The 54,256-nt window shown below is 46.8% G+C and overlaps 3 protein-coding genes and 1 non-coding gene across 5 annotated transcripts; 1 reads left to right on the top strand and 3 right to left on the bottom strand.

Annotated features, from left to right (window-relative positions):
• Positions 1–19,965: 19,965 nt before the first annotated feature.
• LOC132579202 (regulator of cell cycle RGCC-like) lies at positions 19,966–27,002 on the bottom strand. The gene is made up of 5 exons (XM_060249431.1): positions 26,921–27,002; positions 23,187–23,345; positions 22,484–22,564; positions 21,477–21,539; positions 19,966–20,888 (listed from the first exon to the last, which is right to left on the bottom strand). Exons 1-5 carry the CDS (start codon positions 26,946–26,948, stop codon positions 20,881–20,883), a joined length of 339 nt encoding a protein of 112 aa, XP_060105414.1. The 5' UTR covers positions 26,949–27,002; the 3' UTR covers positions 19,966–20,880.
• Positions 27,003–29,589: 2,587 nt separating this feature from the next.
• On the bottom strand, positions 29,590–29,661 carry TRNAE-UUC (transfer RNA glutamic acid (anticodon UUC)). The gene has a single exon. It is a non-coding gene; the product is annotated as a tRNA-Glu (tRNA).
• Positions 29,662–30,936: 1,275 nt separating this feature from the next.
• On the top strand, positions 30,937–37,670 carry LOC132579069 (ras-related GTP-binding protein A). Of its 2 annotated transcripts, none has more exons than XM_060249211.1 (10): positions 30,937–31,176; positions 32,970–33,003; positions 33,281–33,380; positions 34,466–34,532; positions 34,880–35,102; positions 35,598–35,693; positions 35,915–36,037; positions 36,556–36,647; positions 36,750–36,865; positions 37,157–37,670. In XM_060249211.1, the coding sequence occupies exons 2-10, from the start codon at positions 32,977–32,979 to the stop codon at positions 37,252–37,254; spliced, it is 942 nt and encodes a 313-aa protein (XP_060105194.1). In that variant the 5' UTR covers positions 30,937–31,176; positions 32,970–32,976; the 3' UTR covers positions 37,255–37,670. The 2 variants fall into 2 exon arrangements, with proteins under 2 accessions (XP_060105194.1, XP_060105195.1); XM_060249212.1 differs by having other exon boundaries at positions 30,942–31,057.
• Positions 37,671–40,323: 2,653 nt separating this feature from the next.
• On the bottom strand, positions 40,324–48,423 carry LOC132579280 (uncharacterized). Its single transcript, XM_060249547.1, has 7 exons — positions 48,213–48,423; positions 47,274–47,436; positions 46,434–46,577; positions 45,323–45,445; positions 42,968–43,207; positions 41,881–42,006; positions 40,324–40,610 (listed from the first exon to the last, which is right to left on the bottom strand). Exons 1-7 carry the CDS (start codon positions 48,356–48,358, stop codon positions 40,428–40,430), a joined length of 1,125 nt encoding a protein of 374 aa, XP_060105530.1. The 5' UTR covers positions 48,359–48,423; the 3' UTR covers positions 40,324–40,427.
• Positions 48,424–54,256: the final 5,833 nt, after the last annotated feature.

The raw sequence follows: 54,256 nt of genomic DNA, 5'->3' as shown, positions 1-54,256 counted from the left end.
TATTCCTTGTTGAACAGCTTTTCGTTTCCACTTGGCCTTGGGCAACGCCTCTTTAGAGGGATTAGGGGAGGAGGGGCGGGAGGTTGTTCTTAAAACGGGCAAGCTGAAATATTTAAATTGTTTCAAAAGTAAACAGGAGTTGTGTGGCTTTTTGAAGACTGGGCTGGACATTTTATGCTGAATGTTTATCTGCTGGCGTCTGATTTTCCCTGAGTCACGTTTCTGTCCTGACTTTCCTGGGTTACTGATCTTAGTCTATCTGTCACTCCACTGGTTGCCCAGCGGGTTACCAGTTATCACATACCAAGCCCTTCTTGGGCTTGAATCCTCGTATCTGAAGGACCCCTGCTCAGCTGTCTCCAGCACAACAGCTTTGCTATGCATAGTGTCTTATGCAGGTGCCGCCCTGCAAATGGGCAGGATCAATAACTGCTGGTACCCATACTGCATGCATCTTCTGTTATGGCTGCCACCTTATGGAATGACGTGCCTGGGAAAGTCAAGGAGGCTATCACTGTCCTGTCGTGTTGCAAACTATCCAAAGTGGGAATTGTACAGGAGATAATTTTTATAAAGGAAACTGGGCTATAACAACAGAGGAGTTCAAAAAAGTGCTTTTATAAATGCCCTGTGAACTCTTCCACTGCTTATAATATGTATTACCATTTTGCTGTGTGTATTATCCTTCTCCCACTGCACTGTTTTTGAATTACATAATAACATTTTCTGCACTTTGATAATATTTTATGTTTTGTTTCAGATTTCTATAATCCCAGTCCTATTATACTGCTTATTAGATGTCCCATCCTGTTGTTGTATGTAACCCATTTTGAGTCTCAGAGAAAGGTGGATTATCCTTGTAGTAAATGAATGAATAAATCCTCACCATGCTTTCACTAACATTCCCTTTACATGTTAGCACAGCTAGTGAATGCATTTACTTTATTGTATTTTATGGTACCAGTAGTTACATTTCACCTATACTACCCACATTTCATGACCCCTTGACTTTGCTCTCTATTTGTTTCATTTCTCCTGCATAAAACATCTGTACAGTGACGATTCACTCATTGTATCTAAAGAAGTCCCAGAAAGTTTATGCTGGAATACAGAATTATCACCAGACTCTTTACTCCGGTTTTGCCACAACTGGCTAGTTAAGTTAGCCTTTATTGGCATAAAATATATAGATGTACATATCAGAGCAAATTGGTTTATAAAAAAAAGATAAAATGGAACGATTGCACACATATACATCAGGAAAAGCATAAACATAAACTATTTCTATGAGATCCTCCGACGTGCCTTTAAAACAGAATAAAGAAACTTAGCCACTTTCTCAGTGACACTAGATGAAGTATTGTTCAAAAGATTATAGACCTTAAGTGCATCAGAACAATCAATCATGCTAACTAAAAGAGGATGTAAATACTTGTGACGAAGATCTGTATACAAATTACAATAAAGAAGAATATGAGTAACTGACTCCACACATTTTTGCTTACAGAGACAGTATCTGACTGAGTAGACTGTCTTGTTAAATCTGCCATAAAGAATGGCAGAGGGCATGGTGTTGCATCTGGCAAGGGAAAAAGCTCTACGCTGCTGTGGCACCTGCAAGACCAATAGATATGAGGCCACTTTCCCAGTACTAAGAGAGATCTCAAAACTCAGTGGGGAACAAGTTTTCTTAGCCAGACTGTATAGGTCTTGGCGCTCAATATCTAGCAACCTGTGTTTAATTTGTTGGTGGTGAAGGACAGCATGGACAATAGTTCTAGGGATAAACCCATTGCTTTTATTTTTCTCTCAATTTGTTCTGACCAATTTCACAAATTAAATTCAGAGAGCATTTGAGGGATATAGCTCCCCGGTTCAGAGTTGTAGTGCAAGCGTAGCCAGAATTTGAAGGTCATGAGCCATGCACTAGTAACCATTAAAGACATGCCGGTTTCTAAGCAGATAACTGCATATGGGACACATTTTGGCATGCCCAGAATTTTACGCAAGAATTTGGATTGGACACGTTCGATAGCACCTTCATAAGATCCAATCCAGATTGGGATGCCATACAGAAGTTGTGAAATCACTTTGGCTTTGAATATTTTTATGGCACCTGGCACAAATTGGTTACCTCTGCCATAAAAAAGCGAGCTATGGCAGATGCACTGATGTTAGCTATCTTCCCTGCATAGTTGCAATGGGTAGACCAAGTCACATTATATTGAAAATAAACAACTAAGTATTTAAAATACTTGACTTGCTCTATCTCTTTACCATCAATAACCCATTTGTAAAGTCTCCACTTTTTTGAGAAAACTAAGATTTTGGACTTCTCATAATTGAGCTGGAGCTTATTACTAGTAAAATACAGAACACAATGGGACAAGAGACGTCTTAAGCCCACTCTAGAGCAGGACAACAGCACTGTATCGTCAGGCCAATCAGGTAACAAGGGTACATGTAATGCACCAAGTTTTGGACTATGGCAGTCAGGACCAGACAACTGAATAATCAGGTCATTAAGGAAGAGATTGAATAAAAAGGGAACCAAAATGCAACCCTGTTTGACACCCTTATTGGCAGCAATCTTCGATGTTAGATTGCCTACTAATGAGCATTTGATCTGGCAGGTGGTAGAAGTGTGTAATATCTTAATAAGCATAAGGAGTCTTTTATCCATGTTTAGTTTATCTAGCTTAATCCAGAGGAGGTCCCTGTCAACTGAATCAAATGCGCCATTTAAATCTAAAAAAGCAACAAATAATTTCTGGTTATGCACAGTGTACTTGTTGACTACATGGGATAGGGTAATGCAGTGGTCTAAAGTGGTCTTCCCTTTGCAGAAGCCCGGCTGTTCAGGGCCTAGAATTTTTTCCTGCAACATCCAGAGATTGAGCTTGACTAATAGATGTTTGGAGTAAAGCTTGCCAATGATGGAGAGTAGGCTAATCAGCCTGTAATTGGCAGGGTTAGTGTGATCACCTTTTTTGAATAGTGGGGCCACTATTGCATTCAACCATGCCAAGGGCATTATGCCAGTTCGATCTACAATTGTAAACAGAGATGCAAGGGGAGAAGCCCACCAGTCTGGGTCTAATTTTAAGATTTCGGAGGAAATGGCATCTGGGCCAGGAGCCTTTCCTAATTTCAGTTGTGTAATTAATTCTTTTATTTCCTCTGGAGGGACGGGAGGCCAATCAGGTAAATTGGCTAGAGGAAAATCAGATGGTTCAGCACGTTAGATCTTGATGGAACAGAACTGAGAAGTGCTGAAACCAAACATAAGAGGAAATGGCAGACATAGATGGGTCATCGGCCCGGAATGCACCCGAGACTACGGCACAGAATTTATTAGAATTTTTAAAGGTAGTAGCATGGTATAGCTCTTCCCATTGAGTTTTAATATAATTGTGCCTCTTTTTTGTGATAAAGTGGTGCAACTGAATCTTAAGCACAAAGTATTATGATGGCAAGGTCAGGGCCCTTGAATTGTGGTTTTGGTTGTAAACTTTATGCAGAAGAGTTGTTGTTTCTTTACATTCTCTGTCGAACCATCGGTGTGTAGAATTTACTAGAACAGTTGCTCCTCTGCTTGGGCACCCTGAACTGACACTCAGTGATTCAGAGATATGAGATGTTAAAGAATTGTAAGTTGATACAGATACATTAGGGTCAGATGCACATATTAAAGAGGATCTGTATTCTACAGTGGGACCAGATCTGAAGAGCTGTTGGGTTTTCCAAACTGTGCGGTCGCTCCATGGAAATCTGGGCAATAAGTCAGTCTTGTAAGGTTGCAAGGACATGTTACAGGAGGGATAAATGTGAGGACCAATTTGAAGAGTCAAAATGAGGAAAAAATTTGGTAAGATAGATGCCTGCTGAATTTAGAAGGCTATCCTTGGAGTATCTTGGATAGGAGAAATTGGGTAGAAGGGTGTCGTCTTGGTTAAAATCAACGGCTTTAAAAAATATGCTACAGTCCTTCCCTACCCTAGCATTAAAGTCGCTCACTAGAATTATTTCTATAGTTGGAAATTTCCTCTCTAATTCCTCCATGAGTGTGGCCAAGTGTTCCCAATATTGCAAAAGAGTTAGCTTATCTAGAGAAGGTGTTACATATACATTCACAATAATTAAGGAGAATTTTTTGAGGAGAAGCTTGACCACCTGCGCCATAGAGATGTTTGCCTGTAGAGTGATGTGTTCCAAGGCAAAATGTGAGGAGACAAGTATAGACAATCCTGCTTGAAAATGACCCCTTGTATTACTCCTGAAGGCAGGGACTTGTACCCTTCTAGTTGGATCTGGTGTGGAGTCCAGGTTTCTTGTAGAAGAAGAAGAAGATGAAGATATTGGATTTATATCCCGCCCTCCACTCCGAAGAGTCTCAGAGTGGCTCACAATCTCCTTTATCTTCCTCCCCCACAACAGACACCCTGTGAGGTGGGTGGGGCTGGAGAGGGGCTCTCACAGCAGCTGCCCTTTCTTGTAGTAGTATAACATCAAACCCCTTAAGATATCTTATAAACTCAGCATCCTTAGCCATATTCTGCAAGCCAGCCACATTCCAGGAGACGATCTTAATATCCAGAATGGTGAAGGGTTTGGATGGCAAGAGTATGAAAGGAGTGGTGAGTCAGTCTTCTCTAGTTAGTTGTTCAAGGGTGCCATTGGTATCATGAAACACAGATCCATTACCCAAGCCGCTCGAGATGTTCTTAATTAGTTTACTTGCATTTGGCCACATGATCTCACTATTGCTGCTCAGAAGGGGGTTCTCAGCCATTACTGGAGACGTATGAACTTCAGCTTGTGTTGATGACTCAAGGTTCTCCTTGAGATCCAATTTGCTTTCTATGGTGAAAAGATCAGTCTTCTCTTCAGGATTCACTTGTTGGAAGGGTGAGTGGTTTACTCCTGTTTTCCTTTGGTCTACCTCCATAGAAATGAGAGGAGTTAGAGGGACTGCTAAAGCTGAACCATTCTCAAGAGTGTTGGGCATCATGAGCAGGTTAGATACTTGTTGCGTGTGATCACTTTTTGTTTTCAAAAGTTTGTCCCTCAACACTTTGAGTTTAGTTGTGATTGCAAGTTGTTCCGTAGATAGGAGGGCTGTGAAAAAGTTAATTAGATCCTGTTCTATGGAGTTCTCAAGAAGGAGATGGTCTGAAGCTGGGTTCAGGTAGAAAGGTGAATCAGGACCCTGAGCCAAGCCACTCTGGTCTCCAGCTTTCGTCATTCCTGCCTTGAAATTGATGTCCTCTGTCAAAGAGCCCTCTTTTTGCCAGTGGAGTAGCAGGGGTTTATAAGAGAACTGACAAAGACCCTAGCTGGAAAAATTCCCTTGGTGTGAAGGAAGTCTTTCTGAGACTGCAGCAGACTGGGGATACTGGAACTGCTGAAAGTGAGCAAGATTCTTTGAGCCTGATTTTGGCTGGTAAGAGGTTCCACCATAATTAAGTAAATTGATGGTAATTTCCCCCTTAGAAGGGCTTTTAGATGGCAAGTAGCCCATCGAATTGAGTTCCATAAGAACGTCTGTCCTTTGTAAGGGCAGACAGTTAAACACACTTTGAAAGGTTGCAACTTTAATTTTAATTGGGGCTCCCTCCTCACACTGCTGCTGTACCAAGTTCTTTGGGCTCTTCAACTCTTCACTTGCTAATTTCCCAGGGTTTGTTTTAACTTTGGTGTTTAGCAAGAATTTCTGAGCTAAGTGGTCAATTTTATTTTCAATTTGTCTAAGTCTCTCAAAAATAGATGCAATGATCACTTGTAGCAAGTTCGAAGTCTTTGTCAACTGTTTGCATCAGGAGAGATTTATCTTCCCTCCCGGCAACTGACTAATAATAATCCCTCTGGGCTTTCGCTGCTCCTGATTATTTCATTTGCTTTGATGTTAGTTGCCTTTAACGTCTGCGGTCAAAGTGACCCATAAATGCTTAAACTAATTCCAGGACTGTCGGTTTAGCAGCAGCTAAAGGCGCGCTGTCCCCCCTCCGCCCTTATTTGCAGGCTCAGAATAATAGAATTTGGGGATGGACAGGCCGGGGAAGGGGCGGAGCTAGACAGTTGCCTGGGATTTTTCGCAGTGCCGCGTCTGCCTTGAGCTCTTCCAGCCGCTAGGATTGTATTTCCTTTTGCTGGGCTCTGTGCGCAAGGGACTTCGGAAGGATTCATTGCTGCTGCTTTTAAACGGCCGCTATTATTTAGGTTCTGCGTTTCCAAGTTTGGCCAGTTCCGAGCAGCTTCGCTGTCAGGATTGGATGGCGCCCAGCTCCGTTCCGCCTAGCCTCTAGCGCCCCCTGCTGTTCACAGCCATACGTTGCTTTCCTCAGTGGCCAAAAAGGGAAGCGTCCAGAAATACATGGGACTCATCTTGTTCCTCAGGGCTTTCTGTACGCATGATGAGAAACAAAGAAGGATCCGTAGAAGTGGGACTCCAGCTGCTGCTGGAGGTATCCCGCTAATTTCAACGGGACAAGTTGCATGCGTGTGTGTACCGAATTTTCTTAGCCTCGCCTTTATGTTATAAATATCCAAATAGTGGAACCCACTGAATTACGTGCAACGATTATTGGTCCCCAATAGCCAGGAGACGTTCGATTGCTGCCTCGCCCGAAGGATTTTTGCGAATCTGAAAGACCCGGGGCCGGAGCTCACACGGCAGCCTTTGCACTGCGCCGTCCCGCTCCTTCCACGTGTCGGCTTGTAGAACAATGGTGCGCTGCTTCGAAAAGGAGCTTTCTTTCGTCACCGCCACCCATGGGCCTCTCCTCGGATTTCAAGTCTTCGGGGGGGGGGGGGGGTCGTGCTTCTGGTGCCACCACCCCGGTTGGCAACCGGATCGTCTCCCACTGGAAAGGGAGCTTTTTGCTGTAGCGCGGCCGTTGCCTTGGGAAGTCCTCGGCTCTGGCCGAACTTAGTGAGAGGCCCGCTCGCAAGCCCCTTCTCAAAAGGGATCTTTCCCACGGCGACTGAGCCTCTTCCGGCTCAGCCATTCGCTGGTCGGTTCCCCTCGCGCTGCGCTTGCAGCCGCCTTCCTTTCCACACGTCGTCAAATTGTATCCAGAGCGAGGCTTGTTGATTCTGCAGGCTGTCAGAAGCGTCTGGGTTCAGACAGCGGGGAGACGCATTTAACACAAAGACAGAATAAACAGTGCTAGCCCAGGTATTATTATCTCACGTTAGCTCTTCTGTATCTCTGTGTCCTTATGGTGAACAGTTTTGTGGGCTCCAAAAGGCAGAGGAGAAAACCAGCTCCCCGACCAACCGTTGCATAGAGGCCAATGGCCATGCTCTCCCGAGGAAAACAAGCTGTTGCGCATGCATTCATCACACCTGCTCCAATGGAGATAGATCCAGATGGGTAGCTGTGTTTGTCTGTAGCAGTAGGAAAGAGTAAGAGTTCAATAGCATCTTAAAGACAAACAAAATTTGTGACGGGATGAGTTTGTGATATCTGCTCACTTCTGCAGATATTCCAAATGGGAAATCCTGACTGACCTGCCATTAAATACTCTTCATCAATACTGCCTCTAAGCTGTAGAGTCTTGTGAGCAAAAATTCTACTTCATGAGCTACTGGGATTAAAGTTGTGTGCTACTGCCTAAATTAGTTTGTTCTGGGGCCATTTTTCCTGAGCGAATAAAACAAAAATGTGCGAGCCACAGGCTAAAAAACTGTGAGCTAGCTCACAGTAACTCAGCTAAGAAGGAACACTACTCATTCATAAAACGCTGTTTCTCTGCAAAGTGTTTTGTCTTAACGACACTGCGAGATGGGCCGCGGATTTCTTCATTTTACAGAAAAGGGACTGATGCTGAAATGGGGGACACGCCTGAAGCCTCACCATGGAGTCCGCATCAATGATCTCCATGTCAAAATGTCACAGACCCACAGCAACCCGGACCTCCAATAATCTTTTTTTCGTTTGTACGAAACTAGCATATGGAGCCTCTAGATGGCGCCAGACCGACTTATTTGTTACGGTGGGGCTCCCGGGGGAGTTTTAGGACTACGTCATTGACTTCCGCTTTTTGGCAAGAAGAGACCTCTCGGTCAAGCCAGCTGTGCCACGTGGCGATCTTTGGTGCTTGGCGCCACAGCATGAGCCGATTACTCGGCGGGCGCGCTTCTGCATACAGCCTGCTCTGGGCTTCATGTGCTGTTTGTTCTCGAGCGGGTACCTGTGCCTTGATGGCTCCTTGTTGGTTAGTCTTCGGAACAACGCTGCAGTTCAGTTCTTTTCTGCGATTGCGATAAAATAATGAGCATTATTCAGCTATCTGGTTAACAAGACATCAGAAGGGGAAAGGTCGGTTTTTGATTGTGTTCCCTGCAGTTGTTCATAGAGTTGACAAGTCCAATTCAAGAAATATCTGGGGACTTTGGGGGTGGAGCCAGGAGCAAGGTTGTGATACGCACAATTGAACGCCAAAGGGAATTCTGGCCATCACATTTAAAGGGACCGCACACCTTTTAAATGCCTTCCCTCCATTAGAAATAATGAAGGATAGGAGCACTTTCTTTTGGGGCTCATAGAATTGGACTCCCTGTTCCAATCCTTTTGAAACTTTGAGGGTGTTTTGAGGTGAGGCACTGGATGCTATGCTACAAATTTGGTGCTTCTACCTCAAAAAAACAGCCCCACCCCGAGCCCCAGATACCTACAGCTTCGTTATATCCTATGGGAATCAGTCTCCGTAGGAAATAATTGAGTGCCCAGCAGACATTTCCCTCCCCCCACCCTGCTTTCTGATGACCCTGAAGCAGGGAAAGGGCCTCCAAACCAGGGATTCCTTGCGCCCACCTGGGGATTGGCAGCCCAAGTTGTTCATCATCAGCCAACAAAGAACCAGTCTGGTTAGAGTTGGGACTAGAATCTGGGAAATTGGTTTTTGAATCCCTGTTCTACCACAAAATCTTGCTGGGCCCTCAGACCAGACGCACTCTCTCAGATTAACCTACCTCGCATGGTTGTTGTGAGGATAAAATGGATAAGAGGAGAACTTTGGTCTCCCCATGGTGGAGAAAAGTGGGGCAAAAATGAAGTAAATACATAGACCTGCTTTGGTCTTGCACTGTGTTAGTTTGTTGTGGCAAAACTTGCACACCAGCTGCCTGTGTGCCTGAAATGCCTGGGGAGAAGCTGAAAGAGCACAAAGAAGCTCCAAGACAGCCCTTTCTCAGTCTCATTTGATTCCCCTCTGGAAACAATGGGGCACATATCATGTAATTGCTAAAGAAATTCAGCAGATCTGTGGAAAGAAGAGTCAAGTGAAAAACCACCTTCTTGCACCTATGCACTTCAAGCTGTCTTGTGACATACTGGGACTACACACACAAAGCACACCCAACTTAACTGATGCTGGCGAAACACTTCTTGGTAACTGTGCTGGCTTCTCCTAGTCAGGGAAATCCTAAGATGCTTCCCATTTAAGTAGCAACTGGACCCAAACCATCTTAGCTTCAACAAGGTGGCTGTGTCACATGCCAGACCACACCTTGATATCTCTATAGCTGAGGACTGGGGAAAATGCAATAGGCCCCAACACTATAAGGTGATCACAGCCAGTGAATGTGTGGGCACACTTCTAGTATACAAAAGATGATAGTGAAGTGTTTTCTGTTCCATGGAGGTCATAGAGGTCTTATTCACCAAGTTTTGTAACTTCCTGGCAGCAAGCGAACTAACAATGACTTAGAATGAAGGGGCTGAAATCAGCATCATCCTGCTGACATTACATCATTAAGATCTAGACTGGCTAACTATGCAACCCCTGGCTTCAGCAACTGCAAATACCAAGGCTCACAGAAGCTAACAGTTTAAACCAGTGTTCATTCTCTAAAGGATCCTTTGCTGTGGAACCAGCATGCCTTGCTCATGCTGGCAGCAGGGCTAGTTCTCCCTGGTCCATTTTTTTTCTCCAGGCTGAGGGGGCTTTCAGGGAAGTGACCTCTCCACAAGCATTCTGTGGTGGGACTGGCCGAGGAGAGATTGTGTCATGTGCCTCCCTGCATGTTTGCATTGGCTCTTTTTAAGTCCCTAAGCTGCTCTCACAATGAGAACATTTCCTCACAATGCTTAACTTTAGCCTACTTTTTTTTGTAGCTGAAACCCATTTGGTGCCCTGTCTCTGGCAAATAAACAAGTGTTTACTCCCTTTTCTGTGATGGGCATTTAAAAGTCAGGAAGCTGTGGACAAATCTCACTTTTCTTTTAATTTCATTGTGTCTAGGCTAAATGCTCCCCTGTTCCTCCATCCTTTTCTTAATCACCCAGACAGTTTTTGCTTGTGTCCTCTCCTGCCTGTGTCAGCGTCTCTCTTAAACTCAGAGAACAGTGCCTTTGGAGGCCTGACTGGTGTGCTACCATCTCACTAACAACTGGAGTGAGGTTTGTTATTCCAGGGGGATGGTCGTGTTAGTTTGTTGTGGCAAAACTGAAAAGGACTGAAGTGGTGTCTTAACAAAACGTATTCCTACAGAAGCTTTCATGAGTCAGGGCTTACTTCATCAGATGTCATGGGGTGTACATACATAGGTATATTTATAGCTAAAGTGGAAACAACAGAAAGGTTACTAAGTTTCCCTGTTGCCTAACAGAATCTCTTCCTGCAGCCTCATGGAAATGGGGGTGGTGGTGAGCAGAACAGGAGAAAGCTTGCAAACCCTTCACCCTCATACCTTGACCAGTCTTAATTTCTAGGAAACACACTCTTAATCATGCCCAGATTCAAAATTCCCCAATGTGACTGTTTAAAGACTGCTCTGAGTCACATGACTCCCAGGCATCTGCCCCAGCGCCGCTCTTCGCTCTGTTTACATTTTACTGAGAAGCAGCTTTGCAAAAGGGGAAATGCTAAAATAGCGGTGTGGTGATGTGACACGCAGGGAAAGGGAAACGTCACACTCACACACTCAAAGGGAAATTGCCAGTCTAGAGCAACAGAGAGGTCATCATCAGCCCCAGCCACACTGAGAAATGATTGGCTGTACACTTTAGTGGGTAAAGTATCAGACTGGTTCTTGGAAGCCCAAGTTCGAATTCCTGCTCTGCCACAGAAGCTCACTGGGTGACCTTGAGCCAGGCATTCTCTCTCAGTCTGAGTTTCCTCACAGGGAGAGAGTTATGAGGATAAAGGGGAGGAGGAGAAAGTGATGTAGATGTTTGTTCATTTACTTCAGTAATACCCCACCTGTCTTCCCAAAGTGACTGACATTGTTCTTCTCTCCTTCATTTTATGCTCACAACAACAACCCTGTGAGATGGGTTAGGTTGAGAGTGTATGACTGCCCCAAGGTCCCCCAGCAAACTTTCATGGCAGAGTAGGGATTCACACCTGGGGCTCACAGGTCTTAGTTCAACACTTAATGTACTACACCCTATTGGCTATTGTATAAGCTGCTTTGGATCCCCATTGGGGAGGAAAGTTGAATACAAATATATAAAGATAAAATAAATCCAAACCTTGACATGTGAGTTCTGAGTTAACTGTCACATGGTATGATGATGATCACTAGTACAGATGGGTTATTTACAGGGCTTTTTTTGAGCAAGAACGCACAGGAACACAGTTCTGTCTGGCTTAGCATCAGGGGGTGTGGCCTAATAGGCAAATGAGTTCCTGCTTGGCTTTTTCTACCAAAAAAGCCCTGTGTGAAACAATGGTGATGTCAAGGGGTGTGGCCTTAATATGCAGATGAATTCCTGCTGGGCTTTTTCTACCAAAAAAGCCCTGGTTATTTAGAATTAGTTATGGAAGAGGAGACACTGGCCATGATAGTTATGCAGGCAACTCCATATATTGAGGCAGTCTACCTCTGAATAGCAGGTGCTGGAGCCAACAACAGGCAGGTGGCTGTTTGCTGAGGCCTGCTTGGAGACTTCCCAGAGCATCTGGGCAGTTGTAAGATGCAGGATGCTGACAGAGGATGGCCTTTGACACAAGCTGTCCGGGCAGTTTAGATGCCAGAATTTTTCAAGGGCAAAACAGATTCTCTCCCCCTCCCCTGCCCTCTCGAAGAGTGCCAGTTTCAGAATCTGCTTGATGAAAATATGTTTGTGTCTGCAGCATGCACATCTAGGACAGCTGTGTGGTTTCTAACAAATCCGTCTGACCCTATTCACAAAAGAGGTTGCTGACTTCTGCCCTGGTCTTGGCAAGTGGAATGGCTTAGACAGGAAGATCCCTCTTGCCAGTCTCAGCCACTGTTTTTTCCTAGAATTTTCTGCCCATAGCAGCCATTTATGAGCAGATGTTCCACATGCAAAGCTTCTGTGTGCCTGTCTTTCTATGCTAGGAAAGACTTTGCCAGTTGAATCTCTACCTGCTGTACCATTGTAAGAGGCACAGGAGCCTAACAGAACAGGGTGGTAACCCTTTTTAGAAGTAAGAGTTCTCAGCAGTGCAATGAGAACTGTGTTGCCTTTGAGGGGTGCTGTCCTCCCCCCATACACACACACCAGAGAACAAGAGGCCCCTGTTGTCTGGCTTTTCTGGTGTGTGCCTATAATCAGCTTCCAACGATTTGTGGGGGGAAATGAGCAGTTTAAGGGTTGTGGAGAGACTGCCAAGAGCTCAAAGGGAGAGAGGGATGTCTCCCTCATATCCTCCCCTCCCTTCTCCTCACCACAATTGCTTTGTGCATCCTTATGGCTGATTCCCAGGGTCTGTTTCAACTTCCTTTGCACACTGGTAGACAAACAATGCAGGGAAGTAACCCAGCAGGATAAGGGGACAGGATACAAATCCAGAACAGGGCACACTGTACAGAGGCAACATCAGCATCCCTGGATGCTTCAGAGGTGAAGTCATTCTCCTACAAAGATAGAGGAGGAGAGCAGAGAATCTGAGCTCTGCCCACCATTTCCCCCCACAATGAGCAGAAAGGTTGCTGCAAATATATACACAATGAGGCCTGACAGAAGGAAAGCCATTTGAGACTCATGTGGCAGCCGTGACAGAATCTCTTTCTCATATGTATACTGTGGCCTTTGAGCACTGCATGTGCAGGTGAGGCAGGGTGTCATACATATGGCCCTTTTGGAAGGGGTGCAGATTGTTGGATGCAGAGTCCCTGTGAAAAGGATGGCTGTATTAAGCAAGTGAATCTTAAGTGAAGGTTGCACTTGAAGTGATGATCTGAACAGAGGTGGAGAGAAAGTACCAACTGATAGAGGAGACAAAGATGAGCTGTGCTCAAAAGTCTTACATGCATGCACATGTTTTTATAAATCAATAATTAAAACAGATCTGGATTAGACTCAAACTTTAAAATGTCAGAGCAAGAGTTCAAAATGGAGCAGTTGACCTTCTGCTTATGAGGTTTGTGCAGATACAACCAAGATCCTTGGGCCCCTTCTGCTGAGAGCCCTTAGCTTGCACCTCCTGAGAACAGCTGTTCTGGGAAAGGGTCAGGATAGTTATAAAAGAACAGCAGGGTCTTCATCCCAGCCTTCCTCTCAGATCTAGGATACATGACCTAGAAATGTGTTTTTTTAAAAAATGGGGTTCAGAGGAATATCACACCCATTGTTGTTGTTCAGTCGCACAGTTGAGTCCGACTCTTTGTGAACCCATGGACAAAGTCACACCAGGCCCTTCTGTCTTCCACCATCCTTCGAAGTCTGCTCAAATTCGTGTTTGTTACATCAGTAACGCTGTCCAGCCATCTCATCTTTTGCCGTCCCCTTCTTCTTTTGCCTTCTGTCTTTCCCAGCATCAGGATCTTCTCCAGTGAGTGCTCTCTTCTCATTTGGTGGCCAAAGTATTTGAGCTTCAGCTTCAGCACCTAACCTTCCAAGGAACAGTCTGGGTTGATTTCCCTTAGGACTGACTGATTTGATCTTCTTGCAGTCCAAGGGACTCTCAAGATTCTTCTCCAGCACCATATCTCAAAAGCATCTATTCTTCTGCGCTTGGCCTTCCTTATGTTCCAGCTGTCACAGCCATACGTCACTCTACTGGGAATACCATCGCTATACAGACTTTTGTTTGCAGGGTGATGTCTCTACTTTTTATTATACTGCCCAGGTTTGCCATAGCTGTCCTCCCAAGGAGCAAACATCTTTTAATTTCATGGCTACAGTCACCATCTGCAATGATCTTGAATCCCAGAAATGTGAAGTCTGTCACTACTTCCATGTCTTCCCCTTCTATTTGCCAAGGTGTGATGGGGCCAGATGCCATGATCTTAGTTTTTTTGATGTTGAGTTTCAAGCCTACTTTTGTGCTCTCCTCTTTCACCCTCAACAAGAGGTTCTTTAGGTCCTCCTCACTTTCTGCCATTAGAGTGGGATCATCTGTTTATCTGATGTTTTTCCCGGAAATCTTAATTCCGGCTTCTGCTTCATCCAGGCCAGTGTTCTGCATGATGTACTCTGCATATAAATTAAATAAGCAGGGTGACAATATGCATCATTGTCGAACTCCCTTTCCTATTCTAAACAATTCAGTTGTTCCATATCCTGTTCTGACAGTTGCTTCTTTGACCCTTATACACCCATACTGCAGTGCAATACACTCATACTAGTGTAACATGTAACATTCTCTGCCCTGGTGGAACACTCTGCCAAATAACATCTGTGCCCTGTGGGACTTGTTACAGTTCTGCAGGGCGCTTAAGGCAGAGATGTTCTACCAGGCGTACATTTGAGGACAGCAACGGTTCCATCTTGGCATTCCCACCTCCCTGCCCTTCTCTGTGAGGTAGTGTGCTATTGGGGTTTCAGCACTGTCTCTAGTTAAATGGCTGTGTTTTATTGGTTTTAATCTGTTTTGACTTATGTTTTATATGATTACGTTGTGCACCACCCTTCGGGGAGGGTAGTTAAAAAATCGAGATGATGATGAAGATACATAACACTGTTGCATCCTTGATCCTCATTGTCTGGCTGTAACCCAGACACGGTTGGGCTGTTAGGACCTTCAGATCAGGGTGCAGACAACAGATACAGAAGCATACCCAGTGCCAGCAATGCTGGAGTTTGCAGTGACTGGGAAAAGGTGACTGAACTGGAAGGGCTCCCCAAAAGCCTGTCTGCTGTCCAGCTAGCCATTACAGCTCCAACTTAGTCGAGGTTCCTATTCCCATGTGGGATTCCCCTGCTGTCTCGTGGTCCTTGTCATCTGGGAGGCAGTGAATGCAGAGTAAGGAAGAAACTCTGACACCCACGATGCTGAGCGAAAGGGAAAAGACAGGCTCCAGTTTCTCTTCTCTTCCCCAGCCAAGTAAGAGAAGTGGCTTCTTCTGGGTAATTGGAAGAGGATCTGCTCATTTCCCCAGAACAGCAGGCGAGAAGACTGTCTCTCAAATTATTGCCTGCCGAAGGCAAGTAGCATTGCCAACCTCGAGCAGAAGGTCACTGAGGCGGAGCATCGTTTCCCTCCTTGCAACATGTCTGGTTCACTCTCCCCCTTCCTTGAGCAACAGAAGGTTCAAGGCATTCTATCCTTTTTGTTAAGAAGGAAGAGAACAACATGCTGGGTGACTCGGTAGTAATCTCTGTTTACAATCTAACAGGGTAAACAGAGATTATGGAAGTGCAGAAGAAGTGCACAGGCCACCCACGCTAGACCCCAAACTGCATCTCTTTGGTCTTCCCAGATTCCACAAATGGACATTTTCCCAATCTATCTTGAAAACATTCTCTCCAAATAGGGAGGATATATTGCAAGAGGGCTTTGGATGAGGTACAGTCTACTGGCTTGCCACTGCCAATGGTCAGGCCTAGGGAGAGAGGAAACACCGGCCACTCTCTCCTTTCTCAGCATGATGCACCATGATATCATCCTGGTAGGGCTCCCTTCAGGGATGTTGCTGAGAAAGCTGAGCTGCCTGGAGTCAGAAATGCATACCAGAGACAACACACAGTCTAACCAATGCTCAGTCTGGCCCCACAGGATCTTTTATGAGACAGCAGACACTGTACAGTTGAGGATGTTTAAGTCCCCAAATCTTTCACAAAATGGCAGCCTTTCTCTCTTGAAGCTCCTAAACAAGTACCATTCCCACCCTGTAGATTTCTTTCTCTTCTGGTCTCTGAGTAAGGAATGCCAAAGCAATCATTGTAGCAAGCCAGTGATTCACTGGGTGGATTTTGTACAGTCTGGGGCACATTTGCAAGATCACTGCGCACAGACTTCTCAGCACCTTCTACTCAGAGGTTGGGGCCCTGTACTGTCACCGGGTTGATTCCCCATGAGTGCAGTACCATTTTTACTCCCTGAAGGAGCCTCCATTTGCAGCTCCTTCAGAGCATTTATTCAACTGGTGATGCTTTCCCCAAGGCCTGGTAATGCAAGACAGGTAAACACCTTTATCTGCAGATAAACTCCTGCATGTTAGAAGCCTGCCAGAGAAAAAATGCTGGCAAGCCCACAAATAGCCACTTCCTTCCTGACATGCTTGCACAGCATCTGAGAGCAAAGTAAGATGACAGCCATGCTAGAAACAGACGCACAATAACAAACACAGACAATGAGAAAAAAATACTAATGGTGTTCCACCCAGCAATCAAGTAGTGCATTGAGCAAGCACAGGCTGTCATGAAATCCATCTTGTCTGTCTCTCCCACATACACTCAAGGGATAATAATGCACCCCTGGAATGGAGAATGGACACTGAAGGAGAGACAGCAATTTGAAAGCTGGCCCACTGCAACTGTAGAATGACTGTGTGTGCTCAGCAGTAGCCACCGAAACCAAGGCTCTACCTGAGTGAGGCCAGTGTTCTGGAAGATTGTTAGAACAGCAACAGAGTGGTAGAAAATGAAGAGCAAGCATAGAGGAATACCTGTTCTCAGGGCCAGCCCTAGACTTTCTGGCACCCTAGACAAGGCTAACTTCTGGTGCCCCCTTGCACAGATGTCATCGAGTTATGGGGGGGCACCCAATTCAGCACCCCCAGAAGACTGGTGCCCTGGGCAATTGCCTAGCTTGCCTAATGGCAGAGATGGCCCTGTTCTTTCCACCTCCTTTGCCTCCTCCTTCAATAAAGTCATCTATGTAGATCCGCAAGCCCCCCTGTCTTTAAGAGGGACTATGGCTCAGAAGTGCAGCATTTGCTTGGCATGCAGAAGGTCCCAAGTTCAACCCCCAGCTATGAAAATCAAGTGGCTAGCTGAACCCCAAAGAGTCATTGCCAGTCTGAGTAAAAAATACTAGCCTTGATGGCTCCATAGTCTAATTCAGCATAAGGCAGCTTCATATGTTGGCATCCCCTCTCAATAACACCACCTGAAGGGTGGTGCCATGGAAGATCTCTTGCTGATCTGCTCTTAAGAATGGGTGGCTGGCAGAAGCCCCAGCATAGTGTAATGATTAGAGTTTTGGTTTGGGAACAGGAGAGCCAGGTTCAAATCCACCCTCTGCATAAAGTTCATGGCGTGACTGGGGAGCCCTCTCTCAGCCTCAGCTGCCTCAAAGGATTGCCATAAGGATTAAGGGAAGAAGTGTGCAGGCTGCCCAGGCTCCGTCCGCTCCTTTGTTTCCACTCTGGAAGGGGAAGAACACAGTGCAGGCTGAGTACAGGAAGGTGATCTAATCCAAAGATGTCCTCAAGGATTTTTGACTGCCCAATGGGTTCCATGTACAGACACCTTCATTGTCTCCTTGCAATCAACCTCCTGCAGGCCAAAGCAGCCCCCTTCCCTCCCTGTGAGCACTCCCCCCATCTTTCTCTGCTGTGAGCAACGATCAGAGGGAGGCCTAGCCCTTGCCAGGTTTGGGGTTTCAGAGTATTTATAACCTTGGCGGTTGCTTGGCAATGGCTCTGCTCACGTTGCACTTCACGTGGGTAGCAGATGCTTTGTGGAAAGCCTGACAGCATCCATGGCGGCGGAGGGAGGAAGTGGCTAACCTCACAGGCTCTGCTGAACAGGCAGGCTTCTAAGCCCAGAAGGGAAAGGCCCTTCCCAGACCAGTTTTTAAGAAATGCCACTTCTCCAGATTTCAGACTTCATCTGCGCCTCTTCTCCACTGCCATGTGCCCTTCCAGCCCACAGGGTGCAGCAGTCAGTGTTGGCCTAGGATGTCGGAGATCCAGGGTCAACTCCGCACTGAACCTCAATGCTGACAGGATAGTCTTGGGCAAGTCACTCTTTCTCTCTCATCCTAACCCACCTCACAGGGTTGTTGTGAAGATACAAAGGAGGTAGCGAGAACAATGTTCTTTGCTTCCCATCAGGGAGAAAAGCAGGGTATTAATTTCTACACAAATAACATTTAAGTAGATACTACACTGTTGGCTCTTTATCCCTGGAGTTTCTTCCCTGCTGCTGTATATGTCAAGCCTGCTGCTCCTCTTCTGTGTAGGGGTAGTAGGCTCCTGGGGCTTCTTTGAGCACTGCTCAGTCTGCTGGTTCATTTGGACCTTCGCTACCGTGCTCATACCTGCACCTTTCTCTCTCCAGCCTTGCTGTGTCCCTGATGTTGTGAACACAACTTCCAGGCAGGGCCCATAGCTGTTGTGGAATTACAACTGACACAGAGATTAGTTCTTCTGGAGAAAATGAGTTTTGGAGGTTGGACTTTAGGGCAATCCAGTATCTCTCCCATACAAACTCCTTTTCAAATTCCCCTTTCAAAATATCACCATGTGGCAAAATGTCCCTCCTTCTCATATCCAAAGCATTTTGTTAGTCAGAACTAAAGAAATCTTAGATATCCTTGTACCTGCCACTGTTGTCTTCAAAGCAAAAATGGGACCTTTGGTAACAGAGAGGGAAAGCCTGCTTGTGGTTTATGCACCAAGTGGCTGTTTGGAAGGACACCATTCACTTCTGGGCACTGCCAACTAAGAACCAGGGTCACATCAGCTATCTATGGAACATGAGGGAGAAGGGACAATGTGTCAACACTGGCTGCGGGAAGACACAACTTGAGTGGAGACTCTTCACTTCAGCCCTTCTGCACTGGGTTCCTTCTTGGCCTGAAATTAGGGAGTGGGTGGCTGGAGTCCCTACTTTAAAACTGGCCTTCCAGGAAGCCTCTTTGGCAACATTTAAGCTGGTTTATTTATTTTTAAGTATAGGCCTTCCCTGTGCCCTCCCCATTGTTTTTGTCATGTCTATTTTTATTGATGTTCTTCATTTGTTACTTGACCCTATGCTGTTTTGAACTTTTGCAGCAAAGTGAATAGTATATTATAAACAAAATCATATCGCTCCTTAAGAGTTGCTCTGCTAGTACATCCACAAAAGGCTTCAAGGAGTTAATAAGTCACTGATCCAATCACTGGCTGTAGGCAGGTCTGGAAGAGATCCTCATCATTCCCTACAGAGCACAGAATGACACCCATGCCCTGCCCAGGCAAGCCCGATCTTGTCATATCTCGGAAGATAAGCACAGCCAACTCTGGCAAGTACTTGGATGGGAGACCTCCTTGGAATACCAGCAGCTGGGAGGTGGGGGCAGGATTTATTCAGCCACCTCTCTGAATATTCTCCAGGACCCCAGTAGGGATCAGGCACCATGACACGCACACACACACAAATACAAAAAAATCCCAAAAGGAACAAGAATGACACCCATGGAAATTCTTTGTGGCCCAAATTATGTGATCACCAGAGTGATGCAATTTTTGCCTGGCTCAATTTAGAAGTGCTGCAGAGGCCCAGTTTGGATCAGGGACATGGTGTGGGGAAGGAAGGATTCCAGTCATCCCTTACATGCCATTTTCCCAACATCAAATGGGCCCTGCACACCAATAAGAGCTCCCAGAGCCAGGAAAATGGCCCAGTGTAGAGGACAGAAGCCTCTCTTCTCCTCACACTCACTCTCCGGTGCTGACTCGAATCATGCTGCTGTGGTGTTTCTCATTTGAGTTGCCACAGAGAATGTCCAGCTGGCCTCCTGCTGCAAATCCATGATGGGGCCACATGCTAAGCATAACACGCAGTTCGACCCACTTTTAAAAGCCAAAGTTTGGCCCTTAGCAGCGAGGCAGAACAAGTCCATAAGAGCTCTGTTTATTTAAATAACTTCAAATGCAAACATAAGACTGGAGAGAGATAATTTTGATAGCTTACAATATTTACAGTAGAATATCGCTGCAGAAAAAGAAGCCTCTGCCCCCATCAGCAATAAACCAACATGGGAGCATCGAGAGGCATATGTTGCTTCTGCCTTCTTTCTTCTTCTTTTCAACAAAGGGACCCAATACATCCATGTCTGATTCCTCCTGGCACAGAAAACCAACACCCTCTATTGAGAAGAATGAAGAAGCCCCAGCAAAGAAGAGTTTCATGTGTGCTTTGGAACTCACCTGACTTTAATTGTTTTTGGAAGTTGGGGTGGTGGACTGAACGAATGAACTTGAGGACAGGGCTACCAATTCCCATGCTTGCTGAGACAATTTAAGAACAGTCTGGTTAAGGATGCCATGAAGCCCCTTTCTGAAGAAAGTTGGCACTTGTCTTCCCCTTCCTGCCTTCTTTGGCTTTGGAACTCACCCCCCCCCCCCAAGCACACTGGAAACGGACTGTTGTTCATTGTCATGTGCCAGTTCATTTTTTAAAATTATGCACATCTAAAAATACACCCTTAAAAAGCTGATTGAATGGTAAGTTCCTTCATCTTCCTGCTTTCACTGCTGGGTTTGGAGACCGAGTTTTTGCTTATGATCAAGCAGTCAAAATGCCACACCATCCTGGTCACAAAACTGACTTCCAGTTCCTTTTCTCTAGAAGAGAAGTTGCACGTAGGATTGGTTGCGGGAAGAGGCACCAGAAGATTGACAAGGTGAACTTCAGTGGTTCTTTAGGGCTGGAAGTCTGGTACTAGAGCAGGACAGTTCTCTTTGTTCTGCCCACACTGGATAAAGGTGCAACAGGTAAATATATCAGCCAGGAACAGGGGACGTGGCCATTCACATCTCTGCAGAACAACAACAACAACAAAGTTACACACACATAACAGAACAAGTGTGATATCTCTCTCTCCTTTAATTGACATGCCCGCCTTGCAGGACTTTGGCACCTACAGCAGCCTTCCAAATCATATCAAACATTTTGTCTTTATTTCATGAGGAAAGCTTGCATATCATGGCATCTCTGTGTCTTCCCACAGGTTCTCACAAAATGCCAGGAGTCACAATTGCTCACTCAAATGCCAAAATTCATAGCAGAAGGCAAAATAGGGCAAATGGCAGACCATGAGGGACAAGAGAGTTCCTTTTAATGCAGGTGGCATTTCATAACTGAAATGCAAAGTTTAACCAGGTTTGTCAGGTTTTATGCAAAGGTCCTCAAAACCTGCCAGATGATATTTTAAAAAGCATTCTTTCAAGATAGCATTAAACCAACAAAATAGCCCTTCAGCCACAATAATTCTGCACTACTCGGTTCTGCGCTGAGTAATTTAAACAAACAACAAGGAGCAAGCCCAGCTCAACAAGATGAGGGATTTTCAATGCAGCAGAGTGGCAAGCAACAGGCTTTGCTATGGTAACTGCTTCATATGTACCTTCCAGTACTCTGTCTAGGTCTGCGATGAAGTCTTCCAGCTCTCGGGTGTCTCCGAGTTTGGCTAGGACACAAAGGAAGACAGAGTAGTCAGCTTTTCGCATTCCTTCCCCTCTACCAATATGAAACTAAGACCATGAGCTTGCAAAATTTCAAATCTAAAATGCAGTGTTAAGGATGGAGGGGGAGAATCCCCCTGCATATTTAATCTTAGTAGCTATACATATTTGAAAAAGAAAAAGAAGAAGAATTGCAGATTTATACCCCACCCTTCTCTTTGAATCAGAGACTCAGAGCGGCTTACAATCTCCTATATCTTCTCCTCCCACAACAGACACCCTGTGAGGTGGGTGGGGCTGAGAGGGCTCTCACAGCAGTTGCTCTTTCAAGGACAACCTCTGCCAGAGCTATGGCTGACCCAAGGCTATGCTAGCAGGCGTAAGTGGAGGAGTGTGGAATCAAACCCGGTTCTCCCAGATAAGAGTCCACGCACTTAACCACTACATCAAACTGGCCCCCTTTTTTTGAGGCAGAAAAAGGATGTAATAATAATAATAATACTTTTTATTTGTATCCCGCCCTCCCCGCAAGGGCAGGCTCAGGGCAGCTCACAACATATGAATACAAAACAATAAAATCATACATAGCACTTACACTTATAATTATAAAATCGACATAAATCCATTTACAAATTGTATTAAAATTAATTATGGTGCTATAACTTAGATCTTTGATAAAAAAAACCTCTTCTTTGTCTTTGGTCTGACTAAAGCAGCAAGGAAATGGGTTCAGAGACTAACAGCACAGAAACAGTTCTGTGACAGACCTAGCTGCATAACTGCCCATAATGAAAGCACTGGTGTCGTAGCTGTGCCCAAGGCACAGTCAGACCCACCAAAATTCAGGCCAGTTCTGGTACAGAGCCGCTCCTAAAATCTTTGGAAACTGCACTTTTAATCTGGCTTGTAGCCCTGCCCTTCTCAGCACAACCTGGCCCCTTGGCCTTACCGGTGGAACAGGTCGTGGTTGCAGGAATGTTGAGATCTTCCTCACTGGTGTTCAAGCTGCTGCCAGGAGTTGTGCTGTTGCCTGTAGGAAGATGCCAATAGATGAAGTTGCAGTAGCACCTGGTTTTCGTGCTGTGCATGAGCCATCAATCCTAAAACACAGTTAGTGAACTGCAGTCCCCTCACCCACCTGCTGCCACCATGCAGGCAAACACAACCACTATGGCTTGTGGTTGCCATAAGTGAGCGCCAACAGCATGCAAGGAGCTGTACCCAAACCAGGAATTAAACCCTATCTGCTTGCCAAGCTTGCTGTTGGGGTTAGATAGAAGGCAGAGAAGAGGCTTCTAGAGGGAAGGGGTGAGGTGAGGAAGAAGAGCCCAGTTAGAAATAAAGAAATGACAGATGTTGGCAATAATATCCCAAAATATTCATGTGCTCCCACGGGTAACAAGGTGGCAGCAACTGAATTCATACCCGCAGTGACACGCCTTAGGCAGCCTCTGCTCTTCAGCCTCAGCAGTGATCTCAAGGATTGGCACAAGCCAGTGGAAACAGTCCTGACCATAATTGCAGATTTGTTTAGGGACCTTCAAACTAGCCAAGGACACCCCCACAAAGCCAAAGGGTGGTGAGCAGAAGGCAAGAAACAGCCCGTCTTTTCCCAGCCACCCACCCGCAGAACCGGCTTTGGTCACACTCACTGTCTGAGTCATCGATGCCGCTGTCATACAGGCTGGGCAGGGTTCTCCTCTTCAGCTCCTCCAGATGCTGCTCATACTGAGAAGCCTCCCCCTTGTCAAAGTCCTGAACCACCTGGTCAAACTCCAGTAGGAAGTCATCCAGATAGCTGGTGGGCAGCACTGCAGATGGGCAAACACATGGGCTGAACACATGGGCACTGAATCGCAAGGCTTGTAATGTAGTCGAAGTGGGAGTTATTTCAGATTTTATTTTATTCGGCAAGTTTTTCATTTGCAATTTGTAAACCACCTTGTGATAAAAGCAAAGGTAGGATATAAATATTTTAATAAATAAAAAATTGGTCCTTGACCGAACATGCCTACATAACTGGGCAACAAGCATCAATACCACCCACCTTTGCAACAGTGACTTTGAAATCATTTAGAGCAGGGGCAACGTCGGAGGGTGAGAGGCCCTCCATATACCACCTTCTTTACACGGGCACTCAAATGCTTCAGAAGTGACCTGTGGAAGCAGCTGCATGCACATCCCCAACATAAAAAGGAGCCTTGTGGTGCCTAACATAGTCTTTTAGAGGTCCTGACCTGCATAGCCCATGCAAGCCTGATCTCATCAGATCTCAGAAGCTAAGCAGGGTTGACTTTGGCAAATACTTGGATGGGAGACCGCTTTGGAATACCAGAGGTGGGAAGTAGGAGCAGGCCTTATTCAGCTACCTGTCTGAATATCGTCCATGCCTCCAGTAGAAGTCAGAGGTCACTATGACTTCCAGGTGCACACAAACACTCACATGCACACAAAGAAATACAAAAGATACTAAAAACAAAAACATAAGTCTTCTAAGCAAGATGCACACTTGATGCACCCATAAATGCAGGATACAAAGTCAGCCCAACTCACTTCCGCCTCTTTAAGTGTTAGTTCTAGGAAGAGTCACAAAACTTCTTTGGGGGTTTCTTTTACTGCAACACGTTCACAGACAGGTCCACCACACTGGCAGCTGCTGCCCAACTTGCATGCTTCTCACAGGCATCTCATTGGCCACTCTTGGAAACATAACCCTGAGCTAAGCTGTCAATTGGACCACATATTCTCTTTGGAGTTCCCATACTGTGCTGTGACTTCTAAGCATCAAAGTCAAGACAAGAATGAAAGGTGCAAGATTTCCTCTGTGCAAGGATATTCTACAGACATACGTTATTATACCACAGTCTCTCTAAATCTGAGAGCAAAATCCAGGGTGAAGTCTTGGACTGATTTCGCACTAGACCTTTAATCCTGGTTTAGCCCTGTCCCCAAACTGACATTCTACACTAGAATAATAGAAACCAACTCTATGATTCTATAATTTTAATTTAGAATGTCAGCTTGGAAACAGGGCTAAACCAGGATAAAAGGTCTAGTGCGAAATTGGTCTTGGTGTCTCCTGAAGGGTATGTGCTCTGCTGATCTGTACAAGTCCAAGGAGCCCACCCTGCTGGCAATGCAACCCAGGTGACCAACTCACTTTAGACTCCAGAGGTCAGTAAAGTCTGACCCAGGAAAAGTAAGTTGCCTGACTAAACACGGAGAACAGGGCTCCCCAACCTGGTTGAACCTGCAGGCACTTTGGAATATTGTGGAGAGATAGAGGCTGCCACAACAAAATGGCTGCCATGCGGGCTGGGCCCAATCACAACATGTTCAGAGGTTCCAAACCAAGCTCCACCAAATGGGTGCTCCTTGCAGACCTCCCTTCTGGGCTTCTCCCACTCCTGTGAAAGGGGGAAAAGCCAATTATGGTTAAGACTGTATCCACTAGTGGTGCTTTTGGAAAGTCACAAGCAGACACCAGAAAGCAGCGGCCTCAGGAACCATGTTGGCTTCCAGACCATTGACCTAGAACAAGTGGATGGCAGAACAGGGGAAGAGGCTTCAGCCTCATAAAGTTGATGGCGACTCCTTACAGAGCCCACTTTTCGGGTTTTATAGAGTCTCTCACGAAATACAGGCCAGGTTGGTAGGGGGCTCCTTCTGCAAAAGTGCAGCAGATAGGCCCAGGATTTGTGTTCTACCCCTTCCCCTCCATCGAAGCTCTTTTTGATCGCGCCAAGGAGCTCCTTCCACTCCCCGAGGGCCTGCGGGCCAGGCTGACGAGAAGAGCGGTTAGCCCCGGGCCCCAAGTGCCAGACAGAGGAAGGGATTCCTCGCGGCCGGAGTCCCGCGGCGTCCAGGACTGCACCTTCGAGGAACCGCCTCGACTGCTGTCTCTTTCCTCCTCCCTCCGGCTTCATTGTCTGCGCAACGCCCAGAGGACGCGGCCCCAGACCAGAGGGGCTTTCCGCGCTCACTTCCCAGGGAGGGAGGGAGGGGGGCATTAACACGTCTGTGTGCGAGCGCGTCTAAACGCTGGCACCACATGCAGGGCTTCAGGACACCCCGGCTCCCCCTGAACGGCTGGGACAGATCCGGCTCTCCTTTCCCAAGGCAGAAGGAGGGCTTCTTCGTCCCCCTCCCTACCACACAGTAGTAGACCCTGCCGATAAAGTAAGCCGTCCCCACAAGCTTGGAAGCCAGAGAGATTCTCGTGTGCCTTTTCACACAAGCGATGGCACCGGGAGCCCCGTCTGAAGCAGTCAACGCGCTTCTGTCGCCGCCAGAGAGCCCAGGCACGTTGGTTCAGGGTCTCTTCCGAGGGGTGGGCGGGGAAGGGAATTATGTCCCCCACACTTAACGCCAGCGAGCAAGGGCCCAGGAGCAGATCTCGCTCGGACGCCAGTCCTTGGTCGCCGCCTCCTAGTTTGGTGGAGGGTGGCCCCTCGGAGGTGCTGCTGTTTCTGTGGCCAGGGAGCGGCTCTTCCCTTCGGGGGGGGGGGGGGATGGATTTTCCAGAGCGATGGGCCGCAGCCAAGACAGCAGTGCTCCGTTCTCGGGCACCAGAAACAACTCGACGGGAGACGCGGCGGAAGGTCCGCTGGAGACGAGGAAAGCGGCTACCTGCTGCAGTCAGGGGCTGTGGTGGCGTCCCGTACCCGGGGCTGCTGCCACAGTTTCCTCCCCCGGGGACATTACCTACTAATGTAGGTAAAGCAATGTCACAAGAGGAAGCTGGGGGGAGTCCCTCCACTTCCCTCTTGTGACCAGTTTCCCTCTAAGCTGAGTTAGTGTGAGCTAGTTCAAAGATTTTTAGCCTCCAGCTCGCACATTTTTGTCTTCGCTCAGGAAGGATGACCACAGAGTACAATAATTTATGCAGTAGCTCACAACTTTAATGCCAGCAGCTCACAAAGTAGAACTTTTGCTCACAGGACTCTGAAGCTTGGAGGGAACATTGCTTGCGACACTGATTTACCTACATTAGTCGAATTGTACATGCAGGGCGCCCGCCTGTTCTTCGCCTCCCTTCTCTCCCCAAAACCCAAAGTCTAGAGAGAATGGCTCCCGAGGAGCAGCCCCCCAGGGCCGTTGCGACAAAACCAGACTGGAATGTTGTGGCTTCTAAATCCTCCGGGTTTATGGTAAGAGGAAGACTTGTGGATCTTTCAGGGGGCCACAACATTCCTGGTCTTTAGGGAAGAGCTAGGCTTGGGAAAGACCCAACAGGGTTCTACTGAATCCAACCCGCACATATTTACCAGCGCATGGCCCTGCAGACTGCACATCACCACTTATGCACCCCAACCCACCCAGCGGAGTGGATCAGCGTTCCCCCCAAAAGAACCATCCCACTTCCCGAACCGCGCGCACAACTGACCTGCACTGCTCGCTGCTTGGCCGTCCATCCTGCGATGCGAAGGGTCAAGCACACCTCCGGCCTTCAGAAACAAGAGATTCCAGAGTCTAAAGGAGAAGCGGGCCGCGCGGTAAGTTTTGTTCTTAAAGCCGCGCCCCCTTCTGCGGCCAGCTCCGCCAATCGCCGAACGCGGTGGGAGGGGCTTGTCCTGGAACTGTCACACAGCGACGCGCATCGGAGGAAGAGGAAAAAATCGAAGCCACTGAAGGGCTGTTTGGCGGCCGGGAAGGGGTGGTGGGGGCATCTATTGCACTCGGGCCTATGCATTCATTTGCCATAGCCGGGTAAAAACGCATTTGATAAATCCATAAACCTTCAAGACTCAGTGCTTAACCCGACACCTTAACAGCAAAGAGAAAGGGTTCATGAGAATGTGCAGAGGGTGGTTCTTTGCCAAACCTCCGGGTTGACAGCAGGGAGGCGCTGGGTGGAAGGACGTTTTTCAGGCTTGAGTGTTTCTCCTTGGAATTCAAGCACTTCGAGGTGATTTATGACTTTCTTTGTGATTAAATGCTTAGCTGTATCTGGCAAAAGAACGTGATCAAAACGGGGAATTCGCGTCCTGACCTGGATAGGCTAGGCAAGTCCGATCTCCTCAGATCTCGGAAGTTAAGCAGGGCCCATCCTGGCAAGTACTTGGAAAGGGGGAGATCTCCTTGGATGGAATATTAGCAGCCGGGAGACAGAGGCAGGCAATATCCAAGCCTCCTCTCTGAACGTCCTCCATGCCTCGCCTCAGTAGGGGTTTCCAGAAGTCGCCATGGCTTCCAGGCACCCGCGCACGCCCTCTCCCACCCCCAGACACCTCCAGAAAGGGGTGTGTGTGGAATTTGCTGCCAGAGGATTTAGTGATGCCCCCAGGCATAGACGCGTTTAAAAGGTGGGTTAGAAGACAGCTTCGTAGAGGAGCGGCTACTAGCCCTGGCAGCTGAAGGGAGCCTTCACCTGCAGAGGCAGCATACCTCTCTGCCAGTGGGCGGCCACAGGCAACATCAAGGGAAGGCTCTATGCCCTGTTGTTGGCCCTCCATTTAACCGCTTGGCCCTGTGAGACAGGACTAGATGGACTACTGGTCTGATCCGGCAGGACTCTTCTCATAGCCATACTGTATGTGAAACCAATGACCATAAATGCCCCACTTCGGCTGAGCTAGGCTCTCCGCTGGGACCAAACCCAGCTGGCAAGGGCCAGCAGCCCCTGCTGCTGCTGCTGGTGAACACGAGCTGGATCTTCTCTAATTCGCACGTACCACTTCACGTGCTTTTCTGCCCTGCCCCTACTGACAGCGTGGACGTTGCACTGGTTTTCTGAATCCGTTCATTGCCACGTCGACGGCTCCAATCCCGCGTGCACTGAAAACACACAAGCAGTGCCAGATTAAACCCAGTGGAGCCCCCTAGGCAGTCAAAATCTTGGAGTTCCCCTCGCAATTTATTTGAGTCTGAGCACCCGCCCTGCCGCTCACAGCCCCCACTGCAACCTGCGGGCACCTTCTTAAAAGCCCCTTTGACTAAACTGCAGGGGAGAGGCAGAGAGAGGCAAACTTGGTGACAATGCCCACAGCAGCCGCACCAAGCAAGTTGGGCAAAGAGCGGCTCAGTTGCTGGCTGCACGTGCAGGCTGGGAGGGCTGCAAGCAGGGGGGAAACTGGGGGGGGGGAGGGGAGGGAGCCCACCGGGGGCCCTAAAGGTGTGGGGCCCATAGATCAGTGCCTACTTGGTCTAATTGCTAATCTAGCTCTGCACACAGGAATGTTAGGATGAGATTTTCTGCTTTTCCATCAGTTAAAAACAAAAACAAAAACCCAGACGGTACAAGCGCACTTTAAAAGGAATCCTAAGCAGGTCTATTCAGAATCCTACTCAGGTGGGGCCTGCTCCCAAGAAAGTGATGTTAAGGATCTGCCTGAACTGTCTCTCTTTTTCAGACCTTCACTCCTGCTGAGGGAGATGGGCTTTAAAAAATGCCTGGAGTGACCCAGGTGAATACAGAGACACGCATCTCAACTGTTATAAGGCACATTTTTTCCCCAATGTGCGGTGTAAGAAAGATGTCTCTCTCGCCAACATTATAACGTTTGATTCAGTTGAGCGGCCTTGTTGGTCTGAAGCAGTAGAACAAAGTTTGAGTTCAGGGGCCCTTTCCCTTCCTGACACCCCCCCCCCTCTTCCTATACGTAGCTGTTGAGGAAACTTTCACTGTACCTGAGCAGCAAATTTTGAGCTCTGCTGGTTCAGACCATCACGGCTGCCTACCTGGATCTGTATGAAGAAGTGTGGCTGCACACGAAAACTGACACGGTCGGTGAATGAAACTTTGCTGGGCTTAAAGGTGCCGCTGGACTCAAAACTCTGTTCAGTTGCTTCAGACCAACACGGCTACCCACCTTCCTCTCTCGCAAACAGTGCAACAGCACCTCCTGGTGGTAAAAAGCTGCTGGAGCTGCTGCTTTGTTCTGTTTTGGAAAGCGTATGTGTGTTTTTGAAGTATTTAAAATTTTGCTGTTTCCTTTTTTTAAAAAGATTAGTGATTGAATGGAACGTGTGCAGGTTAAATTAAGTCTTGTTGGAGTTCGACAAATCAAAATAAAATTTGTTAAGGAATGTTTTGAGAATAAAAAAAATTGTAACTTCCCATACCGGGAGTCGAACCCGGGCCGCCTGGGTGAAAACCAGGAATCCTAACCGCTAGACCATATGGGAGGCTGTAGAAAGCAGTGATATTTTAGGCCTCTTCTCTTTCATTTTTTGTGCGAGTGTCATTAATTTACATCCAGAACACACAAAATAGTAAGTCTTAAGAGAAAAGATCCTGCTTGTAAATGACATTTCTGCAATGAAACCAGGGAAAGCAAGCAGATAAAAATTCTATTGTGCGTACAGAGTAAAGTATATGCCTCACTTATTCAAATTTGACATTGTGCGCTGGATCGACAGTTCAATGAACCGAGAGAAGAAATCAGACACGAAACAGCGCGTGGCAAACGCTTGGCCTGAATTGCACGTATATGAATGAGATACGCGTTGCTTCCGTGTGCACGTGGTAAATCGGAGCCAAGAAGCCTGATACTATTGAGGAAGGTAGCCGTGTTGGTTTGAAGCAACAGAACAAAGTTTGAGTCCAGTGGCACCTCCTTTCGGACCAACAAAACTTGATCCTGGGCAGGAACGCACAGGAACGCAGTTCCGACTGGCTTGGTATCAGAGGGCGGGCCCTAATATGCAAATGAGTTCCTGCCAGGCCTTTTCTACAAAAAGCCCTGTGTGAAACAATGGTGACATCAAGCCTAATATACAAATGAGTTCCTGCTGGGCCTTTTCTGCCAAAAAAGCCCTGATTCTGGGTATAAGCTTTCGTACCCATGTACACAAAAGCTTAAAAAGGTAAAGGTAGTCCCCTGTGCAAGCACTAGTCGTTTTCGACTCTGCAGACTTTTTACGGGGTGGTTTGCCATTGCCTTCCCCAGTGATCTACACTTCCCCCGCCCCCGCAAGCTGGGTACTCATTTTACTGACCTCAGAAGCACGGAAGGCTGAGTCAACCTGAGCCTATACCAACACAAAATTAAACTTTGTTGGTCTGAAAGGTGCCACTGGACTCAAACTTTGTTCTAAGTCTGAAACTAGTTATACTAGCAGCGTTTTGCTTGATCTATAAATATCTTCGGGTTTGCATGCAGGAACGTCTTAGAACACTCCAGGTAAAGCTTTTCCTGCCATGGAGATGAAGTCTTTGGAAAAGCTTATTCTTTCTACTTATCTGGAGGGGAAAATAGAGACAGAATCGTACGAAGCATAACCTCCTCCCGCCGACCGTCTCAATCCCACTTTCCAACTCTTGGGCAAGTCATTTAAAATATACCCATAACAGAAATGGAGCGCCTGGCTTCTCTAAGGGCGACAATCATAGCTGCCTCTCTAGGCCGTTCGATCTCTATGACTGAGAAGGCGCTAATCACCTGACTGTAGTAAAAGGACAGCAAGGAAAGAAGAGGAGGTGGGGCTAGATCGGAGTTTGGTCACGTGACAGTCCCGAGACACAGTTGTGGGGTTGGGTTGTCCTGAGCGTTGAAGCTGGAGTGGGTGATACCTGCGCGGGGTGAGTGGATTACGCGAGGCCGGGGCCCTGAGGCCTGCCTGCGGAGGAGGGAGCGGGGATTGCCCTCCTCTCCACGCCACTGCTCCCCAGCTCTTCCGCCTGGTCGAATCAGAACAGAGGTGAGGAGGACTGGCTGGCAAGAGGGGGGGCGGGATCATGGGGGTGCTCCAAGCTCACCTACTTGCCTTCCCCACTTCTCTGGGGTTTCCCCACAAGGAAGATTTGGAAGAGGGAGGAAAAGGTTCTGGGGTTCAAGACTACCTGAAGCTGGCCCTGAAATGAAAGCCCGGCCTTCCTATGCGCGTCTCTTGGACCAAGAGGCTTGGTACTGATTCTGCTCCTGTTCAGGGACGGTTCCAGCCCTGGAAACAGGTGTCGGAGCTTCCACAGAGAAAGCCCTAGGTTCAAGAGAGCCAGGATTGTTTCCACTGCCGCTCAGTATGGGGCTTCGCGCAGACATGGTACTAAAAGTGTCAAACTACACAGGGGAGGTGCGGGTGGGAGGGAGCTGAATCCCCTGAGGCTGCAAGGTTTAGGTGCGGGTCATTTGTTTCACCCCTTAAACATTTGTAGCACTGAAGGCACTTCTGTGTCACAGTTAACAAGCTGATGTAGAAGGTACCTAGTAGTGATCCTGCATATCTGTCAGATGCTTGTTTTATATGTGTATGGGATGTAAAAATGGTAAAGGTAGTCTCCCTGTGCAAGCACCAGTAATTTCTGACTCTGGGGTGTAGTGTGTAGCAATATGTGCATGTGCCCTGTGAACATAAGAGCTGCCTTGTAGGATCAGACCAATGATCCATCTAGTCCAGCATCTTTTTTTTCCTGAGGTGGCTAATCAGATCCCCCCACAAAGCCTGCAAGCACATTACAGAGGCCAAAGACTCCCTCTGTATTTGCTCTGAATGAGTTGGTTCTTATTCAGCCACTGAGAGACCCATTCTCTGTGAATTTTATTTCCTTTTAAAGCCAACAAAATTAGTTCTGCCCTTGCCAATAAGCTAGACTGATCTTGGAAGCTAAGCAGGGCTAGCCCTTGTCAGTACTTGAATGGGAGACCACCAAACAATACCAGAGGTGATATGCAGAGGCAGCCAATGGCAAACCCCTTCTGAAGGTCTCCTGCCTTGAAAACCCTATAGGGTCAGCGTAAGTCAGCAGCAACTTAATGGCAACACACACTTTTCAGTCCTATCTAGAAGCTTCTCCCATGTCAATAGAAGTAGCCCTTGCTAGTGTCAATAGAAGTAGCCCTTGTTAGTGAAGGAAAAAGTTTTACTAACTAGGGCCTGTCTTTCCTAGTAAGATTTGGTTAGAGCTCTAGTTTAGGATACAGTATAGGAGATCTGCCTTTTTGTGGCCCCAGAGGTGGCCTTATATCATCAGTTTGGTGTAGTGGTTAAGTGTACGGACTCTTATCTGGGAGAAGTGGGTTTGATTCCCCACTCCTCCACTTGCACCTGCTGGAATGGCCTTGAGTCAGTCATAGCTCTGGCAGAGGTTGTCCTTGAAAGGGCAGCTGCTGTGAGAGCCCTCTCAGCCCCACCCACCTCACAGGGTGTCTGTTGTGGGGGGAGAAGATATAGGAGATTGTAAGCCGCTCTGAGTCTCTGATTCAGAAAGCAGGGCGGGGTATAAATCTGCAATTCTTATTCTTCTTCATCTACAGAACAAAGGCATGTGCTAAAAAAAACCCTACTGTTAAGTGCTTCTTGGTGCAGAGGTTTTCTTGCTTGGGATGATAGTGAAGGACTTATGTGCTTTGCACTGGAAGGCCTGAGGTAATGTATTCCTCACTGGTAGAGGAACCATTTCTCACTTGCTGGAATGCTTGTGGCTGGGTGTAAGTTCAGCAGAGAATTTGGAACAACCAGGCAACATCCTATCCTTTGTCTCTTTGTGTTTGCAGGTGTGGGATGCCGAACACAGCCATGAAGAAGAAGGTAAGAATTGGATCTCAAGCTTAACTTTGGCCAGAGCAAAAAGGATGCTTGCCTGCAGAAGTTGAGTTGCAAGTCTTCTAGGGTGTAAATTCATTGTTGTATGTGTGTGTAACCAGGATGTTGTGCAATACGAAACTGCATGCAGTTTTCCAAGGCAGAATGTTCAGAGTCTTTTCCCAGCCAAGCAAAAAAATAGCTGATTGGAAGCATTATCAATGAAATTTCATGTCTTTAACTTCATCATGGAGGTATTAGAAGTAATCTTGTTTGTTTTCAGGTGCTGTTGATGGGAAAAAGTGGGTCTGGCAAGACCAGCATGAGATCAATTATTTTCGCAAACTACATTGCACGGGATACCCGGCGCCTCGGAGCTACAAGTAAGAATTTCTCTTTATTGAGCCCGTGCTAGTCTGACTTTTAAGACTGCCATTTGAACAATTCAGTTCTCTTCTATTGAGTACAAGCAGAGTTATATGAGTTGTTCCCCAGAGTTACCTAAGTAGGTAAAACTTAGGAGTTCTTCCTGAAGCCCAGAGCCAAAGCAGTCTGGGTGGGGGCCATGAGTATGTTTGAGCAGCACCCTCTCAGCAAATGGAGTGCTACTGAAGTCTGCTGCTTGAAGCTCTTTTATTTGTGCTGAATCCATCCATTCCCCTGCTTTGTCAGTGTAGCTTGCTGGAATTAGCTAGGGATACCCTTCAATGGAGCACATACGCCCCATGTGTATACAGGGGGACTTACAAGAAAGTGATCTAGGGGATCAGCCTGCTGTTTAGTAGCACGAGAACCTTTGTCTCTGCTATGGTTGGTCTACTGGAGTCCTTTCTGAAGGGAGGTGGAGATGTTGCTCAGTGCTTTGGATGCAGAGAAGGTATTTTATTTGATTTCTGGTTTCTCCAGTTAAACAGATGAGGTAGTAGGTGATGCAAAAGACCCCAGACCTTGGACAGCTGTGGCCAGTCAACTGTCTACTGTGACTGGCCATGGCTATTCAAGGTCTCGGGGCAGCATTACTTTCATCTGATTTTGTACAAGGCAGCTTTATAGATCCATATAAGGTCAGCCTATGCAACTGCAAATAATACCAGTTCACATTCAAGGCAACACTGTAGAGCCTCCTAGTTTGTTGATGTTTCTCCACTGGGAGCCTGGAATCTGAGCATTGCATTCTTTCCATAATAATAGCTGAGACCTGCAAGGATTTGAAGTGGGTGAACAGGCAAAGGGGAATAGCTGCCTGGTTGGATAATGATAGGAATTGTTTCTGGGGAATCTTTTATACAAATATGCAGATGGTTATGTGTGCCTGGCAACATGGGAAGTATAGGTCAGTCAAAACTTTCAACAGATTTGTTTGTGCATGGATGCTAACTTGCAGTTCTGTGACTGACTTGATTGTGCTGCTGATCTTTGCTCTGCCTCTGCAGTACAGTGATCAACTTTCTCCTGCCTTGTTTTTCAGTTGATGTGGAACATTCTCATGTTCGGTTTCTGGGCAACTTGGTGTTAAACTTATGGGACTGTGGAGGGTAGGTATTTCTCATTTCATGCTTCAAAATATTTGGAAGGATGGCCAGAGTGAGATAACAGCAGAATTAATTCTTCTGAGAGGGCTTTTGTGGGAAACCTCCAATAAGTCACAAGTAGGTCTTAGACTCAGTGGTTCTAAAAATGAAAGTACCTTTGTATAAAAATGAAAGTAACCTTGTATATTATTGTACTGACAGCATGAGTCGAGTGAATTGGAAGAGAAACCAAAGTCCTTATATAAGTAGTGTGAGGGGAATGGCAACCTAAACACTGTTAATGCTGGAGGAACAAAGGTCTTCATGTTGACTTTATGTGGGTGGCTCAATGACTTTCTTTCCCCTTCTAGACAGGACACCTTCATGGAGAATTACTTCACTAGCCAGCGGGATAACATATTTCGCAATGTGGAAGTCCTGATCTATGTCTTTGATGTGGAGAGCAGGGAACTGGAGAAAGACATGCACTATTACCAGTCATGTCTGGAAGCCATTCTGCAGAACTCGTCAGACGCCAAAATCTTCTGCCTTGTGCACAAGATGGACTTGGTGCAGGAGGATCAGCGTGATCTGGTGAGGCTTAGGGCACTCAAAGTGATGCTAGGGATGCATAAGCTGAATTCCTCCTGTAATTGGCTTGATACTTCACATTGGGGAACTTTTCTCCATTTTCAAAGGATAGCTTACAGTAGTTACTAGAAATCATCAAAGAGTTCCTGAGGACAGATGTAGCATTAAACATGTTCTTGGTCAGCAGTGATCAAACTTGGCAAAGGAAAAGACAGTATCCTTATTCTTCTCCTGTGTAAAATTCACTATTATGCATGTTCTTCTTTTTTGCCATCAGCTGCTACAGACCTAGCCATAAGTTTGATGATTTTTGCAAATTTAAGTCTTGGAAACACAATTGACTAACAGTGGAATTATGGACATGTAATTGGAGTGTCCTTGGCAGAGAATTTGGATTCTTTGGGGTTCACAAGCCTGTCTAGTGTAGAAGGTGAATCAGCCTCACCACAGCAGAAAAGGTGTGTCCTGATCAGAGACTGTCTGATTTTCCTTCTTTAGATTTTCAAAGAGAGAGAAGAGGATTTGAAGCGTCTATCCCGTCCTCTGGAGTGTGCCTGCTTTAGAACATCCATCTGGGATGAAACTCTTTACAAGGTTTGTACCACTGTGTCTTCCTCCTGTGTCCAGATGCGTTTTCCCTCTTATTTTACCCAAATGCGCTGCAAAGAAGAAGAGGCAGCATGAGCCTTCAGACTGGATGCTACCAATGTTCTCTTGTGTACAGGGGTGGAGTGAGGCATTTCTTTGTGTGTTCCTCTCCTCTTACATTTAGAGGCTGAATACAGAGTTGTCTACTGTGTTTTCTCTCTGGCCAGGCTTGGTCCAGTATAGTCTACCAGCTGATCCCCAATGTCCAGCAACTGGAGACGAATCTCAGAAACTTTGCTCAGATCATTGAAGCTGATGAAGTTCTTCTGTTTGAAAGAGCCACTTTTCTGGTGAGAGACAGTGCAGCACTTCAGGTTCTCTCTGCTTTGTTGCTGTCGTTAAAGTGTTTTGTTTTGCTTGGTTTTTGGATGCCTGTTTAACGATTGCCCCTCTGGCCTGGGCTGAGGGACTTGCCCAGTGCTGCCCTACTCTGTCTCAGCTCTAATGAAGTAGGCGTAATAGGACTGTTGCTGAGGAAAAAACTATCTTCACATATAAGAATCTAGAGATGATTGCTCTGTTACTAGCGTCTTACAGTTAAGTATTTGACCGTGTAAGGGCTGATGACGGGATGTGATTTCTGTTCTCCTAGAACAGAGCCTGGTGTTTCAACAGTTGTTCACTTTGGCTCTTGGGTGCGGCATCCAGAAAGACCTAGTTCAGTATAAGACAAACACAGTTTCCTTTTTCCTTCTCCCCCCGCCCCTTCTCCATTTGCTGAGGGCTTGGAATTCTGGTAGCATCTCTGGTGTGAGCTGTGAGAACTACTGATGCTGGCCCTACCTATAACAAATACCTCTCCCAACAGGTCATTTCCCATTATCAGTGTAAAGAACAGCGTGACATCCACAGATTTGAGAAAATCAGCAACATTATAAAACAATTCAAGCTGAGCTGCAGGTGAGTGTGTTTTATTTTGGTGGATGTTGTTTTGAAAAAAGTTCTTGTTTGGAGTACCCAACTCCACCGTTATGCTAATACATTTTCTGTCCCCCCTCCCAGCAAACTGGCAGCCTCTTTCCAAAGCATGGAGGTCAGGAACTCCAACTTTGCAGCCTTCATCGATATCTTTACATCAAACACTTACGTGATGGTTGTCATGTCGGATCCTTCCATACGTACGTTTAAAAGAGCAGAGATTCTATGGTATAGCCATAGCAGTGGCTAAAAGTCACGGTAGCGGAATGATAGTGGTGGGGGAGGTCTTAGTACTAAGTACCAGCTGAGCGAGCAGCATTACCTGATCAACTTTTCTCTATGCAGAGGTGCTAATGTGCCTAGCTTGACTGAGGCAGGCTTGCTGTCCCAGTTCCCCCTAGTTCAGTTACCTTTCTCCACCCCACTGCAGAGACCTTTTGTACCTTTTAAATCTATTGCTCTCCCTCATCTCCTGTCCTTCTTTTTTTCAGCTTCTGCAGCCACACTGATCAACATTCGAAATGCCAGGAAGCACTTTGAGAAGCTGGAGAGGGTGGATGGGCCAAAGCACAGCCTGCTGATGCGCTGAGTAGTCAATGTGGGGGGAGCACCAGAAAGAGGACTGCTCTGTTCCTATGAGACTCTAACGTTGTGGGTGTCTGTTTTGTGGGCTTTGAAATGAGTGTGCTGCTTTCCACCGCAATCTTGTTCTTTTCTCTTAACGTCAGCTGCTGGTCCACAAGACAATGTTGGGATGTGCTGCGGACCTTCCAGGACTGCTTTGGGGAAGGTTTCCTACCAGGGCTGGGATTCATTCCTGGTCTTACAGACAGCAAAGCCTTTCCCCAATATCTGCTTGGTTCCAAACAATGATAAACTACAACAATGGGATATTTACTATTTTATCAACAAGTTGCTAGAGTAAAATTTATAAACTTCTCTTTGTTCTTCAATCATGACAATAAATTTTGTTACCGGGAACTTGGGTTTCCAGAGCACTGGAAATATGTGAGTGTGTGTGTGAGAATACCTTTAGTTTGATACTTGAATAACTCTTGATCTGCCCCCCAGCATGTGTTACAGACTGTTCAGCTAAGTGGTGCCTTGACTCATCCTTTTATGTTTTATTTCTAATCTGCTTTTCCAAAAAAGCTCAGCAAAATATACAGAAAACTGTAGAAACTGTTGTCAAAATTAGTAACAGCATACCAAATTCAAAATAGCAATTTTAAACTCCTATTCCTCTGTAAGGTTCCCTAAAAAAGCCTTTTATGCACACCTTGTTGGAAACTATTCAGAGAATTGCTGTAACAACAGAGATGATTCTACAGTGACCAAATGGATCCAAATAGTGGAGGGTGCAATCAGGAGTAATTGATGAGCAGGATTAATGACACAAATCTAGGCTAGGAGAGGTGATCTATTCAGAGAGGTGGGCTCTGAGTTGCAATTTTTGCAAAGGGCTTTAAAGATCAGAACAACCTTGCACTGAATCTGAAAGCTAGCCAGTATACAGTGCTGCTGTTCACAAGGACTTGGCCCCTCCACCCAGGCAAGTGGCTGCTGCATTGTACACCACTTGCATCTTCTAAGATACTTTCAAGGACAGCCTTGCATCAAGCAAGTAATTCTGCTTCCACATTTCATTAGCAGGGATCAATATGGCCTGATCAGATTAATTCAGAAAACTTTCTGGCTACATGTAATTGGGAAAAGGGCATTCCTGATGATGACTCCCACCTGCTTGTTTCAATTGTCTTCATTGAGTGCCCTGCTGCTATTGTCCAATGTACTGTTATAATCCATTCTGTTAATAGGTCCCCAAGCAGGTTAAGAGAAAAGTCCCTATTCTGATAGCTACTCTCCCTTGGGAGTTAAGGAGTGGGGTCAGAACTATTGCGTAAAGGCTGACCAGTGGTTCTCAGAGAGGCTTGCACTTAGAAATCCATGGGGAGGGTGGAGTTGCTTTTCTAGCAAACACCAAGAGCAAATACTGCCTGTGTACAATCAAGTCTGGAAAATTTGCCTACTGACTTGGCCCTGGGTGCTAAGCAAAGTATAGAGTTAATAATTGCCTTTCCAAACAGTAAGTTTCAGTCATTACCAAATTTGTATGATATAGTTGCTTGTCCAGAGAAGACTTTGGAGAGTGAAAGCTGTGTGTGACAATTATCTTGTGCATTTAGATAGTCAAATACACAGAAGTAGCTGGTGATTCTGCTGTTAGCTAAGGCTGGACTGTAGAAAAATAAGAGCTGCTTGGTACTTCAGCCCCTAGGTGGCAAGAGAGAACAAGAGTGCTGGGGCAGGGTAGAGATTCTTTTAAATGTGTGTGCTTACAGTCACTGGCTTAGACCCTCAAAAGTGGAGGATGGCAGTTATGTTGGGCTGCTGAAAGGCATCTTGACTACAAGAAGAGTCTTGCTAAGACTTGACCAAGAGTGTTGTCCAACATCTTTTCCACTGTGGCCAAGCAGCTGCTTGTGCAAAGCCCACACACAGGGTATGAAGGCAACAGCCCTCATCTGGTGCCTCCAGCATGCTGCCTCTGAACGTGGTGGTTCCATTTTGCTATCTGGGCTATTAGCTGGCAAGGACTAGTCCTCCATGGTTTATCCCTGGTTTACTCTTCAGATGGGAGACCTCTGAGAAAGCCCAGGATTGCTTCACAGAGGAAGGCAATGGCAAACTACCTCCGAATGTCTCTTGCCTTGAAAACACTATGGGGTTGCTGTGAGTCAGCTGTGACTTGACAGCAAAAATAAACTAGTAGTTACTATCCATATTCTCTTTAAGCTGTAGAGTCTTGTGAGCAAAAATTCTCTTGTGTGAAGAACATCTTTTTTGGTCCTGTTTCATGGGAACTCCTTGAGTTGTAATGTTATGGGGCCTCTTTGTGCGTACCTCTATAAATCATAATGTCACCTACCTTCCTCCCCCCCCCACACACACTGCTTTATCCTTTCCTAGGGGAGGGGTTCAGTCCCTGGATTCTTTTTCTGCACCTTTTCCAGCACTATGATAAGCTTGAACCGGGATAACGAGAAATGAGTGTAGTCACACCCTGGATTATGAAACTGGCTGTCATTCTCGGGGAGCTTGTCTCTGTCTTGCGATCTTCAAGTTAGATGTGACTTTTGGGATTGGTGATCAGATTGTGTAAAACCAAGCAGCTTCAATAAGGAGTGAGCAGCACCAAGAGAGACTCTTTCTTCCGTGATCCTGCTTTCTTCGGAGCTGATGGCCCTCCTTGAAGCTAATTTCAGACTCAATTTGGAGAACAGGCAAATACTGGGCTTGTTCATTTCCCCTCCTCTAAAGGAGACTGGGAGGGTCAGCTTCATGAGCAAGGAGTTAACTCCATCTCTAGGGCTAGAGTCTGGATCTGTATCTCTCCTCCACCCCTGTCCCTATGGCTGTTATCTGAGACCCAAGTACCCACTGGGGGGATCTGATCATGAATCTCTAGCATGACAGGAATTTTGAGCATTCAAGCACTAATATTGGAATGCTGTTCTGGAAAGGAAGAGATTTGTCTGTTGCACTGCCAGCTTTGTCTTTTGGAGAGACTAGGGTAGACACTGCCAAACCTCCTTTTGGTGGGCCTGCCACAAGCAAAGAGGGAGGGCATAGTCACCAAAGGCAGAAAATATGCTCTTTGCCAGCTCAGGAGGCTCTGCTCTGGTTTTTAGTTTGTGCAGCAGGGGGAGGCTGAGGGCTTTTTGCCTCCGAACCCTGGGGACGCATTGTGCACGCCTGTTGTCACTGGTGATGGTGGTTCTTGCTGTGGCAGCTGCAGCTACAGGAACCATTTGAGGGCTTCTCCTGACCCCTGCAGTGATGGGGCGGGACAGGCTTCTTGGCCTCAGGCTTTCTCTTCAGGAGGCGCTGAAGCACTTGCTTGTCTGAGCGTTCCTTCCGAAAGTCGTCCTCAAAGATCTTCAGCTGCATAAAGTGGGAGAGAAAAGGGAGACTAGGTGGGTGGAGGGTGGCTCTTAGTAATGTGTTGTTTGCTAGCAGGAGTACAGTACTGCTAGGAAAGCTATGACAGTTGAAACAAAGAAGGTAACTTCAAAGAGGGCGGAAAGCCAGCTTCTGCTGCCACGCCCTACTGCTGGCTGTGCAGGCCGCTGGTCCATAAGTGCCTTCTGCACTTGAAGAGAGAGGAGGGAGATGGAGCCAGGTGAGCAAACTGTGCTCAACCTGCTTCAACCCTTTCCCTTTGCATAAAATTCTCTAGTTCTCCATGCCTGCCCTGTTCTTGGTCTCAAACTATGCCTTACTATTTATAATGTGTAGTGTCTGTATTTTTTCCTATCTGACTGGCTCAGGCATTAGGTTTGAGGGAACTTGTTTCACAAGCAGGCTCAGGGTCCTCATTCACTTTGGGACAGCGGCATAGGGAAGGGGAGAAGCGTCACCCTCTGCTGTTTTTCCAGGAGGAAGGCTGAAGCCACTTCTTCCACTGGGCTGTGGCCCCAATTTGGATCGAGGTCCCATGCACTTGGAAACAAGTGCCCTCACATCTGATGCTAGACTGTCTGAGGTGTTTTCACACACACTAAATAACACTTTCAGTGCACTTTGCAACTGTATTTTGCTGTGTGAAATGGCAAAATCCATTTGCAAACAGTTACTGAAGTGGATTGAAACAACATTATTTAGCCTGTGTGAAAGTGCTATTAGTCAGTTCGGGAGAAGCAGGTGGCTCCACATTAAAAATAATAATGTATAATTTGGGCATGGTGGTGACATGCGTTGTGTATCCCTTGGAAGCTGGATGAGGGGGCGGAATCTATTCCCTATGCCAATCCTGCACAGCATCCCCCCCACATCATACCAGGAGTTGGTCATTGACACCAGAGGCAAGCCAGCCACATAGAATGTCTGCATGCATATAGGGGTGGGGTGGGGACAGTGAACAGAGTCTCACTGCAGATGCTGTTTTACTCTCCTTCGAGATGTCTTAAGCCAACTCTTCCGTTACTTTGCCTTCCATCCTCACTCCACCCCCACTGGAACCAATGTGCCTTCATGATAATTTAATCTCTGTAGAAAGCTGTGGGAGGCAGACTGTCCGTCTGCCCATGTGACCCTTGACCACCCTGAAGCTGCCCATTGTGGTCAAAATTCTCTTGTTTCCCCCCCCCCCCCCACCTGGAAGTGCCCACTTGCCTCATCCGGGGTGTGGCTGCTGACAGAAGACTGAGCTCACCTGCTCCTCCAGCAAGGCCATCTGCTGCCTCATCTCCTCCTCCTTCTGCCTGAGCTTTGCGTTCTCTGCTTTGATTCGCTGCCGATCCTTTTGCTCAGTCCTGTAATCTGCCTCATAGATCTCTGTCTGCAAAAGAAGAAGTGTAGAGCAGAAGCAGGCTTGTCTGCCATTTGCAAGGCTTCTGGCCACAAGGTGAATGCCCATGTTCAGAGAGCTCTGCAGTGGCTTCTGACTTGCCTTGCTGGAGCTGTCAGGCTCTCCCACTATCGAGGCTCCTGGCTCGTGAACAGCTGAATGAGCAAGAGAAATTAAAGAGATGCAGCTTTGCAGGCATGGGGAAAGCTTCACCAGCATCATTCCTGAAGTGGAAAAAGGTTGTGGGCAGCCAGCGCTCTTTCACATCTGCATTTTACTCAAGAGTGCTGACGAGGCTGCAGCCATGGCCTGAAACATCCCAACCCCTCCCCCACCCTTTTAGAAAGCACCCAGCCCAATGAAGAATTCTGGGGAACTCAAACGCTTGCTAACAGTTTTGTCTCATTTTGGTTGCCCTTTGGTTGGCTTTTGATTTTTGGATTCTGCATGCACAGGGTTAGCAGGGCCAGCCCTGCCACTAGACAAACTAGGTGATTGTCTAGGTTGTGGCCTAATTGGGTGCCCCCCCATGGGACTCTGTGATGTTATCAGTGCGGGGTGTGTGTGTGTGTGTGCGCCAGATGTTAGCCTTGCCTAGGCGGCCATGAGGGTTAGTACAAATGTTAGCCATCTTGGTGTGCCCCTGGTTGGCCAGAAAGACAAGACATGAATTTTGTAAATAAATTTTAAACAGTCTGACGCACAGGAGCCCTGGCAGTTGCAAAGCCCTGCTGCTGCTGCCCTATCATTCACCCATCCCAGTTGGCCTCAGTTCTTACTGGGAGCCCTGGCCCCTTGCTGGCTGCATCTTGCTTTGCTCTACCAGACAGCTCCCCTCCTTGGCTTACAATGCTCCATGTTGCTCTTCACTGGCAAACACATCAAGGTGTAGCTAGGCAGGAGGTTCTTTTTCCTGATGTGGCAGCTGAAAGTGCTTTCCTCTCTCAATTACCTGGCACTTCAGGGCCTCCAGGTGGTCCTTGAGGTCAGAGACCTCTTTCTCTGCAGCCACTGCCATCCCAGCTACGCTCTGTGGGGCTAAGCACTGACACTCCTCGGGCTTGCGGCCATAGGCAGCTGGAGCTGGTGTGTGGCACTGGCTTGGTATATTCTCCTTTGAGCTCTTTGTAGGAAGCACGTGCTGGGAAGCTGAGAAGTCTTCATAAGGGAGGGGTGCAGATACTTGGGATTCCTAAGGAAGAGAACAGGAAGTTTTGGGGTTAGTCTAATCTTGACATAGACAGCTGGCTCCACCACAGACACTTTACTGAATTTCATGGCCATGCTTGACTCCCCCATCCCTGCCGTGCACTAATGACATTTGTTATATATACAATCAAAATCCAGGGCTTTTTTTGAGCAGGAGCACACAGGAACGCAGTTCCGGCTGGCTTTGTATCAGAGGGTGTGGCCTGATATGTAAATGAGCCCCTGCTGCGCTTTTTCTACAAAAAAGCCCTGTGTGGAACAATGGTGACATTGGGGGTGTGGCCTAATATGCAAATGAGTTCCTGCTGGGCTTTTTTCTGCCCAAAAAGCCCTGTCAAAATCAATGTCTGCGTTTCAAACCATCTACATCTGAATGGTGCAAAAATGATATAAATATGGCATTTAATGTATATGTGGCATAAACGAAACAGATGGCCTGGGAACACCTGTAATGAAAATGGGCCAGCCCCCACTCAAGGTACACCTTAGCTGGTAAACTGAATATTCCTCTGGTTTATTCCTGCCTCTGCTGCCTTCCCTTTTTTGTCTCCCTTACTTGAAATCGTAGATTGTAGTTTCCTCAGGACAAGGACTGGTCATCTTGTTCTCCGTAAGGCACTGTGTAAATGACCACTCCAGTTGAAAGGATCTCAGGACTGGGAAAGACCTTGCACCTGAGCAGGGCTTTTTTTTTGTAGCAGGAACTCTTTAACATATTAGGCCACACACCCCTGATGTAGCCAATCCTCCAAGAGCTTACAGGGCTCTTCTTACATTGTAAGCTCTTGGCTACATTAGGGGTATGTGGCCTAAAATGCAAAGGAGATACAAAAAAAAGCCCTGCACTTGAGACCTGAGAGCTGCTGCCAGGTAGAGAAGAAGTTACTGAGCTAGATAGAAGGAAATGGTCTCACTTGATAGAATGGGGCAGGGAGAATGACAATGTTGAGGCTGGGTGAGTGGGCGTCAACGTGGCAGATGAGGTTCAATGTGGCCAAGCGCAAAGTAATGCACATTGGGGCCAAGAATCCCAGCTGCAAATACAAGTTGATGGGGTGTGAACTGGCAGAGACTGACCAAGAGAGAGATCTTGGGGTCGTGGTAGATAAAATGTCAAGACAGTGTGCGATTGCAATAAAAAAGGCCAACGCCATGCTGGGAATTATTAGGAAGGGAATTGAAAACAAATCAGCCAGTATCATAATGCCCCTGTATAAATAGATGGTGCGGTCTCATTTGGAATACTGTGTGCAATTGTGGTCACCGCACCTCAAAAAGGATATTATAGCACTGGAAAAAGTGCAGAAAAGGGCAACTAGAATGATTACAGGTTTGGAACACTTTCCTATGAAGAAAGGTTAAAACGCTTGGGGTTCTTTAGCTTGGAGAAATGTCGACTGCGGGGTGACATGATAGAGGTTTACAAGATTATGTATGGGATGGAGAAGGTAGAGAAAGAAGTACTTTTCCCCCTTTCTCACAATACAAGAACTCGTGGGCATTCAATGAAATTGCTGAGCAGTTGGGTTAGAACAGATAAAAGGAGGTACTTCTTCACCCAAAGGGTGATTAACATGTGGAATTCACTGTCACAGGAGGTGGCGGCGGCTACAAGCATAGCCAGCTTCAAGAGGGGGTTAGATAAAAATATGGAGCAGAGGTCCATCAGTGGCTATTAGCCACAGTGTGTGTGTGTGTGTGTGTGTGTGTGTATATATATAAATAAATTTTTGGCCACTGTGTGATACAGAGTGTTGGACTGGATGGGCCATTGGCCTGATCCAACATGGCTTCTCTTATGTTCTTAATGATAGGCACCTGCTTGCCTGTAGAACATGGCGGCTTCACCTCCTGGCCTCTCCAGCGAAATAATCTCTCCCAGCAGCTGCTTGGAAGACCTTTTTCTGCCTGAGACCTTCGAGCCACACCCATTCAAGGGAAACAATGCTGAGCTACTAGGAAGCACATGGTTCTGACGGTATGAGGCTGTCCTCCTATCCTTAGAGTTAGCCAGACCAGCTACCCCATCTCCTTCCTTACAGGCCTACCTTTTCCAGTCGCAAGAGCCAGCCCTCCAGACAGATCCCTTGGAACTTACCGGTGCTGCCTGCCTGCCTGGGCTGGGAAACTGTCTGCCTTCCAGGTGTCTCACATATTCCTGTAAAGACTGGCTCCTCTTCAGCTCCTGGAAGAGGGTCTGTTCATAATACTCTCTCTTGTTCTGTGGCAGACAGAATGAAGAAGCAGAGAACTGTCTGAGACCTTATACATGGTTCAACCCCTGCCCCTGCTTTTTGCTTCCCTTCCCTTATTCCATCCTAGGAAGAACACATAACTTCATCTGTCTTTGGTCATTGGTAAGGTTGCCAGCTCTGCGTTGGGAAATTCCTGGAGATTCTGGGGGTGGAACCTGATAGGCAGGATCTGAGGAGTGGACAGACCTCAGCAGGGATGGGATGACACAGAATCCTCCCTCCAAAGCAGCTGTTCTGTTTCTGTTGTCTGGAAATCAGTTTTGTAATGCTGGGAGATCTCCAGGCTTCACCTAGAGGTTGGCAACCCAAACCATGAGTTGTCCCACAGTTGCATTTTCTCCTTGGACTCTCCTGTCTGTAACTCAGTGCCTCCTCCACCATTTGTCTCCCCAAATCTTACTTCTCTGTCCCTTGCCTACCCTTACTGCCTTAGGTCAGTAAGCCTATGGGCACCATGGTGACCCCTGATGGGTTTCCTGGTGCTCATTTGCTTCTTTCCATGACTTTCCTCTGCCTCATTGGAGAAGGAGGTGCTTCAGAAGAAGTCTGGAGGCATCCACTTTGTGTCTGCAGGAAGCACCGTTTCAGGAAGGAACTGCTGCCTCCATCATAGGAAGATAGGTTCAATCCCTGGCATCTCCAAAAAAGGGTCCAGGCAAATAGGTGTAGAAAACCTCAGCTTGAGACCCTGGAGAGCTGCTGCCAGTCTGAGAAGACAATACTGACTTTGATGGACCAAGGGTCTGATTCAGTATAAGGCAGCTTCATATGTTCATAAGATGTTTGGCTTGCAACCTCCCAACATTTGGTGATTTCGTGGTGCCTACACTCCATTTTCAAAATATTTGAAAGTACCTATACAATCAAGAAAACATGAGGCCCTGGCTTAGGTTGTTCAGACTAGGGGTGGGGTGGGGGTGGAAGTGGAGGGGCCAAACCACTGCAGGCACTCACCTGCTCATGTTCTAGCTTTGCAGAGAGGCTCTGTGCTTGCAGCTTGAGCGCAGCCACCTCCTCCTGCAGGACCCTCACTCTGTGCTGCAGCCCCAGGCTGGTGGAGTGATAGATGTAGTCCCAGTCCTGATTTAGCTTCATCAGCTGTAGGGAGTGGAAAGAGGAGGAAGTAACAGGGAAGGATTGTATAGGAGGTGTCTGCTGGAACGGAGTTTTTCCCATGGGGGTGTGGGAGGCCCCCAAAGGGGAGCAGAAGCTGTCAAATAATCACCTCACAGCTCCTTAATTTAGACAGAGAATCCGCAAAAGGTAATTTTTAAATACATTTAAAACATTGTGACTGTTTTCCTGTACATCAGAGTGACGTAAACCATTTTACAAAAGTAACAGAAAAACAGTTTAATAAAATCTAACAGAAATGCAAACAGAATCGGAAAACTTAAACCTTGATTGGTGACGAAGCCTGGCCAGTAGTTGTCTCTGAGGAGAGGGATTCATAGTTGTGGCACTGCATTGAAAAGGCCCTGAAAAAGCCCTGGATTCCTCCCTTAAACAAACCTAAGGGAGAGGCAAATTTATCAGTAGAGTTTCGCTTGAGGAAGAAAACTGGCCCAGCTTCCCTTCCGCCAACATTTCTTGTACCCTTCTTTGGGCTTCTTTGGCTATTTTCTTCAACTGGGTCCAGTCCTTATCTCTGGGGATCCCGGCTAGGTCTTGCCTCTGACCTTAGATCCACATCTTCTTCTACCTTAATCCTGCAAAGGCTCTCAAGCCTCAGTCCTGTCAATCTGCCCAGATCCAGGGCATGAGGCCTCCCTTCCCCTCATTCCCAACACCCACCTCCTTGTTGATTCGACGCAGTTCTGTATTCCTGTTGAGAAGCAGCAGCTTCTCCTCATCAGCTGAAGTCACAGTCGTGTTCTCAGAGATATAGGTGATGATTTCCTCCGAGTCACTCCTGTCAGGCAGGACTTCTTCGATGTGTGCGTGAGAAGGGCACTGCCTGAGATCAGAAAGGTGTGGGGGGGGTCAAATCATCTTTAAAAGAGAAGCAGTCATTCAAATAACTCTTGAATCACCAGTCAAAGCCCACCTTATATCAACTCCCTCCATTATTTTAGGGTGACCATAGAACCCCTGGAAGATTAATCTCATTGAGGAGCCATGACGTAACACGGCATCACAGAGTTTTCCAATATGCGCCCCCACCGTCCCCCGTGCCCATGTCTGGGCATTTCCCAGCCTTGATTTTCCTCCCTGGCTCATTTCTCTAACTTGGTGCAAACTCATTCTGAAAGGTGTGGCTTTCTCAGACTTCATGCTGGGGGCCCTTGCTGTTGTTTCCCACACCCACTTCTCAGAAAAAATTACATCTGGTTTTCATTAGTGAGTCAAACCTACATAACCATCCACTGAGATCTGTTACAGTAACTGGCCCTAGGTCAACATGAGCTTCATGGCTGAGCAGGGGTTCAGTGCAATTCTCCCTAGTGCACATCCAAGAATCTACAAAGCCATGGAACTCAGGCACATCTCCACCCTCTCCAGAGACCATTGCAAGCATTTTAAGAGGTGAGGCTTGCCCCACAGAAAGCATATAACCTCCACCTTTTATTGTGTTTAACCAGGTATCTCCAATTTACGGAAGGAAAGGTGGTGCAACTGGGGAGCTCATCAGGTCCACACAGGAGGTCAGTGACCAGCCATGACTGATCCTGGTCTTTTTCCTTCTGGGTAATTATTCTGGCCCATCACTCAGAGAGAAACTGTTTGACTCACCTGGGATTTGTCTCTGCATCTTGTCCTTTGGGAGTCTTCTCAGCTGATGGAGCTTGGGCAAAGTCCCCAGTGTGGCTCTGCTTCTCCAGAGCAGCTAGGAGGTCTGTTCTGTCATGCTGGAAAGCCAAAAATGACCCTGCCTCCATGGCGGGGGATGTCTTTGTGTGAGAAGCTCTGTTTGTTCTTGCAGAAGCCTTGGAGTGGCTCAGCACCCCTCCACACATGCAACCACAGTGCCCCTAGAACCAGGAAGTCTTGCTGTGGACTTTCACAGAGGAAAAGAGTCATTGTCAGCTGCTGAATGTCAAGAAGGCAGGAAGGGGAAGTTCCTCTCCAACAGCCCCAGTGCTGGATTTCTCAGCCTCTGGCCCTAGTATCAGTTCCTTGGCAATTTGTCATCACTAGGCTTGGGAAACCCCCCACCTCTCAAAGGTTGTCCCAGGACCAATCCAAGTGTTCTAATTTCTAATCAGGGTCTCTATGAAAGCAAATAAATCCAGATAAGAACAGAGAAATCCAATCTTGTTTAAAACAACTTTTCAGAATAAGCCAAAACAATTTCCTCAATGCACATTGTGCTTGTCAGAAGAATCCATCCATTCACCCTCCCTCCCTTTCTCCCTCCCTAACTCCTCAGAAGTGTGCTTGCACACAAAAGCTTATACCTAGAATAAAACATTGTTAATCTTAAACCTGCCATGGGACTCCAATCTTCTTTTCTCTCTCTTTCCTCCCCATTCTCCTCCCCAAAAGAGGAGGAGCAGCCCTGGAGAAGGAAGCAGTCACAGTGCTCTGTGTGTGAGAGTGTGATGGGAGGGGAGAGGGATGCAAGAGGCAGGAAGCAAAGAGCCACTGAGGGAGCTGGGAGAAAAGCAAGCTACAATGCGGCTGCAATAGCAGCCCTGGAAAAGGATGCAGGAGAAGGAAGTTGCTTGGGGGAAGAATTTGAGTCCTGGAGGGGCTGAAGTGGGGTGCCCTATGCACCAATATGTTTGAAACGGAGTGTGGTTCCAATATGGCTTGTAGGACTAAAATGTCATAGTATAATTGCCACAATCCATAGTTTTCATTGCTTTAGGTATACTAGATTCAGACTGTCAATCATAACTGTGTGAAGTAGCTTATAATTCTCAGCAAAACCATCAGCCACTTGAAAAGTTATTTTTTTTTTTAACATGTGTGATGTTGCTTCACCCATGTGGCTAAAACTGTGAACAAAACAGTATCAAATATATAAAGTCCATTCATTTTATATGGATTTTTGCTTTGTATGTGTGATGGATTTATCATTCCCAATCATAAGTGTTCTTCTCCTTCAACGGTGCCTGGTCTGATGGTGACTCCTATGGTGAGATATTTGCTGTTGTCACCAAGGCATGCCAAAGCCACCTCAAGTTGGCACAAACCCTTGTTCTACACACCTGGGGAGTGCACAGACTTTTCTTAGAAGTGAGCTTTGAGAGCTCCAAGGAGCAGTGGGTTAGTAAGGAGAACGTACAGGAGGATCCAGGTCTAAACTATTGTGTTTTAAGGCAGGGCTTTTTTTGAGCAGGAACACACAGGAACGCAGTTCCGGCTGGGTTGGTGTCAGAGGGCGTGGTATAGTATGCAAATAAGTTCCTGCTGGACCTTTTCTTTTAAAAAGTCTTGTGCGGAACAATGGTCACATCAGGGGGTGTGACTTAATATGCAAATGTGTTCCTGCTGGGCATTTTCTACAAACAAAACCCTGTTTTGGAGTAAAAAGTATGTTTACATGCCCCCTGGTCACTGGTGGCCCTCATGCCCTGGAAGCTCACAGTACAGTTAACTGCAAGCCAACCAGGATGGATGGACTGTGAAATAATAAGTCATAAAAAACCTGAATTGTGACTTTGTTTCCAATACTTTTGATGAAGTGTCCCTGGAAATTTGAGTCTTCCCTCCTGCAGTGTGGGAGAGGGAACATTAAGGTACATGACTGACACACAGCAAAAGTGGATGTCTCTTCAGAATATTGCTAAAGACAGCTTCTGTGGCCTTTATCTTGCCATGTCCTGAGTGTTGTTGTTCCATCAGTCCATCATACAGATGCCAGCTGCCATTCTTTCCAAATTTGTGGAAGCAAATAAAATATTTTCCTGTGTAAAGTTATTCCAACAATTTTGTATCTGGAGAAGAGAAGAGACTATTTTTTGTGCACTTGTACATGTGTTACGTTGCTGGGGCGGGGGAAAGGGGACAGTCTCTGGAGTGAGGGATGTGTCATTTGGGGTGGTCCAAATGTTTTGGGCTGTGGTCTGCCCCCAGTGTTTGCCTGTGTGATTGTCTGGGGCCATCCCACTTTGGGGCAGCTGGCACGAAAACTGCGCTTTGGACCATGAAACGTCCCTCAAAGGGGAGAGTCCCCTGAATATGAGGGTGTATGATTTATGGTGGTCTAAGCCTTATTTTGGGATTCAGAACTTTTAAACTCTCCTCAATCTTTTTTGGCTGAATTAATGAAAGTCATGAATAAGTAGAAGAAGAAGATATTGGATTTATATCCCGTCCTCAACTCCGAAGAGTCTCAGAGCGGCTCACAATCTCCTTTACCTTCCTCCCCCAATACAGACACCCTGTGAGGTGGATGGGGCTGGAGAGGGCTCTCCCAGCAGCTGCCCTTTCAAGGACAACTTCTGCCAGAGCTATGGCTCACCCAAGGCCATGCTAGCAGGTGCAAGTGGAGGAGTGGGGAATCAAACCCGGTTCTCACAGATAAGAGTCCGCACACTTAACCACTACACCAAACTGGCTCTCCAGTAGGGTTGCCAGGTCCAACTCAATAAATATCTGAGAGTTGGGGGGTGGAGCCAGGAGACTTTGGGGGTAGAGCCAGGACCAAGGGTGTGACAAGCACAATTTAACTCCAGAGGGAGTTCTGGTCATCACATTTAAAAGGACTGTATGCCTTTTAAATGCCTTCACTCCATTTGGAAACAATGAAGGATAGGAGCACCTTCTTTTGGGACTCAGTACTGGAGTCCCTGGTCCAATCTTATTGAAACTTGTGTGTGTGTTTGGGGGGGGGGGGCGTGTTTTAAGGAGAGGCACTAGATGCCATGCTGAAAATTTGGTGCCTCTACCTAAAAAAAACTCCAGCCTGTCAGAGCCCCCAATACCCATGGATTGATTCTCCATTATACCCTATGGGAACTGTTCTCCATAGGGTATAATGGAGTGCCCAGCAGACATTTCCTCCCCCCCCTCCACTTCCTGATGACCCTGAAGCAAGAGGAAGGCCTCCAAACTGGGGGATCGTCTGTCCCCAACTGGGGATTGGCAACCCTACAAATAAGGAATGAATAAGGAACTGTGTACCAACTTCAGCCCCCTGGCCATTGCAATTTGCACCACCAGAGCTAAGGGGTTCTGGTCTATTGCTGCATGTCTCCAGCCATGCAGGGGTCAAGCCAAAACAAGAGAGGAGGCAGAAATCTTTGTCACGGGCCTTTCTGCAGATAACAACATTCAGCCTAGAGGATAATGCTGAAGTCTGTGTTATATTGTGCACTAAAGTCAGCTTACATGCTCACAGGGCTTCTACAGGCCCCCAGACCCAGATTCCCTCTGGACCCTCCTTTGTGCTACCCAGACCTCACCCAACCAAAACATTATTTCAGTTAAATCACATGGCCTCTCCAGTTCCATAAGCCCCTAGAATTATGTTCCTCCAGTCCTTTCCCCTCAGCCATCAGTGTTTGGAGCTACTTTTAGCCTGGCAGGCACTGCAGGGGAACAGAATATCTGATCGAAGGATGAGAATAGGCTTTGGAACAAGTTGTGGAGTCCAAGGGAAGTATACTGTTTTCAATGCGTTGGTTTCTGATTCTATAGTAATGCTTGGTTGCATTGTTTCTTGTACCGCGTATTAAACTTCTCTTAATGCATCATTCTGTAATTTTGCAATTCACTTTTATTGCATTGTAGGTTACACTAGACTTTTCTTATTGCAATTGTAATTGGGTCTCAACAAGAAAGGCAGACTATAAATGAACTAAGTAAATAGATAATGTTTGACACTCAAGAATGTAAATAATTGCCCTTGCTTATGGCTGAAAGGCACTTTCAGGCAACAGCATGGGAAAATAAGTCTTCTGTGTTTCAAGGAACTTTTTAAAAAGTGAACTTTGAACATCAGAGGCAGGCGAAGGGTGGATTGTGATCTACTGGTAGATCTTGGGATGAATCATGATACAGTTCCAAATGTTCCTGATTCAGGAACGTCATTGCCTGGGACTTCATGGCTTAAATGTAGCTGTCAAGAGAAACCCAGCCACCTCCTTCTATTCCGTTTTCCAGGCAATCCCTCCTCCCATTTAAGGGCTGCATCCATTGCTAACTGCAAGCAATCTAGCTGGTTGCACTGCAGCCCCCCCCCCCCTCAAATAATGGGAAAGCTGAAACCTTCTGAACTTCAGTGTTCGTCACCATAAAATCATACTGTTCATTGGCTGGCTATAAGATCCTTTGTGCATAATTTTTAGAATTTGATGTTGGAAACCCTAATCTGTGATCTAGTGCTTTGGATCAGAATCTGGGATACTCAGGCCACAAGAGCTTTCATGGTGACCTTGGGCCAGTCACACACACTCGCAAGCTAACCGATGGTCGCCAATCCCCAGTTGGAGGCAGGGGATCCCCTGGTTTGGAGGCCTTCTCCCCACTTTAGGGTCATCAGAAAGCAGAGGGAGGGGATGAATGTCAGCTGGGCACTCCATTATACCCTACGGAGACTGATCCTCATAAGGTATAATGAAGAATTGATTTATGGGGATCGGGGGGGGGGGGGCGGCTATTTTTTTTTAGGTAGAGGCACCAAATCTTCAACATACCATTTGATGCCTCTCCTCAAAAAACTCCAACATTTCAAAAAGATTGGACAAGGGGATCAAATTCTATGGACCCCTAAAGAAGGTGCCCCACCCTCCATTATTTCCAATGAAGGTAAGGCATTTAAAGGGATCATGGTCCCATTAAATGGGATGGCCAGAACTCCCTTTGGAGTTCAATCGTGCTTGTCACAACCTTGCTCCTGGCTCCACTCCTGAAGTCTCCTGGCTCTGCTCCCAAAGTCCCCAGATATTTCCTGAGTCGGACCTGGAAACCCTACATGGCCCTGTGATTTTTCTGAATTTCTTTGTATTTTGGCAAGGGCCTTTGCTGGTAGGGCACATAAGCTTCTGGAGGCTTGGAGCTGAAGGACTGTAGTCTGAGAGACTGTTTGGTGGCTTGGGAGGGATACTTCTCAAGAAAAATAGAACAGGTGTCATCTCTTTCAGCCATTTTCAGCATCTCCTCCTGGCTCTGAGGAATTTATTCCAAGCAAGGCTGCCACCTCTAAAGCTGCAGTATAGTTGGTACCCACCCAGGTGCCGTGACTGCTTGTTTCACAGTGAAAAGCGTATTTTGTGCTCTCAGAATGTAGCCCTAGTCCAGTTAAGCTTAAAATAAGCGAAGAGAGAAATTTTTGTTCCAACAAGGGAAATTCTTACGTGTGTTGTGGGAAATTTGGTGAAGGAAACAAATGTATTTCACTCATGCTGTTGCTTGCTATGACTGCTTAGCTTGTGTCAGCATTATTTGAACATATGAACATATGAAGCTGCCTTATACTGAATCAGACCCTTGGACCATCAAAGTCAGTATTGTCTACTCAGACTGGCAGTGGCTCTCCAGGGTCTCAAGCTGACATTTTTCACACTTATTTTCCTGGACCCTTTTAGTTGGAGATGCCAGGGATTGAACCTGGGACCTTCTGCTTACCAAGCAGATGCTCTACCACTGAGCCATCGTCCCTCCCCATTTGGAGTATCAGTGGCATTTTGCTTAAATAATAGCTATCCAGATAAACTGTAAAAAGGGAGAAGGAAAAAGGTTTGACAAAATTTCCACTGTGGTGAGACATAAAACCTGAATAAACTGTCTTCCTTTATTAACTGTAAAACATGGAAGATGACGTTGAGCCTTGTCCACCAAAAGGAACACCATAAATTCCCAAATGGTGCATAAAAGTGGTGGGTTTT

Source organism: Heteronotia binoei, chromosome 11 (assembly GCF_032191835.1).
Source record: "Heteronotia binoei isolate CCM8104 ecotype False Entrance Well chromosome 11, APGP_CSIRO_Hbin_v1, whole genome shotgun sequence".
NCBI classification, from domain to species: Eukaryota; Metazoa; Chordata; class Lepidosauria; order Squamata; family Gekkonidae; genus Heteronotia; species Heteronotia binoei.
Note: the sequence above shows the minus strand (reverse complement) of the source record. Positions and strands in the feature narration are given on the sequence as shown.

What these genes read in the sequence shown, in the direction of transcription:
- LOC132579202 (XM_060249431.1), bottom strand. Translation starts at nt 26,948, where the DNA reads ATGGACGGCCAAGCAGCGAGCAGTGCAG. An exon ending in CCAAGCAGCGAGCAGTGCAG is followed by an intron (nt 23,346 to 26,920) that starts GTCAGTTGTGCG and finishes GCCCATCTGCAG; the next exon opens with TGCTGCCCACCAGCTATCTG. An exon ending in CGGCATCGATGACTCAGACA is followed by an intron (nt 22,565 to 23,186) that starts GTGAGTGTGACC and finishes ATCTTCCTACAG; the next exon opens with GCAACAGCACAACTCCTGGC.
- LOC132579069 (XM_060249211.1), top strand. Translation starts at nt 32,977, where the DNA reads ATGCCGAACACAGCCATGAAGAAGAAG. An exon ending in ACACAGCCATGAAGAAGAAG is followed by an intron (nt 33,004 to 33,280) that starts GTAAGAATTGGA and finishes GTTTGTTTTCAG; the next exon opens with GTGCTGTTGATGGGAAAAAG. An exon ending in AACTTATGGGACTGTGGAGG is followed by an intron (nt 34,533 to 34,879) that starts GTAGGTATTTCT and finishes TTCCCCTTCTAG; the next exon opens with ACAGGACACCTTCATGGAGA.
- LOC132579280 (XM_060249547.1), bottom strand. Translation starts at nt 48,358, where the DNA reads ATGGAGGCAGGGTCATTTTTGGCTTTCCAGCATGACAGAACAGACCTC. An exon ending in CAGGCAGGCAGGCAGCACCG is followed by an intron (nt 43,208 to 45,322) that starts GTAAGTTCCAAG and finishes TCTCTTCCTTAG; the next exon opens with GAATCCCAAGTATCTGCACC. An exon ending in TGGCCTTGCTGGAGGAGCAG is followed by an intron (nt 40,611 to 41,880) that starts GTGAGCTCAGTC and finishes CACTTTATGCAG; the next exon opens with CTGAAGATCTTTGAGGACGA.